At 61.7% G+C, this 61,767-nt stretch overlaps 3 protein-coding genes across 3 annotated transcripts; 1 reads left to right on the forward strand and 2 right to left on the reverse strand.

The window, feature by feature from the left end:
• The first annotated feature begins 6,700 nt into the window (after positions 1–6,700).
• Positions 6,701–13,933, forward strand: SYDE1 (synapse defective Rho GTPase homolog 1). The gene is made up of 11 exons (XM_054398874.1): positions 6,701–6,785; positions 7,184–7,638; positions 7,732–7,786; positions 7,823–7,858; positions 8,228–8,992; positions 9,447–9,661; positions 10,219–10,345; positions 10,889–11,046; positions 11,627–11,864; positions 12,313–12,561; positions 13,063–13,933. Exons 1-11 carry the CDS (start codon positions 6,701–6,703, stop codon positions 13,164–13,166), a joined length of 2,487 nt encoding a protein of 828 aa, XP_054254849.1. The 3' UTR covers positions 13,167–13,933.
• Positions 13,934–15,580: 1,647 nt separating this feature from the next.
• On the reverse strand, positions 15,581–29,507 carry ILVBL (ilvB acetolactate synthase like). The gene is made up of 16 exons (XM_054398875.1): positions 29,456–29,507; positions 27,279–27,412; positions 26,989–27,190; positions 26,324–26,451; positions 25,366–25,504; positions 24,982–25,093; positions 21,248–21,347; positions 20,446–20,543; positions 20,168–20,304; positions 19,540–19,674; positions 19,340–19,454; positions 18,707–18,876; positions 17,945–18,015; positions 16,626–16,697; positions 16,409–16,514; positions 15,581–15,777 (listed from the first exon to the last, which is right to left on the reverse strand). The coding sequence occupies exons 1-16, from the start codon at positions 29,505–29,507 to the stop codon at positions 15,599–15,601; spliced, it is 1,950 nt and encodes a 649-aa protein (XP_054254850.1). The 3' UTR covers positions 15,581–15,598.
• Positions 29,508–36,170: 6,663 nt separating this feature from the next.
• Positions 36,171–60,012, reverse strand: C3 (complement C3; the record flags this gene model as incomplete). The annotated part of the gene is made up of 30 exons (XM_054398876.1): positions 36,171–36,357; positions 37,135–37,270; positions 37,773–37,856; positions 38,293–38,379; positions 38,906–38,995; positions 39,547–39,652; positions 40,464–40,553; positions 42,081–42,168; positions 42,873–42,924; positions 43,280–43,430; positions 43,791–43,949; positions 44,753–44,916; positions 45,617–45,767; positions 45,866–45,961; positions 46,686–46,845; positions 46,943–47,018; positions 47,663–47,866; positions 50,759–50,845; positions 51,140–51,206; positions 51,688–51,900; positions 52,889–53,028; positions 53,469–53,554; positions 54,145–54,256; positions 55,165–55,365; positions 55,979–56,050; positions 56,522–56,651; positions 57,044–57,205; positions 57,880–58,074; positions 59,266–59,478; positions 59,926–60,012. Coding segments are annotated over 30 exons (3,801 nt in total), but the record flags the coding sequence as incomplete, so codon positions are not given.
• Between the last annotated feature and the right edge of the window lie 1,755 nt (positions 60,013–61,767).

The following is a 61,767-nucleotide window of genomic DNA, read 5'->3' on the forward strand; positions in this document are numbered from 1 at the left end:
GGTCCCCAGGGTGGGTGGTGGCATCAGGGAGGGTTCCTCCCTTCCACCCCTGGTGCCCAGTTGGGGTCTCTGGGGCAGGTGGTGGCATCTAGGGAGGGTTCCTCAGATTGTGGTGCTCCAAAAGGGGTCCCCAGGGTGGGTGGTGGCATCCAGAGGGGTCCCCAGGGTGAGTGGTGGCATCAGGGAGGGTTCCCCCCTCCAACCCTGGTGCCCACTTGGGGTCTCTGGGGCAGGTGGTGGCATCTAGAGAGGGTTCCTCAGCCCCTGGTGCCCAGCTGGGGTCCCTGGTGCAGATGATGGCATCCAGAGAGGGTTCCTCAGCCCTGGTGCCCATCTGAAGTGTCCCTGTGGGGAGAAGCCTTCCCCAGGCTGTCCCCATGGCCATGGTGGCCCTAAGGGAGATGTCCCCATCCCAATCTTGTCCCTCCCTGCCCAGCCTGCAGTGACCCCAGTGAGGAGAACCCCTACGAGCCCCTGGACCCCCTGGCAGTGCCAGCGAGCCAGAAACAGGTGGCAGAGCCAGCAGGGACCAAGCGGCCGAGGCCAGCGCCGGCGGCAGGGGTGGCACCGAGGCAGCTGGTGGTGCCAGGCAGTGCCAGCTGGGCCTGCCCTGGCAGGGAGAAGCTGCTGCTGGGAGCTGCTGTGGCCTTGGTGCTCTCTGTGCTGCTCAATGTGGTCTGCATCAGCCTGGGCCTGAGGAGCAGTGAGTAGAGGACCCCCAGGGCTCCTTCCGACCCCAGGGGATGGTGCTGGAGGTCACTGGCATGGGTGGTGGCAGCTAAGGAAGGTTCCTCAGCCCCTGGTGCCCTACAAGGGGTCTCCAGGGTACCTGCTGGCATCAGGAAGGGTTCCCCAGCTCCATCCCTAGCACCAAACTGGGGTCCCTGGGCAAGTGGTGGCATCTACAGAGGGTGCCTCAGCTTTTGATGCCCCACAAGGGGTCTCCAGTCTGGGTGGTGGCATCAAGAAGGGTTCCCCAACTCCATCCCTAGTGCCCAACTGGTGTCCCTGGGCAAGTGGTGGCATCTACAGAGGGTTCCCCAGCTTCTGGTGCTCAAAATGAGGTCCCCAGGGTGGGTGGTGGCACCAGAAAGGGATCCCCAGCTCCATCCCTGGTGCCAAACCAGGGCAGGTGGTGGCATCTAAAGAGGGTTCCCTGGTCTCTGGTGCTCAAGAAGTGTCTCCAGGGAGGGTGGTGGCACCAGGGAAGGTTCCCCAACTCCATCCTTACTTCCCAGTTGGGATCCCTGGGTCCTGCTGGCATCCCTGGGCTGTCCTGGTGACCTTTGTGTCCCCTCCAGTCACAGCCCTGACCGAGGAGCTGGAAGCAGAGAAGTCCAAGGAGCCTCCCAGCATGGGTGAGTGTCCCCTGGGAGTGTCCCCTCCTTCTGCATGATGCCACCCATGGTGGTGGTGTGGAGGTACCCCAAGAACCAAGGTGGTGTCCCCACCACCACCTCCTTCTCTTCCACCACTATCACCTTGTCCTCCTCCTCCATCTCCATCACCACCCTCACTACCACCACCCCCATCACCTCCTTCACCACCACCACCTCCTCCTCCTCTACCTCTTCCTCCTTCATCTCCACCACCTCCACCTTCCTCCTTCACCTCCGCCACCTCCTCCTCCTCCACCTCTTCCTCCTTCATCTCCACCACCTCCACCTTCCTCCTTCACCTCCACCACCTCCTCCTCCTCCACGTCTTCCTCCTTCACCACCACCTCCTCCTCCTCCTCCACCACCCCCCCCGACCCCCACCCTGACCCCTCTCTCCGCCCCCCCCAGCCTCCAGGTCCTTCCTGATCTACAACCAGCACCACCAGAAGTGTGTGGTGGCCAAGGGCCAGCTGCTGACGGCCACCCCCTGCCAGCCCCAGGCCCTGGCCCAGCGCTTCCAGTGGCTGCTGGGAGGTCTCCTGCGCAGCGGCGCCGGCGGCGGCTGCGTGACAGCCACCCAGGGCCACAACCTCTCGGTGGTGAGGCTGGAGGCCTGCAGGGAGGATGGGAGGCTGCAGAGGTGGCAGTGTGGCGCCGGTGGCCTCCTGGCCCTGCAGGGGTCTCAGCCTCAGCTCTACTTCAACTACGGCAACCACCCCAAGGGGACGGTGATGCTCTACAGCGGCGACCGGCAGTGGAGCCGCTGGCTGGTCCACGGCACCGCCCAGGACCTCTGCTCCTGCTCCTGTCAGTCCTGCGGCGGAGCCCAGAGCAGGCCTGCTCCAGGCCTGGCTTAAAGGCTGAAGGGCTTGGGAAAGGCGGGGGGAGGGGGGTGGGGGGGGGGGGAAAGGAGGCGGAAAGGGGAAGGAGGGTTGAAGGGGGGGGGGGGGGTTAGACTAAGCTTAAGTTAGTCCTGAACTAATCCTAAACTAAGTCTGAATTAATCCTAAAGTAGCTCTGAGCTAATCCTCAACTAATCCTAAAGTAGGCCTGAATTAAGCCTAAACCAGCCCTGAACTAATCCTAAACCGGCCCTGAATTAATCCAAAAGTAGTCCTGAGCTAATCCTAAACTAGCTCTGAACTAATCCTAAAGTAGCCCTGAGCTAATCCTCAACTAATCCTAAACTAGGCCTGAATTAATCCTAAACCAGCCCTGAAATAATCCTAAACTAGGCCTGAACTAATCCAAAAGTAGCCCTGAGCTAATCCTAAACTAGCTCTGAACTAATCCTAAAGTAGCTCTGAGTTAATCCTCAACTAATCCTAAACTAGCCCTGAACTAATCCCAAACTAGTCCAGAACTAATCCCAAACTAGTCCTGAGCTAATCCTAAACCAGCCCTGAACTAATCCTAACCTAGCTCTGAACTAATCCTAACCTAGTCCTGAACTAATTCTAACCTAGTCCTCAAGTAATGTTTAAGCAGCTCTCAACTAATCCTAAACTAGCTCTAAACCAACCATGAACTAATCCCAAATTAGTCCTGAACTAATCCTAAACCAGTCCTGGACTAATCCCAAACTAACCCATCCCAAATCCAACGGGAATCCTAAACCATTCCCAGCCCTACCTCCAATCCCTCAGGGATCCTCAGCAGCCCTGGATCCCATCTCCAGCCTGGATTATCCTGTGCTTTTGGGGTGTCCCATCTGTATCTGTGGGTTGATCCCAACATTCCAGGGTTGATCCCAACCTTTCTGTGTCCCCAGGTTGTCCTCCCTGCTCCAAGGGCTGGATCCACTTCCGGAATTCCTGCTACTTCTACTCCAAAACTTCCAGCTCCTGGGACACTGCCCACAGCTTCTGCTCTGAGCTGGGATCCCAGCTCCTGGAGGTGGATGATCCTGAGGAGAGGGTGAGAGGGATCCCAGGGTCTGGGAATGGGATGGATCCAGGGATCTGGGACTGAAAATGGAGATGGGGATATGGGAATTGGAATTGATCAAGGAATCTGGAAATGGGAATGGGCTAGGGACCAGGGAATGAGAATAGATAAAGGGATCTGGGATTGGGATGGAAACAGAGGTCCAGGAATGGGAATGGGTAAAAGGATCTGGGGATGGGGACAGAGACTGGGAATGGGGACAGGGAGCTGGACAGGGAGACAGGGATCTGGGAATAGGGATAAAGAAGTGGGAATGGGGACAGGGATCTGGGACTGGGAATGGATTGAGCTATCTGGGAATAGGGATGGATCCAGGGGTCCAGAAAAGGGGACAGGGACCCAAAAAAGGGGATGGATCGAGGTATCCAGGAACAGGGATAGAGGACAGAGCCAGGGATTTGGAAATGAGAATGAGGACAGAGATCTGGAAATAGGGAATGGATCCAGGAATCTGGAAATGGGGACAGGATAAGGGTCCCTGCTGGAGGGGGTTGTGGTGTGTGTGACATTTTTGTGTGTCCCCCAGGATCACGTCAGGAACATCCTGGGAAGCTCCTCCTGGCTGGGAATCCGGGATGAAGAGGTTGAGGGAACCTGGAAGCGAGCCAATGGGAGCATCCTAGAGTGGAAAAGCAGGTAGGGCCCAGCAGGAGCTGGGGGGGGGGGGGAATGGGATTGGGGACATCAAGTGAGATCCTGAATAATCCCTGTGTTGGATCCCAGCTCCTGGCACCGGGATGAACCCAACGGGGGGCGGCAGGAGAACTGCGCAGTGCTGAGGAAGGATGGGCAGTGGTACGACTACCCCTGCAGCACCCAGCTGCCCTGGGTCTGCGAGGGGCAGCCCTGAGCTGGGCCTGGCCTAGCCTGTTTAAACTATCCCTAAACGAGCCCTAAGCTAACTCTAAACTAATGCTAAATGGCCCTTAGCTAAGCCTAAACTAGCCCTAAGCTAACCCTAAACTAACTCTAAACTAGCTCTAAATTATGCCTAAACTAGCTCTAAACTAGCCCTAAGCTAACTCTAAACTAGCCCTAAACTAACTCTAAACTAGCTCTAAACTATGCCTAAACTAGCTCTAAACTATGCCTAAACTAGCTCTAAACTATGCCTAAACTAGCTCTAAACTAGCTCTAAACTAACTCTAAACTACGCCTAAACTAGCTGTAAACTAGCCCTAAAATAACCCTAAACTAATGCTAAATAGCCCTTAGCTAAGCCTAAACTGGCCCTAAGCTAACCCTAAACTAACTCTAAACTAGCCCTAAACTAACTCTAAACTATGCCTAAACTAGCCCTAAATTAACCCTAAATGAACTCTAAACTATGCCTAAGCTAACCCTAAACTAACTCTAAACTAGCCCTAAACTAACTCTAAACTAACTCTAAACTAGCCCTAAACTAGCCCTAAGATAACCCTAAACTAATACTAAACTAGGCCTTAGCTAAGCCTAAACTAGCCCTAAGCTGACCCTAAACTAACTCTAAACTAGCTCTACATTAGCCCTAAACTAATCTTAAACTCTCAACAAGCCCTAAACTAGGCCTAAAATAACCCTAAACCAACTCTAACCTAAACCTTAACTAGCCCTAAACTAACCTTAAACTAGCTCCAAACAAGTCCTAAACAAACCTTAAACTAACTCTAAACAAGTTCTAAACTAGGCCTAAACTAACCTTAAACTATCCTTAAATGGACCTAAACTAACCCTCAACTATCTCTAAGCTCACCCTAAGCTAACCCTAACCTTAATCCAACCTTAAACTAACCCTAAACTAGCCCTAAACTAGTCCCAAACTAGCCCTTAACTAGCCCTAAAGTAGACCAACCCAGCCCTAAACCCACCCTAAACTCAGCCTAACCACACCCCTAGGACCCTCAAACACCCCTGGACCCCAAATTACCCCTAAGGACCCCAAATGCTTCCTCAAGCCCCACCAGATACCCCCAGGACCCCCAAAAACCTCCCAAATTACCCCTCAAGACCCCCCCCCCCAAATACCCCAGGCCCCCCAAGTACCCCCTCAAACCCTCAAATCCCCCCAGGACCCCCAAATACCAACTCAAGTCTCCCTAAACTCCCTCTAAACCGCCCCCAGAATCCCTCCCAGCCCCGCAAGCGCCTCCTCAAGCCCCCTCCAGCCCCACCCCACAGCCTCAGGCCCGGGGGTGGAGGGATCCGGGGCTGGGGTCCCTCCCTTTGAGATCCCGGTTCCAGGGCGGGGGTCCCCGGTTCCAGGAGGGGCTCCGCTCGGTTCCAGTAGGGTCCCCGCTCGGTTCCAGGGCGGGCGTCCCGGTTCCAGGAGGGTCCCCGCTCGGTTCCAGGGCGGGGGTCCCGGTTCCAGGAGGGTCTCCGCTCGGTTCCAGGAGGGTCCCAGCTCGGTTCCAGGGCGGGGGTCCCGAGTTCCAAGAGGGTCCTCCCCGGTTCCAGGAGGGTCCTTCCCGCGCGGGGTGGGGGGGTCCCCGGGGGTCGTCTTGGGCCGTTTTGGCTCCCCCGGTTCCGGACTACAGCTCCCGGCAGCGCTGCCGGCGGCATCCCAGGAATTCGCGCCCAGGGATGGCGGCGCTGCTGCCGCCGCTCCAGGCCCCGCCGAGCTGAGCGGCACCGGAACGGGGCTCCGGGGGGCTCAAGGCACCGAGAAGGACCGAGCGGAACGGACCAGGGCTGAGTGGGCTTAGCCGGCGCTCAAGAGACCGAGTCGGGGCTGACAGCACCGGGCCGGGGCTCGGGGGGGCTGAGGGGAACGAACCGGGGCTGAGGGCACCGGGCTGGAGCTCGGGGGGGTCAGCCGGGACTGAGGGGACCGGGCAGGACTCGGGGGGCTCGGCCGGGGCTGAGGGGACCGGGCAGGACTCGGGGGGCTCGGCTGGGGCTGAAGGGACCGCGCAGGACTCAGTGGCTCGGCCGGGGCTGAAGGGACTGGCCAGGAGTCGGGGGGGTTCAGCCGGGGCTGAAGGGATCGGGCAGGACTCAGAGGCTCAGCCGGGGCTGAAGGGACTCGGCAGGACTCGGGGGGGTTCAGCCGGGGCTTAAGGACCGGGCTTGGGGACTTGGCTGGGTCTGAGGGGACCGGTCCAGGCTCGGAGTGCTCGGCCGGGGCTCAGGCGACCGAGCTGGGGTGGAGGGGACTGGGAAGAACTCAGGGGACCAAGCCGGGACTGCGAAGAGCGATCCGGGACTGAAGGGACCGGACTGGGCTCTAGGGGCTCAGCTGGGGCTGAGGGGACCGGGTCGGGACTGATGGGACCAGCCCGGGGTTGAGAGGACCTTGACGGACCAAGAGGACCCTGGAGGGACTGAGGGGGTCCCGGTAGGAGCGAGGAAGGGGTTTGGGGGTTTGAGCAGACCCCGGTGAAGGGCTCGGGAGGGCGATGGCGGAGCCGCTCCTCCGCCGAACCTTCTCCCGCCTGAGGGGCCGCGACCGCCCGAGGGGCAAGAAAGCAGACAAGGAGAGAGGTACGGACACCGCAGACCCCCCAGCCCCTCCCCGCACCCTAACGACCCCTCCCCAGCACCCCAAAGACCTCCCCCCCCAGCACCCCCAGACACCCCAGGGACCCCTTCACCCCCCAGCACCCCAAGTGACCTTCTGCACCCACTCAGGAAGGGAACGACTATGGGTTGGGGGGGAGAGGATGGTGAGGAAAGACATGGATTAGAGGTGAGGGTGATGATGATGAAGACAACCATGCATTAGAGCTGAGGATGAGGAGGAAGGCACCAGGCTGAGTGGTTGGTTGCTTGCAGGCTGCTCATGGTGGTGGTGACCACAGCAAAGAGGTCCTGGGGGGGCTCCCTGTTGACACTTTGAGGCCCTCCCCACCTCCTCCTTCCTCCTCTTCTTCCTCCCTCAGATCCTCCACCCCCCAGCCCTGATCCTCCAGCAGATCCAGACCCAGCAGCGTCCCGCAGGCAGAACTGGTCCAGGTTCTCCTGCGGTGGCCACGACCAGGAGAGGAGGTCCCCACCAGCCAGCAAAGCCTCCTTGGATCCAGTAGATCCCAAGGAAGCAGCAGATCCCCAGGCCAGCATCCAACCGCCCAGCGAGGAAGACTTGGAGCTGGTGGAGGCAGCCGAGGAGCCGAAAGGCTCCGTGGAGCTGGGAGCTGCTGGGAGGTGTCCCAGCCACGGAGTCTACCTGCGGAGCCTGGAGAGGAGCAGCAGGCACTGGGTGCTGTCCTCAGCCAAGGGGCCTGGGCTGGATGAGCTGGGAGGGGCAGCAGAAGCTGCTGCTCCTGGCACCGGGGGTGGCACCAGCAGTGAAGGTGACATCTGGTACAACCCCATCCCTGAAGATGAAGATTCCCAAGTTGGCAGCTCCTGGAAGGATGGCCCCAAGGTGGCAGCTCCTGGAGACGTTGAGAAGTTCCTTGGTGGGTTGGCACCATCCAAGGTGACCAAGGAGGAAGCTGCCCGAGGTGGCTTGGGGACAGCTGAGAGCTGTGGTCACCGTGGTGGCACCGTGATGGCAGGGACAGTGCCACCCAGCCGAGGAGAGGAGCCAGTGGCTGGCAGGAGCCAGGCCTGTGGTGAGGGGCAGGGAGAGGGCACTCGGTGGTGGCACCTGGGCCCCAAGCCCTATTGTCCTTCTGTCACCTTCTCGCCCCCCAGCCGTGTCCCCAGGACCCTGTGGTCACCAGACCCAATGCCCTGTCCCCAGGGTCCCCAAGACCCCATGGTCCCCACACCCAATGCCCCCTTGTCCCCAGTGTCCCCTATGGTCCCCACACCCTGTGCCCTGTCCCCAGTGTCCTCAGGACCCCGTGGTCCCCACACCCAATGGTTCCCAGTCCCAACGCCCCCTGTGGTCCCCACACCCAATGCCCTATCCCCAGTGTCCCCTCCCCAGCGCCCCCTGGTGCCCCCCTCCTCACTCCCCCCCTTCTCCCTCTGCCCAGGGAAGGTTCCCATCCCTTGTGTCACCTCGGGGCTGTCCTCAGCCCCCTCCTCCCCTCCGGGCAGCCCCCGGCGGGGCAGTGCCCTGCAGAAGGTGAAGTCCCCGGGCACCGTCCGCCGCCTCTCCATGAAGATGAGGAAGCTGCCGGAGCTGCGCCGCAAGCTGAGCCTGCGGAGCCCGCGGGCACCTCGCACCCAGGAGGGTGGCACCGTGGGGGCAGAGGCCGGGAAGGAGTCCAGCAACGTCATCAGCCGCTACCACCTGGACACCAGCGTGGCCTCGGTGCCAGGACCCCCGCGGGGCAGGGTGATGGTCAGCAGAGGAGGCTACCTGAGTGACGGCGACTCGCCCCAGCTGCCGGCCAAGGCTGGAGACGTTCCTGCGGATAACGAGGAGGAGGAGGAGGATGGAGAGAAGGCCTTGGAGGTGGCACTGTACCAACCGTACAGCAGCGAGGAGCCGGCGGAGCGCGGTGGGCAGAGGATCTCCGGTTTGGTCAGCGTCCACCTGCAGGGGCTGAAGGACCTGAAGCCACCAAAGGTGGAGGCCAGGGAGGTCTTCTGCGTCCTGCAGGTGGATTCAGTCAACAGAGCCAGGACGGCTCTGCTGGCCTCCAAGAAGGCCTTCCTGGCACTCAACCACACCTTCAACCTGGAGCTGGAAGGTGCTCGGCAGCTCAAGGTGGTTGTCTTCTCCTGGGATCCCACCAGCTGCAGGAACAGGATCTGCTGCCATGGGACCGTGGTGCTGCCCCATATCTTCAGAGGTAGGAGCAGGTGGTGGTGTCTGGGTGAGCTTTGGTAGCTCAGAGCCTTGGTTCCACCCCCAGATCTTCAGAGGTAGGAGCAGGTGGTAGGGTCTGGATGAGGTCTGGATGGGCTTTGGTGGCTCAGAGCCTTGGTTCTGGCCAATATCTTCTGAGGTGGGAGCAGGTGGTGGAGTCTGGGTGGGCTTTGGTGGCTCAGAGCCTTGGTTCTGGCCAACATCTTCTGAGGTAGGAGCAGGTGGTGGGGTCTGGATGAGGTCTGGATGGGCTTTGGTGGCTCAGAGCCTTGGTTCTGGCCAACATCTTCTGAGGTGGAAGCAGGTGGTAGGGTCTGGGTGGGGTTTGGAGGCTCAAAGCCATGGTCTTGACCCAGATGTTCAGAGGTAGGAGCAGGTGGTGGGGTCTGGGTGGGCTTTGGTCACCAGGTTGATGTCACCACTTGGTTCCACCGCAGGTTGCAGAGCACAGCAGCTGGCAGTGCAGCTCCAGCCCCGGGGTGTCCTCTACTCCAAGCTGAGCCTGGTGGAGCAGTGGGACAACCCCAGCGAGGGGGAGCCTCGGGTCTTCGGGGTGGAGCTGGGCCAGCTGGTGGAGAGGGAGAAGACAACCACCAAGGTGCCTCTCATCATCCAGAAGTGTGTGTCTGAGATCGAGAAACGAGGCCTGAAGGTCAGTGGAGCTCCATGGTGGTGGCCTCAAAGGGTGGTGGTGGTCTCCAAGGGTCAGCAGTGGGGCCTGTCTTGGGCAGCATCCTCATCCCCAGCTGATGGAGGTGGTCTTGAGATGATCCTGAGATGATCTCCAGACGATAGAGATGATCTGTAGATGTTCTCCAGGGGATGGAGACGACCTCCAGATGAAGTTCAGATTATGTAGATGATCTGTAGATGGTCTCTGGGTGATGGAGATGATCTCAGGAGCTCCTTTCCAGCCTCCAGCACCCTGCAGCTGGTGGTGTTGGTGGTGTTGGTGCTGGTGGGACCCTGTACCCTAACGCCCCCTGCTGGCAGGTCGTGGGGCTGTACCGTAACGCCCCCTGCTGGCAGGCATTGGGGCTGTACCCTAACGCCCCCTGCTGGCAGGCATTGGGGCTGTACCCTAACGCCCCCTGCTGGCAGGTCGTGGGGCTGTACCCTAACGCCCCCTGCTGGCAGGTCGTGGGGCTGTACCCTGACGCCCTCTGCTGGCAGGCATTGGGGCTGTACCCTAACGCCCCCTGCTGGCAGGTCGTGGGGCTGTACCGACTCTGTGGCTCCGCTGCTGTCAAGAAGGAGCTGCGAGAGGCCTTCGAGAGGGACAGCAGCACTGTCAGCCTCTGCCAGAGAAGATATCCTGACATCAATGTCATCACTGGTGGGTTCCAGACACACCTGGGGGGCCCTGGGGCCTGCAGCACCTCCTGGAGGGTGACCTGGTGGGCTCAGTCTGGTGGGTTTGGGTCTTCTGGACCTGCTGGAGATCATCCTGAGGTCCTCAATCCTCAATGTGGTGGGTTTGGACCTTCTGGACCTTCTCGAGGTCCTTAGTGTGTTAGCCTGGTCCCTCTGGCCCTCATAGAGATCATCCTGAGGTCTTTGGTGTGGTGTCCTTAGGCCTTCTGGATCTCCTGGAGGTCATCCTGGTGCCCTCTTTGTGGTTGGCTTGGGTCTTTTGGACCTCATGAAGGTCATCCTGGTGCCCAAAGCAGGGTGGGTTTGGGCCTGCTGGACCTCATGAAAGACATCCTGGTGGCCTTAGTGTGGTGGATTTGAGCCTTCTCGACCTCATGGAGTTCATCTTGAGACCTTTGGTGTGGTGGCCTTGAGCCTTCTGGATCTCCTGGAAGCCACCCTGGTGCCCTAAGCAGGGTGGGTTTGGGCCTGCTGGAGGTGATCCTGGTGCCCTCTTCCCCTCCAGGGATCCTGAAGGACTTCCTGCGGGAGCTGCCCACTCCTCTCATCACCTCCACGCTCTACCAGGTGGTGCTGGAGGCCATGGCCAGGAGGGCACCAAAGACCTCCTGGGGGCACAGGGATGCGGTCAGCCTGCTGGACTGCCTGCCCCAGGTCCAGAAGGTGAGAGGCCAGTGGCCAAACTGGGGGCAACAGTGCCCAGCTGGGGTGCCCAGTGCCCAGCCTGGAGGTGGCCACCACCAGGAGATGGCTTCTCAGTGCCCAACTGTGGTGCCCACCACCAGAAATAGCTTCTCAGTGCCCAACTGTGGTGCCCACCACCAAGAGATGGCTTCCCCGTGCCCAACCGTGGTGCCCACCACCAGGACATGGCTTCCCAGTGCCCAACTGTGGTGCCCAGTGCCCAAACTGGTGGTGGCCACCACCAGGAGATGGCTTCTCAGTGCCCAGCTGGGGTGCCCAGTGCTCAAACTGGTGGTGCCCACCACCAGATGACGACTTCTCAGTACCCAACTATGGTGCCCAGTGCCAGTCATGGTGACTATCTGGTGGTCATCTGCTGGTCAGCCCTGGTCCCATCCTGGTGGCATCTTGGTGCCCATCTGCTGCTCCTCCCTGGTGCCCCATCCCCAACCCCCTCCCGTCGGGGATGCTCTGAAGCCCTTCAGCTCCCTTTTTGGGGTGACCAAGATGGGAGAGGACAGCAGAGGTCCCCAGGTGACATCTCCTTGTCCCTCTCAAGGCCACCTTGAAGCTTCTCCTGGACCACCTCAGCTTGGTGGCCTCCTTCCACACCTTCAACCGCATGACCCCCCAGAACATCGCCGTCTGCTTCGGGCCTGTGCTCCTCACCCACCACCAGGAGCTCCAAGGCTCTGCTGCCACCATGGCCACCACCACCCCCAGTGAGGACATCTCCGGCGCCGTGGACTTTAAGAGGCACATTGAGGTCCTCCATTACCTTCTGCAGGCCTGGCCAGGTGAGGACCCTTGGGGTGGACACCTTGAAGGGTCACCAGCATGGGCAGCAGTGGTGGAATCTGAGCTGGGGGGGTGCTGGGACACCTCTGGGACCACCCCACCATGAGTCACCAGTTCCAGAAGCTTCTCCAGGTCTTCTGGGTCCCCCATGGGGCTCCTCTTGGTGACCCCTCCCCATGAGCCACCATCCCCAGAACCATCTCCAGGTCTTCTTGTCCCTCATGGACCGCCTTTTGGTGACCTCCTACCAAGTTCCACCATCTCCAGAACCACCTCCAGGTCTCCTTGACTCCATGGAGCTCCCTGAGCTCCCATTCCCCAAACCATCTCCAGGTCTCCTTCATCTCCTTGGAGCTCCACCCACCCCCCCCCCCCCCCCCCAAACTTCCACCCTCTCCAGACCCTCCCACAGGTCTCCTTGACCTCCTCCTTCCCCTCTCTCCACAGCTCCCAGCTCCAGCCCAGTGCTCCCAGTTAGCTCTGGGCCTCCTCCCAGCATCCCCCCAGCCCCTGTTCGAGGTCCCCCTCTGCAGCTGGAGCTCCTGGAGCGCCTCCCGGTGGTGGCCAGGCCGCGGCCGCGGGGCCCTGAGAGCCCTCCCAGCAATCGCTACGCAGGGGACTGGAGCCACAACCACCTCCCAGCAGCTGCTGGCCACGGCCAGCAGGGGGCAGCAGGAGACCTGCAGTGGGCAGCAGGTGACCAGCAGGGGGCAGCAGGAGACCTGCAGGGGGCAGCAGGGGACAGGCAGCAGCCAGCAGGTGGCCAGCAGGGGGCAGCAGGAGACCAGCAGCAGCCAGGAGGCTGCCGGCAGGGGGCAGCAGGAGACCTGCAGTGGGCAGCAGGTGACCAGCAGGGGGCAGCAGGAGACCTGCAGGGGGCAGCAGGGGACAGGCAGCAGCCAGCAGGAGACCAGCAGCAGCCAGCAAGTGGCCAGCAGGGGGCAGCAGGAGACCAGCAGGGGGCAGCAGGAGACCTGCAGGGGGCAGCAGGGGACAGGCAGCAGCCAGCAGGAGACCAGCAGCAGCCAGGAGGCTGCCGGCAGGGGGCAGCAGGAGACCTGCAGGGGACAGCAGGTGGCCAGCAGGGGACAGCAGGTGGCCAGCATCAGCCAGCACAAGACCAGCAGCAGCCAGCAGGAGGCCAGCAGGGCCCAGCCCGGAGGACCTTGGGGGTGGCACCACTGGGGCTGGGCCAAGAGGGCAGCAATGGCCTGGGGGCAAAGCTCAACCTGAAGGACTTCGATGCCCTCATCAGTGACCTGGAGAGGGAGTTGGCCAAGCAGATCAACGTCTGCCTGTGAGCCTGCGGGCACCAGGGGGCACTGGGGAGGCACTGGAGGGGCACTGGGAGTGATGGAAGCTGTGGTGATGCTGAAGCTGGTGGTGACCCCAAGCTGGTGGTGAGGTCAGCAGCACCAAGGTTGGCTTGGGTGGCACCAGTGGCAGTGCCAACCCTTGGTGGCAGCCTCAGAACCAGTAAGAGCAGTGCCCAGCCCAGTAAGGAGGCCAAAACCAGTAACACCCCCAGCAAAACCAGTAAGGACATCACCACCAGTGCCAGTGCCACCAGCACCAAAACCAGTAAGGACCAGTAAGAAGATCACCACCAGTGCCTGTGATGCCACCACCACCAGTCCCAAACAGCAAAACCAGTGCCAATGGTGCCAGCACCAGTGCCACCTGCACCACAACCAGTAAGGACCAGTAAGAAGATCACCACCAGTGCCACCAGCAAAACCCGTGCCCAGTCCACCAAACCCAGTCAGGACCAGTAAGAAGATCACCACCAGTGCCACCAGCACCAAAGCCAGTAAGGACCAGTAAGAAGATCACCACCAGTACCACCAGTGCCCATTCCACCAAACCCAGTCAGGACCAGTCAGGAGACCCCCACCAGTGCCTCTACCACCACTGATGCCACCCCCCACCCCCACCAGTGCCCAAGCCCAGCACCCGTGCTGCCACCACCCAATAACCACACTGCTGAAACCAGTAGGAACCAGTAAGCAGCTCCCCAGCACTTCTCTCCTTGCTTCCATTTGCACAGCACCAGGCATGGGGGGACAGACCCCAGCCCAGGCCTGGGACCCCCTCCCAGTCCATCCCAGTCCCCTCCCTGTCCTTCCCAGTCCCCTCCTAGTCCATCCCAATTCCCTCCCAGTCCTTCCCAGGCCAATCCCCCCACCCTGGGGGGGGGGGGGTGTCCCCATTTGGGGTCCAGCTTCCCCCCCCCCACCAGTGCCTCTCTTTTCCCTCTCTGCCCTTCCTTGGGGACCCCCAAATTTTGCCTCCCCCCCCTCAGAAGCCTTCCCCCTCCCGCCCCCTCCCAACCCTGCCCCTCCCCCACCCCCATTTGCCCCTCCCAAACTTTTTTTTTTTTGGGGGGGGGAGGGGAGGGTTCCCCTTTCCTTTCCTCTCCCCCCCCGAAAGATCTTGGGGACCCCTCCCCCATTTCCTATCCTCCCCCCTCCCTCCCCCCCAGCTTCCTGGGGACCCCTCCCACTTCCTAGCCCCCCCCCCCCCTCCTCTCCCTGCCCTCAGGTTCCTGGGGACCCCTCCCCCGCTTGTGGACCCCCCAACCCCACTTCCTGGGGACCCCTTCCCTGCCTGAAGCCCCTCCCCCATGCCTGGGGACCCCTCCCCCCCCCCCTCCCCATTTCAGGTACTGCAGCTTTAATTTATTTCCTCTTTTTCCCCCCAAAATCGATCCCCCTTGAGGTTAAATTGAGGGAGGGGGTCCCTAAAATACCCAAGAGAGCTCCCCCCAGGCCCCCCAGTGTGAACCAGTCCAAACCAGTTCAATGTGAACCCCCCCCCCCCCGCAGGCCCCCCCTAGTCTGAAAGCTGCTGGGGACAGGAGGGGGAAGGTGACAAAGCTGTCCCCAGAGTGTCCCCAAAGTGTCCCCTCCCCCTCTCAAAGTCACCTGGACCCCCCCAGAGTCACCTGAGCCCCCCCCAAACCTACCTGGACCCCCTCCAAGTGCCCTGAGCCCTCCCCCCCCCCCCCCCCCCCCCCCCCCAGTGTTAGAAGCTGCTGGGGGAGGGAGGGGGAAGGTGACAAAGCTGTCCCCAGAGTGTCCCCTCCCCCCCTAAGGTGAGCTCGAGCCCCCCCCCCCCCAAAGTGTCTTTACCCCTCCCCCCCCCCTTTGTCACTGTCACCAGCAATAAATGGCAGAGCTGCCCCTGGCACCACAGCCTGGTGGCCTCCAGGGAGGAGGTGACAGCCTCCAGCGTGTCCCCAGGGGCTGGTGGCAGCCAAGCTGATGTCCTTCAATGTCCCCAGGGTGCCACTTGAGATGTCCCCAAGGGGTGGTGGCCTTCAAGGAGGAGGTGACAGCCCCCAAGGTGCCACCTTTGAGGTCCCCTCACTGCTTGGTGGCCTCCAGGGAGGAGTTGACAGCCTCCAAAGTGCCACCTGGGATGTCCCCAGGGGCTGGTGGCAGCCAAGCTGATGTCCCTCAATGTCCCCAAGGTGCCACTTGAGATGGCCCCAAGGGATGGTGGCCTTCAGGAGCTGGTGCCAGCCCCCAGGGTGCCACTTTTGAGGTGCCACCAGCAGCTGGTGGCTTTCAGGGAGGAGATGCCAGCCCCAGCAGTGCCACCAGAGCTGTTCCCAAGCCTCAGTGTCCCCAGGCCAAGGTCCCCCAGAGCCACCTGAGAGCTTCTCCTTTATTGTCCCCAACCCCCCCCGGGTGGGGACCCTTGGGTGCCACCCTGGTGCCCCCTGGTGGCCTCAGACGGCGATGGAGCCGTCCCTGAAGTCTGTCCTGCCCACCAGGGCGTTGAGCAGCACTGGGTGGCCCTGGTGGCAGAGGGCTCTGGCAGCCTGCAGGGCACTGCCAACCTCCTGCCCCTCCTGCAGGCTCAGCAGCAGGCCCCTGGCACCCAAGGCCTCTGCCACCAGGTGGTAGTCTGCAGAGAGGGCACAGAGAAGAGAGAGGGAGAAGGGAGGGGATGGCACCTGGGTGGCACAGGAGGGGAGGGAGAAGGGCAGGAGGTGGCACAGGAGGGGAGGGGGGAGGGAGGGGGTGGCACCAGGAGGGAAGGGGAGGGAGAAGGGAGGAGGTGGCAGCTGGGTGGCACAAAAGGGGAGGGAGAAGGAGAGAGGGAGGGGAGGGTCTCCCAAGTGCCCCAGATGTCCCCAAGGTGCCCCCAAGCTGTCCCATAGTGTCCCAAGTGCCCCCAGGTGTCCCCAGGATGCCCCCAAGGTCCTAAAGTACTCCCAAGGTGTCCTAAGCTGTCCCCAAGGTGCCCCATAGTGTCCCAAGTGCCCCAAGCTGCCCTCAGGGTGTCCCAAGCTGCCCCCCAAGGTGCCCCATAGTGCCCCCAGCATCCCCCAAGCTGTCCCCAAGGTGCCCAATAGTGTCCCAAGTGCCCCAAGCTGTGCCCAAGCATCCCCAAGGTGCCCCATAGTGTCCCAAGTGCCCCAAGGGTGTCCCCAAGGTGCCCTCAGGGTGCCCCAAGCTGTCCCAAAAGGTTCCACATAGTGCCCCAAGCGGCCCCCAGATACCCCCAAGGTGCCCCCAAGGTGCCCAGCCCTCACCCAGCTGTGCCAGGCCACAGGCCACGTTGCTGCCCAGCAGTGCCACCTGCCCGCGGGCGATCTGGCTCCAGCAGCCATCGTTGCCCACCAGGGCGATCACAGGCACCTGCCAGGGGCACAGGGGGCTGTGCCAGCAGGCCCTGGGGGGGGCAGAGGAGAAGCCCCCACCCCGGGGGGGGTCCTGCCCCTTCCCTTCTCCTCCCCTCCCCCTCCTCACCTTGTGGCGCACAAAGGAATCGAACTCAGCGAGGCTGAAGCCAAGGGAACCATCCCCAAACAGCAGCCAGACCTGGCACGGGCACAGCGGGCACCAAGCCTTGGGCACGGCCCAGGGGGGCACAGCCAGGGCCCCCCAGAGCCACCAGAGTGGGGGGGGTCGGCAGGTGGCACCAGGAATGGTTTGGGGCAGGGGGAGGCGACAGCACTCAGGGGGCACCAAGGCTTGGGCACAATCCAGGGGGTGCCCATCCAGGAGCCACCAGAGTGGGTGTGGGGTCAGCAGGTGGCATTAGGAATGGTTTGGGGCAGGGGGAGGTGAGGGCAGGGGACAGCAAGGGGAAGGGGACAGCACTCAGGGGGCACTAAAGGCTTGGGGACAGCCCTGGGGGTGCCCACCCAGGGCCCCAAGAGCCCCCAGAGTGGCTGGGGGTGAGCTGGTGGCAGCAGGCACGATGCCATCTGAAGGTGACCTCTGAATGCCACCAGGCAGGGCCTGACCCTTCCAAGGCCACCACGTCCCCAAGGGCCACCAAGTCCCAGAGCCTCCCTGTCCCCTAAATTCTCCCTGTCCCCAAGGCTCTCCCTGTCCCCCAGGCTCTCCCTGTCCCCAAGGCTCTCCCTGTCCCCAAGGCTCTCCCTGTCCCCAAGGCTCTCCCTGTCCTCCAGGCTCTCCCTGTCCCCAAGGCTCTCCCTGTCCTCCAGGCTCAACCTGTCCCCCAGGCTCTCCCTGTCCTCCAGGCTCTCCCTGTCCCCCAGGCTCTCCCTGTCCTCCAGGCTCTCCCTGTCCCCCAGGCTCTCCCTGTCCCCCAGGCTCTCCCTGTCCCCCAGGCTCTCTCTGTCCCCCAGGCTCTCCCTCTCTCCCAGGCTCTCCCTGTCCCCAAGGGTCTCTCTGTCCCCAAGGGTCTCTCTGTCCCCAAGGGTCTCCCTGTATCCAAGGGTCTCTCTGTCCCCAGGGGTTTCCCTGTCCCCAAGGCTCTCCCTGTCCCCCAGGCTCTCCCTGTCCCCAAGGCTCTCCCTGTCCCCAAGGCTCTCCCTGTCCCCAAGGCTCTCTCTGTCCCCAGGCTCAACCTGTCCCCCAGGCTCAACCTGTCCCCCAGGCTCTCCCTGTCCCCAAGGCTCTCCCTGTCCCCAAGGCTCTCCCTGTCCCCAAGGCTCTCTCTGTCCCCAAGGCTCTCCCTGTCCCCAAGGCTCTCCCTGTCCCCAAGGCTCTCTCTGTCCCCAAGGCTCTCCCTGTCCCCCAGGCTCTCCCTGTCCCCAAGGGTCTCTCTCTGTCCCCAAGGGTCTCTCTCTGTCCCCAAGGGTCTCCCTGTCCCCTACCTCAGCCTCTGGCCTGCAGAGCTTTGCCCCCAGTGCGAAGCCTCCACCGACTCCCAGGGTTCCAAAGGGTCCTGCAGAGCCCAGACCCAACCTGGTCCCTTTGGGGTCACCTCCAGAGGTGCCACCAGCCCCAGGGTGTCCCCTGGGGGGGGCCTCACCGGGGTCCAGACCGCCCAGGGGTAAGGTCAGGGTTAGGGTCAGGGATCAAAGGGTCAGGGTCAATGGTCAGGGTTGGGGTTAGGGTCAGGGCTAAGGATCAGAGTCAAGATCAGAGCCAGGTACAGGGTTGGGCTCAGGATTAAGTCAGGGCCAAGTGACAAGGCCAGGGTTAGGAACAGGGTTAAGGTCAGGGTTAGCATCAGGGTTCATGGTTAGGGGTCAAGGTTAGGGGTCAGAGTTAAGGTCAGGAGTCAGAGCCAGGCACAGTCTTGGGCTCAGGCTTAAGTCAGAACCAAGTGTCAATGTCAGGGTTAGGAGCAGGGTTAAGGTCAGGGTTAGGGAACAGGAATTAGGGTCAGAGTTAAGGTCAGGGTTAGGGTCAAGGTTAGGATCAGAGTTAAAGTCAGGAATCAGAGCCAGGCACAGGCTTGGGCTCAGGCTTAAGTCAGAGCCAAGGTCAAGGCCAAGGTTAGAAGCAGGCTCAGGCACAAAGCCTCCCCCAGCATCCCCAAAGGACCCTGCAGAGCCCAACCCCCTCCCCCTCCCTTGGGGGCCAGCTCAGGAGGTGCCCCCAGCCCCGGGGTGCTCCTGGGGGGCGCTCACCAGGGTCCAGCCATGCCAGGGGCTGGCGCGGGCGCAGGATGTAGGCAGCGGTGCCCACGAAGTCTCCTCCGTCAGCCACCAGCAGAGCCTGGGGGGGCAGCAGCAGCTCCAGCTGCTGGAGCAGCTCCAGGGGGTTCAGCTGGCAGCCAGCAGGGCTGGAGGCCTTCAGCCTGCACATGGCACCCAGCACTGAGCCACTAGGCACACTGGGAAGGGGCAGCCTCTGCCTGCTGGAGATGGGCTGGGGGGCAGCAAGGAGTGGGAATAGGAACCCCCTCCCAGGTGGAAATGGGTTGGGGTCCAGCAAGGACTGGGAATGATGAGACCCCAGCCAGTCCCATCCCCACCCCAGTCCCACCCCAAACATATTCCCAGCCCAGTCCCATCCCATCTCTGTCCCTCCCCATCCATCCCAGTCCCAACCCATCCCCACCTCAGTCCCATTGCAGTGCCTCCCAGTCCCATCCCAGTCCCTCCCATTCCCAACCCAATCCCTCCCTGCCATTCCCCTCCCAGTCCCTCACATCCTCCTCCCAGTCCTTCCCAAGTCCTCCCAGCCCCATCCCAGTCTTTCCCAGTCCCTCCCACTCCCCCCTCAGCCCCATCCCAGTCCCTCCCATCCCTGCTCCGGACCTGTTCCTCCTCTCGCAGTCCTCGTCCCTGTCGCGCAGCCTCTGGAGCCATTCCCGGGGGCAGCTCAGGCCCCGCAGGCTCCGTCCCAGCCTCACCACCAGGTCCGCGGCGTCCCCTGCGGGTGGGACCGGTGCCGGCTCAGCCCCTTCCCAGCGCCGCCGGTGCGGGGCGGGGGGTGGGGGGCCGGACGCGGGGCTGACCCTGCACGGCCAGCCGTGGGCTCCAGAAGACGCCGGCGTTGAGCAGCAGCCGCTCCCGGTTCCGGTTCACGGCCACCACGGCGGCGCCGCGGGCGAAGAGGCGACCGTAGGACAGACGGAAATCACAGACGGCACCTGCGGGGCAGGGGGACAGGGAGGCACCGGCACGGAACGGCTCGGCTCAGCCCAGCCCCATCCCACCCCCACCCCCACCCCTATCCTCATCCCTTCCCCTATCCCATCCCCATCCTACCCCCACCCTTTCCCTATCCATATCCCCATCCCACCCCCATCCCTTTCCCTATCCATATCCCCATCCTACCCCCACCCTTTCCCTATCCATATCCCCATCCCACCCCCATTCCTTTCCCTATCCCTATCCATATCCCCATCCCACCCCCATCCCTTTCCCTATCCCACCCCCATCCCTTTCCCTACCCATATCCCCATCCCACCCCCATCCCTTTCCCTATCCCACCCCCATCCCCATCCATTTCCTATCCCCATCCCTTTCCCTATCCCACCCCCATTCCTTTCCCTATCCCCACCCCATCCCCATCCATTTCCTATCCCCATCCCTTTGCCTATTCCCATCCCCATTACCACCCCCTCCCCATGCCCTGGCTACCTGCCAGCAGGACCAGGTCAGCCTCAGCCAGGGCCTGGCGCCGCTGCTGCCGCAGCAGGATTGGGCTCTCAGGGGGCAGCAACCCCCGGGCCATGCCCCCCAGGTAGCAGGGGACACCCAGGGACTCCAGTGCTGCCCTGGGGAGGGGGACAGGGAGCTCAGAGCGGGACCAGAACAGCCACATTTGGCCCCAAAACGTTCTCTTTGGGTCCCCTTAAGGCCAGCAGCCAGCCCTTGGCATCCCCACCCCAGTGCCAGTGCCCCCTGGGTGCCCTCACCGCAGCTCCTGGGCAGGGGTTGGTGGCAGCAGGGCCTGGCTGCCCACCAGCACCAGAGGCCTCCTGGCTCTGCTCAGCAGCTCCGCACAGCGCTGCACCTGCAGCCCCCAGGCACAGATCAGGCCCCCAGCCCCGAACCCAGGCCCTCCCACTCGACCCCCCAGCCTCTCCCCCAGCCCCTCCCACTCGACACCCCAGCCTCTCCCCCAGCCCCTCCCACTCGACCCCCCAGCCTCTCCCCCAGCCCCTCCCACTCGACTCCCTCCAAACCCCTCCCACTCGACCCCCCAGCCTCTCCCCCAACCCCTCCCACTCGACCCCCCAAACCCCTCCCATTCGACTCCCAAACCCCTCCTCTCCCCCTCAACCCCCAAAGCCCACCCACTCGACCCTAAAAACCCCTCCCCTGCCCCTCCCACTCCACACCCAAACCCCTCCGAATCATCCCCCAACCTCTCCCACTCGACCCCCCAAACCCCTCCCCAGCCCCTCCCACTCGACCCCCCCAAACCCCTCCCACTCAAGCCCCCAGCCCCTCCCCAAGTCCATCCCAGTTTACCCCAAATCCATCCCAGTTGACCCCAAAGACCTCAGTTGACCCCCAACCCACCCAGTTGACAACAATCCATCCCAGTTGACCTCCAACCCACCCCCAAGGCCATCCCAGTTGACCCCAACTCCTCCCAGTTGACCCCAAAAACCTCAGTTGACCCCCAATCCCTCCCAGTTGACCTCCAACCCATCCCAGTTGACCCCCAACCCCTCCCAGTCAACCCCAGTTTAACCCCAGTCACCAGCTGACCTCCTGGTCAGTGGCCAGCGGCACCTTCACCGGCAGGGGGGACATATCCCGGGGGTCCCAAGCCCCAGCAAAGAGGTTCCTCAGGTAGTTCTGGAGGTACCTGGGGGGCAGTGGGACCCCAGTTTGGGAGTGGGGGGACACAGGTTGGGTGGGGTTGAGGTGGGACTGGGTTGGGCTGGGCTTAGCTGTGCAGAGGAGGAGGAGGGGGAGTTGGGCTGGGCTTAGCTGTGCAGAGGAGGAGGAGGGGGAGTTGGGCTGGGCTTAGCTGTGCAGAGGAGGAGGAGGGGGAGTTGGGCTGGGCTTAGCTGTGCAGAGGAGGGGGAGGGGGAGTTGGGCTGGGCTTAGCTGTGCAGAGGAGGGGGAGGGGGAGTTGGGCTGGGCTTAGCTGTGCAGAGGAGGGGAGGGGGAGTTGGGCTGGGCTTAGCTGTGCAGAGGAGGGGGAGTTGGGCTGGGCTTAGCTGTGCAGAGGAGGGGGAGTTGGGCTGGGCTTAGCTGTGCAGAGGAGGGGGAGTTGGGCTGGGCTTAGCTGTGCAGAGGAGGGGGAGTTGGGCTGGGCTTAGCTGTGCAGAGGGAGGGGGAGTTGGGCTGGGCTTAGCTGTGCAGAGGAGGGGGAGTTGGGCTGGGCTTAGCTGTGCAGAGGAGGGGGGAGTTGGGCTGGGCTTAGCTGTGCAGGAGGAGGGGGAGTTGGGCTGGGCTTAGCTGTGCAGAGGAGGGGGAGTTGGGCTGGGCTTAGCTGTGCAGAGGAGGGGGAGTTGGGCTGGGCTTAGCTGTGCAGAGGAGGGGGAGTTGGGCTGGGCTTAGCTGTGCAGGAGGAGGGGGAGTTGGGCTGGGCTTAGCTGTGCAGAGGAGGGGGAGTTGGGCTGGGCTTAGCTGTGCAGAGGAGGGGGGAGTTGGGCTGGGCTTAGCTGTGCAGAGGAGGGGGAGTTGGGCTGGGCTTAGCTGTGCAGAGGAGGGGGAGTTGGGCTGGGCTTAGCTGTGCAGAGGAGGGGGAGTTGGGCTGGGCTTAGCTGTGCAGAGGAGGGGGAGTTGGGCTGGGCTTAGCTGTGCAGAGGAGGGGGAGTTGGGCTGGGCTTAGCTGTGCAGAGGAGGGGGAGTTGGGCTGGGCTTAGCTGTGCAGAGGAGGGGGAGTTGGGCTGGGCTTAGCTGTGCAGAGGAGGGGGAGTTGGGCTGGGCTTAGCTGTGCAGAGGAGGGGGAGTTGGGCTGGGCTTAGCTGTGCAGAGGAGGGGGAGTTGGGCTGGGCTTAGCTGTGCAGAGGAGGGGGAGTTGGGCTGGGCTTAGCTGTGCAGAGGAGGGGGAGTTGGGCTGGGCTTAGCTGTGCAGAGGAGGGGGAGTTGGGCTGGGCTTAGCTGTGCAGAGGAGGGGGAGTTGGGCTGGGCTTAGCTGTGCAGAGGAGGGGGAGTTGGGCTGGGCTTAGCTGTGCAGAGGAGGGGGAGTTGGGCTGGGCTTAGCTGTGCAGAGGAGGGGGAGTTGGGCTGGGCTTAGCTGTGCAGAGGAGGGGGAGTTGGGCTGGGCTTAGCTGTGCAGAGGAGGGGGAGTTGGGCTGGGCTTAGCTGTGCAGAGGAGGGGGAGTTGGGCTGGGCTTAGCTGTGCAGAGGAGGGGGAGTTGGGCTGGGCTTAGCTGTGCAGAGGAGGGGGAGTTGGGCTGGGCTTAGCTGTGCAGAGGAGGGGGAGTTGGGCTGGGCTTAGCTGTGCAGAGGAGGGGGAGTTGGGCTGGGCTTAGCTGTGCAGAGGAGGGGGAGTTGGGCTGGGCTTAGCTGTGCAGAGGAGGGGGAGTTGGGCTGGGCTTAGCTGTGCAGAGGAGGGGGAGTTGGGCTGGGCTTAGCTGTGCAGAGGAGGGGGAGTTGGGCTGGGCTTAGCTGTGCAGAGGAGGGGGAGTTGGGCTGGGCTTAGCTGTGCAGAGGAGGGGGAGTTGGGCTGGGCTTAGCTGTGCAGAGGAGGGGGAGTTGGGCTGGGCTTAGCTGTGCAGAGGAGGGGGAGTTGGGCTGGGCTTAGCTGTGCAGAGGAGGGGGAGTTGGGCTGGGCTTAGCTGTGCAGAGGAGGGGGAGTTGGGCTGGGCTTAGCTGTGCAGAGGAGGGGGAGTTGGGCTGGGCTTAGCTGTGCAGAGGAGGGGGAGTTGGGCTGGGCTTAGCTGTGCAGAGGAGGGGGAGTTGGGCTGGGCTTAGCTGTGCAGAGGAGGGGGAGTTGGGCTGGGCTTAGCTGTGCAGAGGAGGGGGAGTTGGGCTGGGCTTAGCTGTGCAGAGGAGGGGGAGTTGGGCTGGGCTTAGCTGTGCAGAGGAGGGGGAGTTGGGCTGGGCTTAGCTGTGCAGAGGAGGGGGAGTTGGGCTGGGCTTAGCTGTGCAGAGGAGGGGGAGTTGGGCTGGGCTTAGCTGTGCAGAGGAGGGGGAGTTGGGCTGGGCTTAGCTGTGCAGAGGAGGGGGAGTTGGGCTGGGCTTAGCTGTGCAGAGGAGGGGGAGTTGGGCTGGGCTTAGCTGTGCAGAGGAGGGGGAGTTGGGCTGGGCTTAGCTGTGCAGAGGAGGGGGAGTTGGGCTGGGCTTAGCTGTGCAGAGGAGGGGGAGTTGGGCTGGGCTTAGCTGTGCAGAGGAGGGGGAGTTGGGCTGGGCTTAGCTGTGCAGAGGAGGGGGAGTTGGGCTGGGCTTAGCTGTGCAGAGGAGGGGGAGTTGGGCTGGGCTTAGCTGTGCAGAGGAGGGGGAGTTGGGCTGGGCTTAGCTGTGCAGAGGAGGGGGAGTTGGGCTGGGCTTAGCTGTGCAGAGGAGGGGGAGTTGGGCTGGGCTTAGCTGTGCAGAGGAGGGGGAGTTGGGCTGGGCTTAGCTGTGCAGAGGAGGGGGAGTTGGGCTGGGCTTAGCTGTGCAGAGGAAGGGGGAGTTGGGCTGGGCTTAGCTGTGCAGAGGAGGGGGAGTTGGGCTGGGCTTAGCTGTGCAGAGGAGGGGGAGTTGGGCTGGGCTTAGCTGTGCAGAGGAGGAGGAGGGGGAGTTGGGCTGGGCTTAGCTGAAGAGGAAGGGGAGTTGGGCTGGGCTTAGCTGAAGAGGAAGGGGAGTTGGGCTGGGCTTAGCTGAAGAGGAAGGGGAGTTGGGCTGGGCTTAGCTGAAGAGGAAGGGGAGTTGGGCTGGGCTTAGCTGAAGAGGAAGGGGAGTTGGGCTGGGCTTAGCTGAAGAGGAAGGGGAGTTGGGCTGGGCTTAGCTGAAGAGGAAGGGGAGTTGGGCTGGGCTTAGCTGAAGAGGAAGGGGAGTTGGGCTGGGCTTAGCTGAAGAGGAAGGGGAGTTGGGCTGGGCTTAGCTGAAGAGGAAGGGGAGTTGGGCTGGGCTTAGCTGAAGAGGAAGGGGAGTTGGGCTGGGCTTAGCTGAAGAGGAAGGGGAGTTGGGCTGGGCTTAGCTGAGGAGGAAGGGGAGTTGGGCTGGGCTTAGCTGAAGAGGAAGGGGAGTTGGGCTGGGCTTAGCTGAAGAGGAAGGGGAGTTGGGCTGGGCTTAGCTGAAGAGGAGGGGGAGTTGGGCTGGGCTTAGCTGAAGAGGAGGGGCAGTTGGGCTGGGCTTAGCTGAGGAGCAGGGGGAGTTGGGTTGGGCTTAGCTGAGGAGCAGGGGGAGTTGGGCTGGGCTTAGCTGAGGAGCAGGGGGAGTTGGGCTGGGCTTAGCTGAGGAGCAGGGGGAGTTGGGCTGGGCTTAGCTGAGGAGCAGGAGCTGGGCTGGGCTTAGCTGAGGAGCAGGAGCTGGGCTGGGCGGGGCTGGGGGTGGTCTCTCACCACTGCACCACCTTCCCTCGCAGCCCCCTGGGGGCCTTGCTGCCAGCGATCTCCTTCTGCACCACGTGGAAGGGGTAGAGGACATCGATTGGGAGCTCCACGAAGACAGGGCCTGGGGGGGGACAGCCCAGACCCCCCGGGGCCTCAGCACCCCCAGACAGCCAGCAGCACCCCCATGGTGCCACCACCACCCCCCTGCCAGGGCCAGGGGGTCGGAGGAGCCACAACCCTGTCTTGGGCAATCCAACCTGTGGCCACCACCCAACCTTGGGTGGTCCAACCTTAGGTGATCCAAAGGTGGCCACCACCCAACCCTGAGTGACCCCTGGAAGGCACAAAGCCTGGAGGTGGCTGTGGGGGGTCCCTGCTCCCCCAGTTTCTCACCGGGGGTCCCAGACTGGGCGGTGGCGATGGCCTGGCGCAGGGTGGGGACAATGTCGCGGACAGCCTGGACTGAGAAGGTGGCTTTGGAGATGGTCCTGAAGAGGGGGAGCTGAGGGATGTCCTGCAGAGCTCCACGGCCCTGGGGGGGCAAAGCAGTCAGAGGGGGACCCCAAAACTGGGGAGGGGGAGAAAAGAATGGGGGAAGAGGGGGAAAGACCCAAGAAGGGAAGGGAATTCGACCCCAAGAAGGGAAGGGAATTCGACCCCAAGAAGGGAAGGGAATTCGACCCCAAGAAGGGAAGGGAATTCGACCCCAAGAAGGGAAGGGAATTCGACCCCAAGAAGGGAAGGGAATTCGACCCCAAGAAGGGAAGGGAATTCGACCCCAAGAAGGGAAGGGAATTCGACCCCAAGAAGGGAAGGGAATTGGATCCCAAATGGCCTCAACCAGCACACCCCCTGCCCCCCTAAGATGGTCCAACCAGGGCCCATCCGTGCCAAAATGGCCTCAACCAGCACACCCCACCCCCAAAAAGAATAATGGTCTCAACCAGCACCCCCACTAAATAATGGTCTCAACCAGTACCTTCCCATCCCCCCCAAATAATGGTCTCAACCCTCCCCCTCCAACTAATGGTCTCAACCAGCACCCCCCTCCCCCCATAATGGTCTCAACCAGTCCCCTTCCCCCAAATAATGGTCTCAACCACCCCTCCCCAAGATTGTCTCAACCAGGACCCCCCAAAAATGGCCTCAACCAGCACCCCCCTCCCTTCCCATAATGGTCTCAACCTGCACCCCCCATTCCCCCCCATTATGGGGGGAAGGGAATGGTTGAGAACACAATGTTCTCAACGAGGGTCCCCCCAAAAAAAAACTCAATGGTCTCGGCCAGCACCCCCCTCCATCCCCCCTGTCCCGGGCAGCCTCCTTGGTGCCTTCCCGGCGGCCTCCTCACCTTTTGCAGCGTGGCTGCAGCGCCCCCTAGCAGCAGCAGAGGGGACTCGGCCAGCTGCGCGTTCTTGACGGCGGTCACCGTGTTGGTGACCCCGGGCCCGGCCGTGACGGCTGCCACGCCGATGCCACCTGCGGGGCAGGACACGAGGGGGGTGGGGATGGAGCTGGGAGGTTCTGCAGGACCTCCAGGTTGTGGGGAAGAGGTTCAGGAGGTGGTTGGTGGAGCTCAGGAGGTTGGGTTGGGGGAAAGAGAGGAGAGGGAGGGGGACGGAAAGGCACCCAGGGAGGGAGGGGGACGGAAAGGCACCCAGGGAGGGAGGGGGACGGAAAGGCACCCAGGGAGGGAGGGGGACGGAAAGGCACCCAGGGAGGGAGGGGGACGGAAAGGCACCCAGGGAGGGAGGGGGACGGAAAGGCACCCAGGGAGGGAGGGAGGGAGGGAGTGGGACGGAAAGGCACCCAGGGATGGACCTTGGGCACCCAGGAGGCCTCCTGAGTTCAACCAAGATCTCACCAAGGGTGGTGGCTTTTCATCTTCTCACCAGAGCTGCCAAATCAGCTCCAGGAGGAGAGGAATGGGGACAAAAGCCACCAGGGATGGACCTTGGGCACCCTTGGGGACACCAGGAGGTGGTGGTCTCAGCCTCGGTTCCTCCTCCTCCTCACCTGAGAGCCTGGAGATGGCGTCAGCGGCGAAGACGGCGGTGGCCTCGTGCCTGGTGTCCACCACCCTGATGCCAACCTTCTCACTGGCCACCAGGATGGGGGAGATGTGACCTCCAGTCAGGGTGAAGAGGAAGCGAACGCCATGAGCCTTCAGCACCTCTGCCACCAGCTCCCCGCCGTGCCTGCTGCTGCCAGGATCCACCTGGGGCAGCCAGGTGCCAAGGGGGTGAAGGTCAGCACGCCCTGGCCCGTTCCAGCAGGTGGTCAGGGGTCAGGAGTTGTCCTCTCACCGTGTGGCAGAGTTGGTAGAGGAGCCCCAGGCGGTGAGCAGCCAGCAGCAGCGCCACGGCCAGCAGCGTGGCACAGCCGATGCCAAGCAGGAGAAGAGCCATGAAGCTGCGGGCACCAGGGGCCTGGCACTGGCCTGGGGAGCAGGAGACAGAGGAACCTCCTGAGATCAGGCTGCAGCAGGCCCAGGGGGGACACCAACCCCAATGGGGAACCAATGGAGACCCAGAGCCCAAGGAGGAGCCCAAGAGGGACACCAACCCCAATGAGGACATCCAACCCAACAGGGACACCAAGCCAAGCCCAAGGAGGAGCCCAAGAGGGACACCAACCCTAGGGGAGCCACCAACTCCAATGGGGACCCCAACAGAGCCACCAATCCCAATCAAGAATCAAGAAGGTTGGAAGAGACCTCAAGGATCATCGAGTCCAATCTGTCACCCTACACCTCATGCCTATCTAAACCATGGCACCAAGTGCCACGTCCAATCCCCTCTTGAACACCTCCAGGGATGGTGACTCCACCACCTCCCTGGGCAATGGGGACACCAAGCCAGTTGAGCTTGGCCCAGTGACTTGAACCCAGCTTAACCCAACCCAGTTTAACCAAACCCAATTAATTAAATCTGGTTAATTAATCCCAGTTTAATCAATCCCAGTAAACCCATTTTAACTGAGCCAAATGACTTTGACCCAGTTTAACCAACCCCAGCTCAGCCAAACCCCAGCTCAGCCAGAGATGGGAGAGCTGGCCGCAGTGTAACTGACCCCAGCTTAACTGGGCCAGATCAATTAAACCAAATTAACTAAATCCAGTTTAACCAATCCCAGTTTAATCAACCCCAGCGAATTAAACCCAGATTAACTGGGCCCAGTTTTGGCTGAACCCAGCCTGGCCGGTCCCAGTTGAACCAGCCCCAGTGCCACCAGTGTGACTCAACCAACCTCAGCTCGTTTGCTTAATTACCCCTAACGAGGGCGTCGCCGGCACTGCCTGCCCAGGAACCCGAGGGGACCTCACTGAGCCTGGCCTAAGTGGCCCCAAAATTGGCCTGGCCTTAGCCACCCCTGGCCTGATGGCTACCACCACCACACCATGACCCAAATGTCCCCAAGGCCACCCTGATGGCCACCACCACCACACCATGACCCAAATGTCCCCAAGACTACCCTGATGACCACCACCACCACACCATGATCCAAATGTCCCCAAGACTACCCTGATGGCCACCACCACCACACCATGACCCAAATGTCCCCAAGACTACCCTGATGACCACCACACCATGACCCAAATGTCCCCAAGACCACCCTGATGACCACCACACCATGACCCAAATGTCCCCAAGACCACCCTGATGACCACCACCCCACCATGGCCTCCCTGTCCCCAATGCCACTCAAGTGTCCCTGGACCCCTGTGCCCCCCCTTGTCCCCATTGTGTGTCGTCCCCCCCCCCCCTCCCCCCCCCAATCTCCTCCTGGTCACCTTCAGCACTGTGGCCACCCCAGGGCCACCTCTGCCCTTCCCGTGTGCCCCACCCCTGCCTGTGGCACGCCAGGGACACCCTCCGACCCCAGTCCCGGTGTCCCCCCCGTCCAGAGCCACCCTCCTCCCGGTACCGACACCCCCCCCCGCAGGAGCCCAGCGCGGGTGGTGTCCCCTCCACCCGGGTTTCCCCCCGGGTTTCCCCCCGGTACTGGGATCTCCCCCCCCCGCCAGCCCCCGGTCTCCCCCTCCTCAGACCCCGCCTTGCACCGGCACCCCCCCCGCCCCACTCCGGTGTTTCCCCCCTCGGTACCGGGACTTCCCCCCACCCCCCCTCCTCCCTCACTCCCGGTTCCATCCTCCCTTGGAGTCCTCCCAGTCCCGGCGTCCCCCTCCCATTCCTGGTTTCTCCCCACTCTGAGCCCCCTCCCCCGCCGAAGTTCCACTTCCCCCCATTTAAGGTCTCCCCCGTCCCAGAACCCCCGTCCCGAGCCTCGCTTTCCCTCCGCCGGTACCGGGACCACCTCCACCTGCGGTTCCCGGAAGCGCCTAGCCCCGCCCACCTCTGCTGGTCCCGCCCATAAGCCCCCAAGCCCCGCCCACTGTCCCGCCCTTACCTCTTCCCCCTTTCCCACACCTCCCCCCTCCCCCCCCCTCCCCGTCCGTCATCTCTGGGCGTCCCCCTCGCGCCTGCCCCACGTGACGCGCACTTCCGGTGCCTCCCCTCCCTGCTGCCGATCATCCGCGGACCACTGCGCTGATTGGTGGAAGGAGGAGGGGCGGGGCTGTGGGGAAGGGGGCGGGACCTGGGGCGGGAGGGTCCAAGGGGGAATCCTGGGGAGGGTTGCGGAGTTGGGGGGGAGTGGGGGGGGAGGAGAGGGAAGCCCTTGGGGGGAGGGTGAAATGGGGACGGGGGAGGCGAACGTGAGGGTCCCATCTTGGGAGGGGTCTTATATGGAGGGGGTCTCCAATGGGGGTCTCCAATAGGGAGATCTGGCGGGGGGGGGTGGGTCCCATTTTGGGGGGGGTGTCTCCAATGGGGGAGTCTGGCATGGAGGTCCTCTCTTGGGGGGGATCTCCAATAGGGAGGTCTGGCATGGAGGTCCCAGTTGGGGGGGGGGTCTTACATGGAGGGGTGTCTTCAAGATGGGGGCAGGGCACGGGGGTCCCATTTTGGGGGGTCTCCAATGGGGGGTCTCGGGGGGGGGTGTCTCACATGGGAGTCCCCATTTTGGGGGTTTTCAACATGAGGGGTCACACTTGGGGGTCTCTTGGCATGGGAATGTCACACTTGGAGGGGGGGGGATCACATAGGCGTCCCCGGGTGCTAATTGAGGGGCCTCACATGGGGAGGGTCTCACATGGGGGCCCCACTTTTGGGGGGTTAACATAGGGGGGGCTCATTTGGGGGGTCTGACATGGAGGGGGTCCCGTTTGGGGGGGGGTTTAACATCGGGGGGTGCTCATTTGAGGGTCTCCCTTGGTGTGTGTGGGGGTGTTCCTTAGCGGTCTCCGCCGGGGGGGGGGGGGGGGGGTGTTTCATCTGTGACCCCCTCCCCAGATGGGACCTTCAGGAGACCCCTAACAATAGAGGACTCTTGAGACCCCCCCCCTCAATTCAGAACCCCCCAAGTTAAACCCCAAATTACCCCCCCCCCCCATATGAAACCCGCCCTCAAAATAAGACCCCACCCCCACATAACTCCAGGTGGGTGGGGGGCGGAAGCTGCCCCCCTCCCCTCCAAACCCCTTTCCCGATCCCCCCCCGCCGGAAATTCCGTTGCAGGAAACTCCGGAGCTCGTCACGACCGAAAAAAACCCCGGGGGGAGGGGGGTTACGGGGGAGGGGACACGCCGGCGACACTTCCCCTGCCCGGTGATATCACCACCGGGGGGGAGGGCACCCAAATTTGGGGGGGGGAGTCTGGACAGGACTCTTCTCCCCTCTCCACTCCAAGTCCCATTGGGGTCCCCTCGGTCCCCCCCTCCCCCCCGCTGCCACCTCCAGTCCTCCTTAGTCCCTCCGGTACCCTTCGGTGTCCCCTCCGCGGTACCACCGGGGTCCCCTCCCACGGTCACCCTTTGTTCCTCCTTGGTGTTCCCGGTCGCTCCTTGTCCCCGCCCCTGTGTCCCTGTCCCCTCCCTGTCCCCTTCCCGTCGTCCTTATCCTGTCCCCGTCCCATCCCTGTCGCCTTCCCGGTCGCTCCCTGTCCCCTCCCCGGTCCTTTCCCCGTGTCCCCATTCCCTCCTCGTCCCCTCCTTAACTCCTCCCCAGTCTCCTCCCTGTCCTTCTGATCCCTCCCCGGTCCCTCCTCGTCCCCTCCCCTCTGTCCCCTTTCCCTCCCCGGGATCCTTGTTCCCTCCTAGCTCCCTCCCTGGCCTCCCCGCATCCCCTCCCTGCCCCTCCCTGCTGTCCTCATCCCCTCCCTCTCCCCTCCCCGCTCCCTCTCCGGTCCCTCCCCGGTCCCTGCATCCCCTTCCCGCTCCCTTTGTCCCCTCCCCGGTCCCCTTGTCTCCTCCCCTCTCCCTCCCCGCTCCCCATGTCCCCTCCCCGCTCCCTTTGTCCCCTCCCCACTCATTCCCCGGTTCCCATGTCCCTTCCCCGCTCCCTCCCCTGTCTCCATGTCCCCTCCTCACTCCCTCCCCGCTCCCCTCGTCCCCTCCCCATGTCCCCTCCCCGCTCCCCATGTCCCCTCCCCGCTCCCTCTATAAGGCGACTCCGCCGTGGGGTCCCCACCGCGATGTCACCACCGCCGCTCATCGACCCCGAGGTCCCCTCGCTGCCGCCCTGCCCATGCCAGTGCCGGTGCCGGTGCCGGTCTGGCTGCCGTCGCTTCCTGCCGGTTCTCGCCGCTGTCGGAGCCGCCGCCGCGCTCGGAGCCGCCGCTGCCGCCGCCGCCGTTGTGATCCTGGGGGTGCTCCGCGGGGAGCCCCCGCAGCAGGTGGGGACCAGGAGGGGGTGGCTGTGTGTCCCTCTGTCCTGGTGCCCCTCTGTCCTGGGTCCAAATGTTTGGTTGTCCTGGTGTCCACCTGTCCATCTGTCCTGGTGTCCAAGTGTCCGTGTGTCCACCTCTCCTGGTGTCCATCTGTCCTGGATTCCAAGTGTCTTGGTGTCCAAGTGTCCATCTGTCCACCTGTCCTGGTGTTCACCTGTCCTGGTGTCCAAGTGTCCATGTGTCCACCTGTCCTGGTGTCCAAGTGTCCATATGTCCACCTGTCCTGGTGTCCATCTGTCCTGGATTCCAAGTTTCCTGGTGTCCACCTGTCCTGCTGTCCGTCCATCCAGGTGTTCATCCCTGTGGCCAGCTGTGCAGCTGCTTGTCCAAGCCTCTGTTTGTCCTGGTGTCCATCTGTCCTGGTGGCCACCTGTCCAGTTGTGCTGGTGTCCATCTGGATGTCCACCCAGCTATCTGTCCAGCCTTCTGGTCGTGTTCACCTGCCTTGGTGTCCATCTGTCCACCTAAGATCTGTCCACCCATCTGTTCCACCTGCCCATCTGGGTGTCCATCTGAGAGTCCATCCACCTGAGGTCCACCTGGATGTCCACCTGGATGTCCATCCATCTTGATGTCTGTCTGGATGTTCACTTGGATGTCCACCTGGTTGTCCATCTGGATGTCCATCCACCTGGTTGTCCATCTGGTTGTCCATCTGGATGTCCATCTGGGTGTTCACCTCAATGTCCACCTGGATGTCCCCCACACCCTGCTGTCCATCCCTCCACTCTCCCTTCCTCCTTCTGTCCACCTGCCCACCCTGGTGGTGTCCCCCTCTGCTGGGTGACCCCCAGGCTGTCCACCCTCCCCGAAGGTCCTCTGCACCCCAACCCCACCACCTCCAGGAGGTCTCCTCCCATCTGGAGACCTCCCCCCTGCCAAACCCCCACCCTTGCCTCGGGAAGTCCCCAGCTCCTGAGGTGCCACCAAACTTCCCTTTGGTGGGTGGGGTTGGGTGGGAGATGGGGACAAGGGATATGGAGGTCTTCCCCCACCCATCTCTGACCTTCTCCTCTTCCTCTTCTTCCTCCAGGTTGCTACTGCTGCCCACCTCCTGCTGAGCGCTGGTGAGTGTCACCTCCTGTCCCCAAGGCCAGGCTGAGGGGCTCCAGGGCAAGGCTGGTGGGACTCATGGGGACATCCTGGAGCCCTCCCCCCCCCCCTTCCCCCCAGGGGACATCTTGGCTTCGTCATCTCGAGAGCTTCCTGTTGAGTTCCTCCTTCCACCCTCGGAGAGGAAACCTCAGCCCATGGCCCTTGGAAGCTTCTGGGGGTGGCAGTTGGTGGCTTGTGGTGTCCCCAAATGTGTCATGGAGAGTCCCCCTCGGGGTGTCATGGAGTGTCCCCAAGGTGGCACTGAGGGTTCTCCATCCCCAGCCTTCAGCAGGTTGGGGTACTTCTTCCTCCCCACGCTGTGGTCTCCAGGATGTCACAGAGTGGACCCAAGGTGTCCTGGAGCTTCCTCCTCCCCCTGTGGCCTCCTGGTCCCATCCCTGGCTGGGCTGCAGATGCCATCAGGGTCACCCCCACCTCCCACCAGGGACCTCCATGTCCCATCAGGAGCCTCCATCACCCATGGAGGTCACCCCATGACCAACTGTGGTCACCCCACCTCCCATCAGGGAGCCCCATGACCTGTTGTGGTCACCCCAAGTCCCACCAGGAGCATCCATCACCCATGGAGGTCATCCCATCTTCCATCAGGGACCTCCACCTCCCATCAGGGACCTCCATGGCCCATCAGGGACCTCCACCTCCCATCAAGGACCTCCACCTCCAATCAGGGACCTCCATGACCCATCAGGGACCTCCACCTCCCATCAGGGACCTCCATGACCCATCAGGGTCCTCCACCTCCCATCAGGGACCTCCACCTCCAATCAGGGACCTCCATCTCCCATCAAGGACCTCCATGGCCCATCAGGGACCTCCACCTCCCATCAAGGACCTCCACCTCCCATCAGGGTCCTCCACCTCCCATCAGGGTCCTCCATCTCCCATCAAAGACCTCCATGGCCCATCAGGGACCTCCACCTCCCATCAAGGACCTCCACCTCCAATCAGGGACCTCCACCTCCCATCAAGGACCTCCACCTCCAATCAGGGTACTCCACCTCCCATCAGGGACCTCCACCTCCCATCAAGGACCTCCACCTCCAATCAGGGACCTCCATGGCCCATCAGGGTCCTCCACCTCCCATCAGGGTCCTCCACCTCCCATCAGGGACCCCCACCCCCCATGGAGCCCATCCCCACCCACCCCTTCTTCTCCCTTCCCAGGCTCTCTGACCGCCCCCCCAGGCCCTTCTTGGCGCTACGAGGAAGGCATCAGCGGAGTCTTCCTCAGCTCCGACCTCCAGCTGACCGCAGCCAGGGAGCTGAAGGTGACCACTGGAGGCCTTTACCTCCTCTATGGCCAACTTGCCCTCAGCTGCATCTCCTCCAAGTGCCCCAGGGGCAGGGTCAGGCTCCAGCTCTGCCGCCAGGGTTCCCCCCGGCCGCTGCTGGAGGTCCCCTTGGAGCTCCTCCAGGGGGAAGGCTCCGACCCAATCCGCTCTGGCCTGGTCCAAGCTGTTGGGAAGCTTCAGGCTGAAGATGTCCTCAGCTTGCAGATGTCCTCAGGTGGAGGACAGCTGCTGGGGGACAGCTGGCAGCTGGCCCAGGGCGAGAGGGAGGAGAACTTCGTGGGCTTGCTGCGGATTGCTGCGGGGTGACTGCCCCTGGGGGGTGACCACTCCTGGGGGGTGACCACCCCTGGAGGGGTGACCACTCCTGGGGGGTGACCACCCCTGTGGGGTGGTGGTGGCAGCAAGGTGGGGGTGGGAGGTTGGACACCAGCATGGGTGGAGAGAGCTGAGGAGCTTGGTGACCTCTGTGCTTGGAGGGTTTGGGTCTCAAGACCTCCAGAGGACCTGGTGGACCTCCATGCTTGGAGGTTTTGGGTCTTAGGACCTCTAAAGGGCCTTCTGGACCCCCATGCTTGGAGGTTTGGGTCTCAAGACCTCCAGAGGACCTGGTGGACCTCCGTGCTTGGAGGTTTGGGTCTCAAGAACTTCAGGACCAGCTCTGAGGACATCAAAGGGACCTTCTGGACCTCTGTGGTTGGAGGTTTGGGGACATGAAAGGACTTTGTGGACCTCCATGACTGGAGGTTTGGGGACATCAAAAGGACCTTCTGGACCTCTGTGGTTGGAGGTTTGGAGACACTGAAGGAACCTTCTGGACCTCCATGGCTGGAGGTTTGGGGACAGCAAAAGGGCCTTCTGGACCTCCATGCCTGGAGGCTGAGGACATGATGGACACTTGACCAACCCACCTGGGGACACCAAATGACCTCAGAGAACCTCATGATGGACACTGGGGACATCAAAGGACCTTCTGGATCCCATGCCTGGCCACTTGAAGGCCAACAAAGTGACCTCATGGACACAATTTTGGGGACCTTGAGTAGGTCCCAACCCCCCTCCAGCTGGTCTGGGGGGGCCTCCCCCTCCTCCTCTTAAATTATTAATAAATTAATTAATTAATAAACCATTAATAAAGGCATTGAGTAGGTGTCCAGGACCCAAAATCACCTCAGGCCCAAAACACCTCAGCAAGGCTCCATGGTCCCTGTGGTGTCCTCCATGACCTCATCAACCCCCAGGGAGACTCCACCATCCCCTTGACCCCTACAAAGACCCCCAGGACTCCATTGTGTCCCCATGACCTCCTCAACCTCTGTGGAGTCTGCATGGTCCCTGTGGTGTCCTCCTTGACTTCACCATCCCCTATGGTGTCTCCATGGCCCCTGTGGTGTCCTCCATGACCTCCTCAACCTCTATGGAGTCTCCATGGGCCCTGTGGTGTCCTCCATGACCTCCTCAACCTCTATGGAGTCTCCATGGGCCCTGTGGTGTCCTCCATGACCTCCTCAACCTCTATGGAGTCTCCATGGGCCCTGTGGTGTCCTCCATGACCTCATCAACCCCTGTGGAGTCTCCATGGCCCCTGTGGTGTCCTCCATGACCTCCTCAACCTCTATGGAGTCTCCATGGGCCCTGTGGTGTCCTCCGTGACCTCATCAACCCCTGTGGAGTCTCCATGGCCCCTGTGGTGTCCTCCATGACCTCATCATCCCCTATGGAGTCTCCATGGACCTTTTGGTGTCCTCCATGACCTCATCAACCCCTCTGGCATCTCCATGGTCCCTGTGGAGTCTCCATGGCCCCTGTGGTGCCCTCCATGATGACTCCATCAACCTCTGTGGAGTCTCCACCACCCTCTTGTTCCCTCCAAGCCACCCCTGGTGGTGTTGGTGTCCCCTCACAAGACCCTCAGCAGGAAGCTCCAGAGCCAGGTTCTGAGAAAGGATTTGTATTGGGTTTTTTTAACCCAAAAAAAGAAGAAGAGAGGAGGAGGAGGACAAAGGGCCCAGGAGGTGCCAGAGGGGCCCAGGAGGTGCCAGGCAGGGCTCAGGACTGGCATCCAAAGAGCTTCATCTGCTCATCGAACTCAAGGAACTCCTGGCACAGGTCCTGCAACTCAGGGTCCTGGCAGGACACCTCCGAGGGCCAAGCCTCCAGCCAGGTGTCCTTCCCAATGAGGTAGGAGAAGCTGGGGACAGAGGGGACAAGGGACAGGAGGAGGGGACAAGGGGCAGGAGGAAGGGACAAGGGACAGGAGGAAGGGACAAGGGACAGGAGGAGTGGAGAAGGGACAGGAGGAAGGGACAAGGGACAGGAGGAGAGGAGAAGGGACAGGAGGAGAGGAGAAGGGACAGGAGGAGAGGAGAGGGACAGGAGGAAGGGACAAGGGACAGGAGGAAGGGACAAGGGACAGGAGGAGAGGAGAAGGGACAGGAGGAGAGGAGAAGGGACAGGAGGAGAGGAGAAGGGGAAGGAGGAGAGGAGAAGGGGAAGGAGGAGAGGAGAAGGGGAAGGAGGAGAGGAGAGGGCAAGGGACAGGAGGAGAGGAGAAGGGGAAGGAGGAGAGGAGAATGGGAAGGAGGAGATGAGAAGGGGAAGGAGGAGGTGACACAAGGATCAATGTGGTGCCCTCACATCCCCAACACCTCACGACCCTCCTCCCATGTCCTTACAGATGTGGTCCCCTCCCTGTCCCCATGGCCCTGCTCCCCTCCGTGTCCCCACGTCCCCGATCCTCTCCGTGTCCCCTCCCTGTCCCCATGACCCCGGTCTCCTCCGAGTCCCTTCCTTGTCCCTTCCCCGTCCCCTGTCCCCTCCCTGTCCCCTGTCCCTTCCTCGTCCCCATGTCCCTGCTCCTGTCCCTGCTCCCCTCCCCCTCCCCATGTCCCCTCCTCGTCCCTATGTCCCTGCTCCCCTCCCCGTCCCCTGTCCCCTCCCCGTCCCCATGTCCCCTCCCCGTCCCCACCTGTTGCCAGTGGCCCAGAGGTCGCTGCCGAGTCCCCACAGGAGGTAGTCCTGCCCCGGCCGCAGGCTCAGAGCCTCTCGGCACTGCTTGTGGCTCACGAAGGTTCTGTTGCTGCCTCCTGGGTTCTCGTCGGTGCCTGCCCCGGCAGGGGACAACACAGGGCAGATGTCACCAGTGCCACCACCTCACCACAGCAGGGGGGACCCGCAGCCCTTGGTGGCACCAAGCACCCTCAGGTGCCACCAACCCCCCCGGGTGTCCCCAAGGGTTGTTCTCCTTCACCCTTAGGTGCCACCCCCCCCTCCCCCCCGGGTGTCCCCAAGGGAGGTTCTCCTTCACCCTTAGGTGCCACCAACCCCCCTGGCCATCCCCAGGGGTTGTTCTCCAGCTCCCTTATGTGCTACCAACCCCCCTGGGTGTTCCCAAGGGAGGATCCCCACCACCCTTAGGTGCCACCAACCCCCCTGGCTGTCCCCAGGGGCTGTTCTCCAGCACCCTTCAGTGCCACCTGAGGACCCTCAGGCCACTTTAGTGTCCCCAACCCAACTGAGTGCCCCTGCCCCTGGTTGTCCCCTGCCTGGTGCGCTGGTGTCCTGGTCCCCTGCCTGGTTGTCCCGTGGTGGCCCTGCCCCCCGTACCCATCTTGATGACACTCAGGATGTTCATGAGGTAGTTGTCATGGGATGGAGTCTGCTCCACGGCCACCACCTTCACCTTGTACACTGGGGACAGGGACAGCTCTGGGTCACCTCCAGCCCAGCCCCAGGGAGGGCTCTCAGCAAGGCCTCTGCCCCTCTCTGGCCCTCCTTATGGCCACCTGTGGCCCCACCCTTCCTCCCTGACCCTCCATGTCCCCAGGTCCCATCCATGTCCCATCCATGTCCCTTCCATGTCCCCATGTCCCAATGTCCCATCCATGTCCCCAAGTCCCATCCATGTCCCATCCATGTCCCGTCCATGTCCCCTCCATGTCCCATCCATGTCCCCCATGCTCCCCATGTCCTCCATGTCCCTGTGTCCCATTCATGTCCCTGTGTCCCATCCATGTCCCATCCCTGTCCCCACCTCCCTCCCAGGTCCTCCATATCATCCCTATCCCACCTCTGTCCCCTCTCCCCTGTCCCTGTCCCCTGTCCCTGTCCCCTGTCCCTGTCCCACCATAGTCCACCCCTGGCTCGCAGGCTCTCTGCAGCCTCTCGTTGACGCCGATGGAGAGCTCCTGCTTGTGCCTCTGGAAGCAGTTCTCTGGGGGTAGGATCATGGGCAGGGTGGTGCTGAGCCTCCAGCAGGGCCATGGCCATGGGCAGGGTGGTGCTGAGCCTCCAGCAGGGCCATGGCCATGGGCAGGCACTGGCACAGCCCAGCACAGACATGACCCAGCCCATGCTGGCCAGGACTCAACCCAACCATGGCCATGACTCCAACCCAACCGTGGCCATGACTCCAACCCAACCATGGCCATGACCCCATCCCAACCATGGCCATGACTCAACCCAACCATGGCCATGACTCCAACCCATCATGGTTATGACATGGCCAGAACCTGGCCCACCATGGCCATGACCCATTCCATACTGGCCATGAGATGTCCTACCATGGCCATGACTCCATCCTGGCCATGACTCCATCCCAACCAGGACCTTTCCCACCATGGCCATGACTCCATCCTGGCCATGACTCCATCCCAGCCAGGTCCTGTCCCAGCAGGTCCAGGTGATGTCCCCCATGACAGCAGCCCTGCCCCAGCCTGTCCCCAGCTGGCCTCTGTCACCTTCAGCGCAGCGGCAGACATCCCCCTGGCAGATCTTGCTCAGCTTCCCTCCCTCCTTGTCTGGATGATAGAACCTAGTGCAGCGATCATCTGTGGGGACATGGGGACATCAGGGGACAGCAGGTAGCATGGAGAAGGTCATCAGAGGTCACCAAGAGACATGGAGAAGTCATTAAGGCACACAAAGGGACACGGAGAAGGTCATCAGAGGAGACAAGGGGACAAGAGGGGACATGGAGAAGGTCAGGAGGGGACAGAAGGGACATAGAGAAGGTCAGGAGGGGCCAGGAGGGGACATGGAAAAGGTCAGGAGGGGACATGAAGGAGGTCAGGAGGGGCCAGGAGGGGACATGGAGGAGGTTGGGGGGACCAGGAGGGAACATGGAGAAGGTCAGGAGGGGACATGGAGAAGGTCAGGAGGGGACATGGAGAAGGTCAGAAGGGGACATGGAGAAGGTCAGAAGGGGACAGGAGGGGCCATGGGTGAGAGGTGTCCCAGGAGAAGACGAGGAAGGATGTGGGGGGACAGGAGGGGACCCAGAGGGAGGACACTGAGAGGACTTCATGGAAGCAGAGGACACAGAGGAGAGCTTGGGGACAGAGAGGGGACCTGAGGGTGGTGGGGGTGGCACAGGACCTACCAATCTTGTAGTAGCTGTAGACAGTGACAGATGCAGGCTGGATCAGCCCCACCTGGAAGTGCTGGTGGGCACGGAAGGACAAACATTCCTCGGCCTGGTGGGAGAGCTGGGGACAGGGGGACAGCATGGGGACAATGTGGGGACACCCTGGGGACATGGGGATGGCAGCCAACCTGCAGCCAGCCTGACCTGGCCCTAGCTGTGGTCCCGTCTTGTCCCTGGCCCTGTTCCATCTTCCTCCTGTCCCCAGCCCTATCCCATCCTGTCCCTGTCCCCAGCTCTGTCCCATCCTGTCCCCAGCCCTGTCCCATCCTCTCCCTGTCCCATCCTCTCCTGTCCCCAGCCCTGTCCTTGTTCCACCTTCTCCTTGTCCTACATTCCTGGCCCCATCTCATCCCTGTCCTTGTCCCCCCTTGTCCCCATCCCTATCCTCCTTTGTCCCCCTCCCTGTCCCCCCTTGTCCCCCTCCCTATCCCCCCTTGTCCCCCTCCCTGTCCCCTCTTGTCCCCAGCCCTGTCCCCCCTTGTCCCCCTCCCTGTCCCCCTTTGTCCCCCTCCCTGTCCCCCCTTGTCCCCCTCCCTATCCCCCTTTGTCCCCCTCCCTGTCCCCCCTTTCTCCCCCTCCCTGTCCCCTCTTTGTCCCCAGCCCTGTCCTCCCTTTGTCCCCCTCCCTGTTCCCCCATTGTCCCCTCCCTGTCCCCCCTTGTCCCCAGCCCTACCCCCCTTTGTCCCCAGCTCTGTCCCCTCTTTGTCCCCCTCCCTGTCCCCCCTTTGTCCCCAGCCCTGTCCCCCCTTGTCCCCCTCCCTGTCCCCCCTTTGTCCCCCTCCCTGTCCCCCCCTTGTCCCCGTCCCTGTCCCCCCTTGTCCCCTCCCTATCCCCCCTTGTACCCTCCCTGTCCCCCCGGTCCCCACCCCCACCTTGTCCAGGTAGATGAGGACATTGCTGCGATCTGATTGGTCCTTATCGATCTCGAACTTGGAGATGTATCTGTCCACCCCCTCGGCCAGCTGGGGACAGCAGGGGACACGGGGGGACAGCAGGGGACACGGGGGGACAGCAGGGGACACAAGGGACACGGGAGGACACGGGGGGACACGGGGGACAGCAGGGGACAGCGGGGGACACAAGGGACAGCGGGGGACACGGGGGTCAGCAGGGGACACGGGGGGACAGCAGGGGACACGGGGGGACAGCAGGGGGCATGGAGAAGGTCATGAGGGGACACAAGGGGACATGGAGAAGGTCACCAAGAGGCACAAAGGGACAGCAGGGGACACAGTAGAGGACACAGGGACATGGGGACACACAGGGGACAAAAAAGGGGACATGGAGATGGTGCCCACACAGGGACATGGCCTTGGGAAGGGCTTGAAGAGATGTGGAGACACCAGGGGGGGACATGGGGACAATGCCCCCAGGGGACATGGAGACAGTGCCACCAAGGGACATGGGGACAGTGCCACCAAGGGACACGGGGACAGTGCCACCAAGGGACATTGAGGACAGTGCCACCAAGGGACACGGGGACAGTGCCACCAAGGGACATTGAGGATAGTGCCACCAAGGGACATGGGGACAGTGACATCAAAGGACATGGGGACAGTGCCACCAAGGGACACGGGGACAGTGCCACCAAGGGACATGGGGACAGTGCCACCAAGGGACATGGGGACAACGCCTCCAAGGGACACGGGGACAGTGCCACCAAGGGACATGGGGACAGTGACATCAAAGGGACATGGGGACAATGCCACCAGGGGACACTGGGGACAACGCCACCAAGGGACACGGGGACAGTGCCACCAAGGGACATGGGGACAGTGCCACCAAGGGACACGGGGACAGTGCCACCAAGGGACATGGGGACAGTGCCACCAAGGGACACGGGGACAGTGCCACCAAGGGACATGGGGACAGTGACATCAAAGGGACATGGGGACAATGCCACCAGGGGACACTGGGGACAACGCCACCAAGGGACACGGGGACAGTGCCACCAAGGGACATTGAGGATAGTGCCACCAAGGGACACGGGGACAGTGCCACCAAGGGACACGGGGACAGTGCCACCAAGGGACATTGAGGACAGTGCCACCAAGGGACATGGGGACAGTGCCACCAAGGGACATGGGGACAACGCCACCAAGGGACACGGGGACAGTGCCACCAGGGAACATTGGGGACAGTGCCACCAAGGGACATTGGGGACAGTGACATCAAAGGGACATGGGGACAGTGCCACCAAGGGACATGGGGACAATGCCACCAAAGGACATTGGGGACAATGCCACCAGGGGATATTGGGGACAATGCCACCAGGGGACACTGGGGACAATGCCACCAAGGGACATTGGGGACTATGCCACCAGGGGACAAATGGCCATGGGTGGAAGGGCAGAGCCCATGGGGATATGGTGGCACTCAGGGAGCTGTGGGGACACCAGGATGTGGTGGGGACACAGGCCAGGTCCTGGGTGTCCCCTGGTGTCCCCTGGTGCCCCCTGGTGTCCCCAGCCCCACGTCCCCTCCCTCACCCTGCTGAGGTCCTGCACGTCTGGAGTGAATCCTGTGAGCATGGAGACGTCCAGGATGGTCATGGTGGCATCCACCTGCCCCAGGTGCCTGCAGGGGACAGGCCTGAGGTCCCCAACTGTCCCCAACTGCCCCACCCCCACGTCCCTGTCCTGAGCCCTCTCTGTCCCCAAGCTTCTCGGTGTCCTCATTCCCCTCCCTACCTCCGGTGTCCCCAACGTCCCCCAGATGTCCCCAAGGTGTCCCCAGATGTCCCCAAGGTGTCCCCAGAGCCCCCAAGATATCCCCAGATGTGCCCAAGCTGTCCCCAGGGTCCCCAAGCTGTCCCCAGGGTCCCTCAGATGTCCCCAGTGTCCCTCAGATGTCCTCAGTGCCCCTGTCCCCAAGGATCTCTCCATGGCACAAGAAGATCCTGAGCCCTCTTTGTCCCCAAGCTTCTTGGTGTCCTCAGTCCCCTCCTCATCTCCAGATGTCCCCAAGGTCCCCAGGGGGTGGCACCAGAAAGGGCTGAACCCTCTGTGTCCCCAATGTCCCCAACCTTCTCCTTGGTGTCCTCATTCCCCTCCTTATCTCCAGTGTCCCCAAGGTCCCAAAGTCCTTCAGATGTCCCCAAGACCTCCCCACTCTTCCCAAAACGTCCCCAATGTCCCCAAGACCTCCCCAACATCCTCAAGACATCCCCAATGTCCCCAAGACATCCCTAATGTCCCCAAGACCTCCCCAACATCCTCAAGACGTCCCCAATGTCCCCAAGACCTCCCCAATGTCCCCAAGATGTCCCCAGGATGTCCTACCTGGCACAGATGTTGATCTTGACCGAGCGGAAGACACCTTCCTGCTCCTTGCCTGTGAGGGGACAAGGAAGGGACATTAGGGACAGCAGAGGAGACACTGGGGATATCAAAGGGGTCATTTGGGACAGCAGAGGGGACATGGGCCAGCAGAGAGGATATTAGGGACATCAAAGGGGACGTTGGGGACAGCAGAAGGGACACTGGGGACAGCAGAGGGGACATTGGGGAGAGCAGAGGGGACACTGGGGACAGTAGAAGGGAACCTGAGGAAAGCAGGGGGACATTGGGGACACTGGGGACAGCAGAGGGACATTGGGGACAGTAGAAGGGAACCTGAGAAAAGCAGGGGGACATTGGGGACACTGGGGACAGCAGAGGGGGCACTGGGGCCAGAGCTGGGTCCTGACCTGCCTGGACGTCCTCCAGCCGGACCTGCAGCTGGAAGCTGTCACACTTGGGGTCCCTCTCAGGGACCTTGGCGTTGTAGATTGTCACAACTGTCATCGTCCCACGGCCACTGCCCTCCGCATGGACAACAAAGTCCTCATTGAATTTGGTCTGGGGAGAGGCAGCAGTGAGAGGGGAGAGGGAGGGAGGGAGGGGGAGAGGAAGGGGGATAGGGAGGGGGAGAGGGAGGGGAAGGGGAGAGGGAGAGGGAGGGGGAGAGGGAGGGGGAGGGGGAGAGGGAGGGGGAGAGGGGAGAGGGTGGTGTGGTGCCAGGGTGTAAGGGTGGCAGTGGTGCCAGGATGTCAGTGGTTGGTGCCAGGGTGCCAGGCTGGTGTGGTGCCAGCAGTGGCAGTGGTGGCAGGGTATGAGGGTGTCCGCGGTGCCAGGGTGTGAGCGGTGCCAGGGTGTCAGTGGTTGGTGTCAGTGGTGCCAGGCTGGTGGGGTGCCAGGTTGTCAGTGGTGCCAGGGTACCTCTGCCGTCCGTGCCACCAGGGCGTTGCGGTTCTCGATCCTGTAGGTGATGGCTGAGGCTCTGCGGGGCAGCAGCAGAGACACATCCAGGAGCAGCTCTGAGTGGTGCGGGGAGCGGAGCTGGTACTGAGCCAGCGCCTGGAACACCAGCAGGGTGGCCTGGGGAGGGGACAGCTCTGTCACCAGGGCTGGGGGACACCAGCAGGGTGGCCTGGGGAGGGGACAGCTCTGTCACCAGGGCTGGGGGACACCAGCAGGGTGGCCTGGGGAGGGGACAGCTCTGTCACCAAGGCCTGGGGACATCTCCTGCAGCCGCTCCAAAGCCACCAGGGTGGGGCTGAGGCCAAGGGGACCTCGAGGTGGTTTGGTGGCATCAGGACCATAGCCTTGGGGAGCAGAGGTCTCCTCCAGGGCCACCAAGGGCTGGAGGTGGCTCCATGGATTTGGTGCCATCCAAGGGCTTTCAAAAGCCTTTGAGGTTCCATGGGACCCGAGATGCCCACCAAGGCCATGCCATGACTGTGAGGGTCCCAAGGGTCTTGAGAAGGGTCTTGAGGACCTCGAGGTGGATCCCCAAGCCCTGAGGTGTCCTCCAAAGCCCTTGAGGTCCCATGGGACCAGAGCTGCCCACCAAGGCCATGCCATGACCATGAGGGTCCCAAGGGTCTTGAGGAAGGTCTTGAGGTGGACCCTCAAGCCCTGACGTGTCCTCCAAAGCCCCTGAGGTCCCATGGGACCAGAGCTGCCCACCAAGGCCATGCCATGACCATAAGGGCCCTGAGGGTCTTGAGGAGGGTCTTGAGGACCTCGAGGTGGACCCCCAAACTCTGGCCCTTGAGGTCCCATGGGACCAGAGCTGCCCACCAAGAGTTGTGTCACATCCCCATGGGCCCCAGGAGGACCTCCCCCATCCTGCCTCCCTCCCGGGGGTGCTGAGGGTGGTCCCCAGCTGGGTTGTCCACCTGAGTAGATCCATAGCCACCACCGTAGTAGTTCTGCTGGGCCAGCCAGCGAGCCACAGGCCCTGTCAGCTCCGACCGCTCCAGCTGCAGCAGGGCCAGCAGGGCGTAGGAGGTGCCCTCCACGTTGTAGGTGCGAGCATTGCGCTCCTCCCAGCTCTGCCCACCTGGGGGCGACACCAACCCCGCAGGGGCCTCCAGAGAGGGCTCCTCTCCCCCCCAGGGACCCACAACTACCTCCAACCACCATGCTCAGGCTTGGGTCTGGGCACCTCACCCTTGGAGAACTTCATGAGGACTTTCTAGGTGACACCAACCCTACAGAGATGTCTCCTCCCCATCCCAGGGACCCATAATTTCCTCCACCCACCCTGCACAGACTTGGGTTTGGGGACAGAACTTCATGAGGACTTTCTGGGTGACACCAACCCTACAGAGATGTCTCCTCCCCACCCCAGGGACCCATAACTTCCTCCACCCACCCTGCACAGACTTGGGTTTGGGGACAGAACTTCATGAGGACTTTCTGGGTGACACCAACCCCTCAGAGGCCTCCAGAGATGTCTCCACCCCAGGGACCCATAACTACCTCCACCCACCCTTAGGTTTGGGGACCTCACCCTTGGAGAACCTCATGAGGACTTTCTTGGTGACACCAACCCACCAGAGAAGTCTCCTCCCCACCCTAGGGACCCATAACTACCTCCACCCACCCTTAGGTTTGGGGACCTCACCCTTGGAGAACCTCATGAGGGCTTTCTAGGTGACACCAACCCACCAGAGATGTCTCCTCCCCACCCTAGAACCCCATAACTACCTCCACCCACCCTGCCCAGCCTTGGCCCTGGGGTCAGTTGGGGACCTCACCCTTGGAGAACTTCATGAGGAGCTTCTCGCTGCGGAGCTTGCCAGCCAGGGCCAGGGCGCAGGAGGTCAGGGCCACCGTGTAAGGCCTGGCCAGGCTCTGGTACCTCCTGCTCAGGTACTCTGCAGCCTTCTCGATGGCAGTGCCCAGGTTCTGAGCAGGGAGGAGGCAGCAGCAGGTTGGTGGCACCCAGGGTTGGGAGGTGCCAGGGGAGGGTGGCCCAGCAGTGGCCTCCCCCCAGCCCCACTCACGTTGACGTAGTCCTTGCAGACCTCCTTGGCCTCCAGCAGGGAGATGAGGACGAAGGCTGTGAGGGACACCTCCGGCTCTGCGCCCTGGTAGCCACCCTGGGGGAGGAGGAGGAGAAGGACCTGAGGGGGAGGAGCTCCACCCAGGTCCTTCTCACCCAGCACCCAACCTTGGTACCAAACCTTGGTACCCAACATCCAACCTTGGTACCCAACACCCAACCTTGGTACCCAGCATCCAACCTTGGTACCCAGCACCCAACCTTGGTACCAAACCTTGGTACCCAACATCCAACCTTGGTATCCAACACCAAACCTTGGTACCCAGCACCCAACCTTGGTACCCAAACCTTGGTACCCAACACCCATCCTTGGTACCCACCATAACACCCATCCTTGGTACCCAGCACCCATCCTTGGTACCCAGCACCCAACCTTGGTGCCCACCATTCAATGAACTTCTTTCCCCAGCTCATTCCAAAAGCCCATCCTGAAGCCACCAAGCTGCTCTGCCCATCACCACCTCCACCACCACCTACCACCACCTCCACCACCACCTCCACCACTACTTCCTCCACCACCTCCACCACCACCTCCCACCACCTCCACCTCCACTTCCACCACTACTTCCTCCACCACCACCTCTTCCACCACCACCTCCACCACCACCTCTTCCACCACCACCTCCACCACCACCTCTTCCACCACCACCTCCACCACCACCTCCTCCACCTCCTCCACCACCACCTCCTCCACCACCAGCACCACCATCCACCTCCACCACGTCCACCTCCACCACCTCCTCCACCACCTGGCTGCCTACCACCATCTCGGAGTGGATCACAGGAGCATCCTCTTTGAAGATGCCATCAGGCTTCTGCTTCTCCAGGGTCAGCCACTTGACCGCCCCACAGACCACCTCAGGCTCGATGTCGATCAGCTTGATGGCCATGGAGAAGACTTTGGCCACGTAGGCTGTCAGCCTGAGGAGGAGGAGGAAGAGGAGGAGAAGACCTCAGGGGGGTGGTGGTGGCCAACCCCACGTCAAGCCCCACCTGGAGCTGAGCAGCTGAGGCTCACCAGGTGCTGGAGGGACGTCCGATGAAGGCAGCGTAGGAGCTGTCACGTTTCCGGAAGGCCAACTGCTGGGTGTAGCCTGGGGGGAGAAGGTGCTGCTGGTGGCCACCACAAGGAGGACCCAAGGGTGGCTTCAGGTCATCGAGGTCTTCCAGGTGTTGGTGAGCACAAGGGGTAGCTCCAGGTCATCAATGTTCTCCAGCCTCCAACCCTTCGGGAGGTGCCTTTGACCCCCTGTGAGATGCCTTCAACCCTTATGAGATGCCTCTAACCCTTTGGTAGATGTCTTTGACCCCTTGTGAGATGACTTCAACCCTTATGAGATGCTTCCAACCCTAGGGAGATGCCTCCAGCCCCTTGTGAGATGCCTTCAACCCTTTGGTAGATTCCTTTGACCCCTCGTGAGATGCCTCCAACCCTTTGGTAGACACCTCCAAGCCCTCAGGATATGCCTCCCAACCCTTTGAGAGATGCCTCCAATCCCTTGGGAGATGCCTCCAGCCCCTCAGAAGATGCCTCCACCCACTCGGTAGATGCCTCCAACCCTTTGGTAGATGCCTCGAACCCCTCAGGAGGTGCCATTGACCCCCTGTCAGATGCCTTCAACCCTTATGACATGCCTTCAACCCCTTGGTAGATGCCTTCAACCCCTTGGTAGGTGCCTTCAACCCTTTGGTAGATGCCTTTGACCCCTGGGTAGGTGCCTGCAGCCCTGCCCCTCACCCTTCCTGATGAGGTCGATGGCCTCTGCCCGGCGGTCGATGCCCAGTGCCTCCCACTGCAGGGTGCTGTCCAGGTAGTGAGTGGCGATGACGGTCGGGGTCATGCCGATCATGTTCTGCTCCCCGCACCCCGAGGGTGTCACGATCAGGTGCTTCAGCTTCTCCCCACTGATGGCCTTCTCCACCAGCAGGGCCACGGGGTTGCCTGCAGCAGGGGAGGAGGGGGCAGAGGAAGAAGAGGGAGGAGGAGGAGGAGGAGGAGGAGGAGGAGAAGAGGGAGGAGGAGGAGAAGAGGGAGGAGGAGGAGAAGAGGGAGAGGAGAGAGAAGAGGGAGGAGGAGGAGAAGAGGGAGGAGGAGGAGGAGGAGGAGGAGAAGGAGGAGGAGGAGAAGAGGGAGGAGGAGGAGAAGAGGGAGGAGGAGGAGAAGAGGGAGGAGGAGGAGGAGAAGAGGGAGGAGGAGGAGGAGGAGAAGAGGGAGGAGGAGGAGGAGGAGGAGAAGAGCGAGGAAGACGAGGAGGAGGAGAAGAGGGAGGAGGAGGAGGAGAAGAGGGAGGAGGAGGAGGAGAAGAGGGAGGAGGAGGAGGAGGAGGAGGAGAAGAGGGAGGAGGAGGAGGAGGAGGAGAGGGGGGGAGGAGGAGGGGGAGGAGGGAGGAGGAGGGGAGGAGGAGGGAGGGAGGAGGAGGGGAGGAGGGAGGGGAGGAGGGAGAAGGGGGAGGAGGAGGGGAGGGGAGGGGGAGGAGGAGGGGGAGGAGGGGAGGAGGGAGGGGAGGAGGGAGGAGGAGGGGAGGAGGAGGGGAAGAGGGGGGAGGAGGAGGAGAAGGGGAGGGAGGAGGAGGAGGAGGGGGAGGAGGAGGGAGGAGGAGGGGGAGGAGGGAAGAGGGAGGAGGAGGAGGGAGGAGGGGAGGAGGGGAGAGAGGGGAGGGGAGGAGGAGGGAGGAGGAGGGGAGGAGGGAGGGGAGGAGGAGGAGAGGAGGGAGGAGGAGGGAGAGGGAGGAGGAGGGGAGGGGAGAGAGGGAGGGGAGGAGGGAGGAGGGGAGGGAGGAGGGAGGAGGAGGGAGGAGAGGGGAGGAGGAGGAGGAGGAGGAGAGGAGGGAGGGGAGGAGGAGGAGGAGGAGAGGGAGGAGGGGAGGGGAGGAGGAGGAGGGAGGAGGGAGGAGGAGGAGGAGAGGGAGGAGGGGAGGAGGAGGAGGAGAAGGAGGGAGGAGGGAGGAGGAGAAGGAGGGGAGGAGGAGGAGGAGGGAGGGGAGGAGGAGGGAGGAGAGGAGGGAGGAGGAGGAGAGGGAGGAGGGAGGAGAGGGAGGAGGAGGAGGGGGAGGAGGAGGAGGGAGGAGGGAAGGGGAGGAGGAGAAGGAGGGAGGAGGGAGGGGAGGAGGGAGGAGGAGGAAGAGGGAGGAGGAGGAGGGAGGAGGAGGGGAGGAGGAGGAGGGGAGGGAGGAGGGGAGGAGGAGGAGGGGAGGAGGAGAAGAGGGAGGAGGAGGGGAGGAGGAGGAGGAAGAGGGGGAGGGAGGAGGAGGAGGAGGGAGAGGGAGGAGGAGGAGGAGGAGGAGGAGAAGAGGGAGGAGGGAGGAGGAGAAGAGGGAGGAGGAGGAGGAGAGGGAGGGAGGAGGAGGGGAGGGAGAAGAGGGAGGAGGGGAGGGAAGAGGGAGGAGGGAGGGAGAGGAGGGAGGAGGAGGAAGAGGGAGGAGGAGGAGGGAGGAGGAGAGGGGAGGAGGAGGGAGGGAGGAGGAGGGAAGGAGGGGGAGGAGGAGAGGAGGGAGGAGGAGGAGGAGGGAGGAGGAGGGAGGAGGAGGGAGGAGGAGGGAGGAGGAGGGAGAAGGAGGGAGGAGGAGGGGAGGAGGAGGAGGAGAGGGGAGGAGGAGGAGGGAGGAGGAGGAGAAGAGGGAGGAGGAGGAGGAGGGGAGGAGGAGGGAGAGGGGGAGGAGGAGGAGGAGAGGGAGGAGGAGGAGGGGAGGAGGAGAAGAGGGAGGAGGAGGGAGGAGGAGAGAGGGGGAGGAGGAGGGAGAAGGAGGGGAGGAGGGAAGAGGGAGGAGGAGAGAGGGAGGAGGGAGAAGAGGGAGGAGGAGAGGAGGGAGGAGGGAGGAGGGGAGGAGGAGAGGAGGGAGGAGGAGGAAGAGGGGGAGGAGGAGGAGGAGAGAGGGAGGAGGAGGAGGGAGGAGGAGAGGAGGGAGGAGGAGAGGGGGAGGAGGAGAAGAGGGAGGAGGAGGAGGAGGGAGGAGGAGGAAGAGGGGAGGAGGAGAGAGGGAGGAGGAGAAGAGGGAGGAGGAGGAGGGAGGAGGGAGGGGAGGAGGAGAAGAGGGAGGAGGAGGAGGAGGAGGAGGGGAGGAGGAGGAGAGGGGGAGGAGGAGGGGAGGAGGAGAGGGGAGGAGGAGAGAGGGGGGAGGAGAAGGGGAGGAGGAGGAGGGGGAGGAGGGGAGGAGGAGGAGGGAGAGGGGAGGAGGAGGGAGGAGGAGGAAGAGGGAGGAGGAGGAGGGAGGAGGAGAAGAGGGAGGAGGAGGGGAGGAGGAGGAGAAGAGGGAGGAGGAGGAGGGAGAAGAGGGAGGAGGAGGAGGAGGAGGAGGAGGGGAGGAGAGGAGGGAGGAGGAGGAGGAGAAGAGGGAGGAGGAGGAGGAGAAGAGGGAGGAGGAGGAGGAGAAGAGGGAGGAGGAGGAGGAGAAGAGGGAGGAGGAGGAGGAGGAGGAGGAGAAGAGGGAGGAGGAGGAGGAGAAGAGGGAGGAGGAGGAGGAGGAGAGAGGGAGGAGGAGGAGGAGGAGGAGGAGAAGAGGGAGGAGGGAGGAGGAGGGAAGAGGGAGGAGGAGGGGAGAAGAGGGAGGGAGGAGGGGAAGAGGGAGGAGGAGGGGAAGAGGGAGGAGGAGGGGAAGAGGGAGGAGGAGGGGAAGAGGGAGGAGGAGGGGAAGAGGGAGGAGGAGGGGAAGAAGGAGGAGGAGGGGAAGAAGGAGGAGGAGGGGAAGAAGGAGGAGGAGAAGAAGAAAAGGAAAAAGAAGAGGAAAAAGAAGAGGAAAAAGAAGAGGAAGAAAATGAAGCAGCAGCAGATGATGATGAAGATCACTTCCAGCCTTGCCCAAGCTTGTCCCCACCTCTGTCCCCTCCCTCTCCCCACCTTGGATGCTGACCCTGGTCTCCGACTCGGTGTCTGGGACCTTGTCTGAGAGGTCTGAAGCCTTCACAACCTCCTTCTGGACACCATCTGTGGAGCAAGGAGGCCAAGATGGAGATGGAAGGTTTGGGGTGACCCAACCCTGCCAGGAGCCAACATCTGCAACAGGATTGTCCTTGGCCCTCCAGATGTTCCCAGACCCACACCAGGATGTCCCTCAGGATGTCCCAGGGGCCCACCAGGATGTCCCTTGTCCCTCAGGAAGCCCCAACCCTGCCCTTGGTGCCACCTCCTTCACCTCCTCCAGCCCAGCCCCTCCAGGTGGCTCTTCCCATGTCCCCTCTGAGGTCCCCCAGACCCTTCCCACCCCCAGGGCCACTCAACTGATCCCTTTGTTCTTGGGGTCCAGCTCCACGATGGTCACTGTCTTCTCCAACCTCATCCCCTCGGGCTGCGGAGGTCCAAGGCCAAAGGTCAGACTGGATTGGGGTCCAACCCATCCCAACCTCTCCAGCTTGGCCAAGGAAGTTTGCCAAGGAGCCCGCAGGATCATGGGACAAGCTGGGGGAGAACCCCAGGAGATGCCTCCAAACCCTTGGGTCATGCCTCCAACCCTCTGGAAGATGCCTCCAACCCTTGAAGGATGTACCCAAGCCCTTGGGAGATGCCTCCAACCCCCTGGCAGATGCCTCCAACCCTTGCAGGATGCACCCAGCCCCTTGGAAGATGTCTCCAACCCCCTGGCAGATGCCTCCAACCCTTGGAAGATGCCTTTGGGTACCCAAGCTCCTTCACCCTCAGCTCCCACCACCAGCAGGACAGCTTAGGGAAGGTTCTGCAGAAGCTCCCAGCTCAGGCCCACCTGAAGAGTTGGAGGTGACAGCACCACAAGCCTGGGGTCACCTCCAGGAGCAGCCCAGGGGTGGACTCACCACAACTTTGAGCTTCTTCCTGACTCCATCCACCAAGGACTTGAACTTGACAGCAGCTTTGACCTCCACCTCGTGGAGGCCCAGGTGCAGAGGGACAATGACAAAGGGAACAGCTCTGGAGGACTCAGCCCTCACCTTGAGGACCTGCTGGTAGCGCTGCTTGGAGGTGGAGGCACTGCAGAGGGCTGGGTTGTGAACCAGCTCCACACGCACCTGAAAGCCCCAGGAGATGTTGGGAGTGGGCTCCAAGGTGGGCAGGAACCAACCAGCACCACCTCAGCTCCTCCAGAAGCACCACCTGAAGCCATCCAGAAGCTTCTGAGATGTTGAGGAGTGAGGAGGTGCTGGGAATGGTCCTCAAAGTGGTTCAGGAACCAACCGGCACCACCTCAACTCATCAAGAAGGGCCTGAGGAGATGTTGGGAGTGGGCTCCAAGGTGGGCAGGAACCAACTAGCACCACCTCAGCTCCTCCAGAAGCACCACCTGAAGCCACCCAGAAGCTTCTGAGGAGATGCTGGGAGTGGTCCTCAAAGTGGGTTAGAAACCAACTAGCACCACCTGAAGCCATCCAGAATCTTCTGAGGAGATGTGGGGAATGGTCTCCAAGGTGGTCAGAAACCAACCAACACCACCTCAGCTCCTCCAGAAGCTTCTGAGATGTTGAGGACAGAGGAGATGTTAGGAATGGTCTCCAAAGTGGGTTAGGAACCAACCAGCACCACCTCAGCTCCTCCAGAAGCACCACCTGAAGCCATTTTCTGAGATGTTGAGGAGTGAGGAGGTGCTGGGAATGGTCCTCAAAGTGAGTTAGAAACCAACCAGCACCACCTCAGCTCCTCCAGAAGGGTCTGAGGGAGATGTTGGGAATGGTCTCCAAGGTGGTCAGAAACCAACCAGCACCACCTGAAGCCATCCAGAAGCTTCTGAGATGTTGAGGTGTGAGGAGGTGCTGAGAATGGTTCTCAAAGTGAATAGGGAACCAACCAGCACCACCTCAACTCATCAAGAAGGATCTGAGGAGATGTTGGGAATGGTATCCAAGGTGGGCAGGAACCAACCAGCTCCACCTCAGCTCCTCCAGAAGCTTCTGAGATGTTGAGGAGTGAGGAGATGCTGGGAATGGTCTCCAAGGTGGTCAGGAACCAACCAGCAGCACCTCAACTCCTCCAGGAGGGTGGGGGGGGCTGAGGTCTTCTCACCGTGATGTCCTCCTGCAGGTAGTTGTAGAGCACAGCTCTGACCTCCACCTGCTCGTTCCTCACCACCGAGTAGGGCAGGCGCAGGTCGATGAAGAAGTCCTTCAGAACTGTGATCTCGTAGGGGTCAGCCACACAAAGACCTGCAGGGAAGGGCCACCAAGGACCACCCAGGAGGTCAAGGGCAGGGGTCTGGAGCTGGGACACCCTCAAGGCTTGGGAGATGCCTCCAGTTTCATGGAAGCCCTCTCCAGGTTTGGGAGATGCCTCAAGTGCCAAGGTGCAAGAGATCCTTCAAGTCACTGGAGGCCTCCTGAAGCCCAGGAGATGCCTCAAGCCTCATGGAGTCTGCTCAAGATAGGGGAGATCCCTCAAGTTATTGGAGGCCTCCCAAGGTTTAGGAGATGCCTCAAGCCCCATGAGCTCCTCCCAAGGTTTAGCAGATGCCTCAAGCCCCATGAGTTCCTCCCAAGGTTTAGGATATCCCTCAAGCCCCAAGGAGCCCTCAAGTCCCAGGGACCAACCCCCAAGCTTTGGAGGACTCCTTTGACCCTCAGGGCCGTCTTCTGCATCCAGCACCTACCCTTGGTTGGTGAGAGGCTGACGGCCTGGACCTCCCACGTGGTGATGGAGTCCTTCAGGTAGATGGGCAGAGTCTTCTTGGAGATCCTAGAGAGGGTGAAAATGACCATGGATGGTCCTCAAGACCATAGATGGTCCTCAAGACCATAGATGGTCCTCAGGCTAGAGGAGGGGCTTGTAGGTGGCCTCTGTATTGGACCAAGATGTCATAGATGAAGGAGGAGGAGGAGGTCAGAGATGGTCTTCAAGCTAGACCAAGAGGTTGTAGATGGTCCTCAAGATAGCCCAAGGGATTCTAGATGGTTCTCAAGCTAGACCAAGGGGTTGCAGGTGGTCCTCAAGCAGGACCAAGGGGTTGCAGGTGGATCTCAAACTAGACCAAGAGGTTCTAGGTCATCCTTAAACTAGACGAAGGGGTTGTAGATGGTTCTCAAGCTAGACCAAGAGGTTCTAGATGGTCCTCAGGCTAGACCAAGAGGTTCCAGGTCATCCTTAAACTAGACCAAGGGGTTGCAGATGGTCCTCAGGCCACACCAAGGGGCTGTAGGTGGCCCCCATACTGGACCAAGGCACCACAGATGAGCAGAAGGTCAAAGGTGGCCCTGGTGTGCACCTGGAGGTGGTCCAGAGCTGACCTCCAGGGTAGGAGGGTGGTGGGACCAGGGCTGAAGGCTCACCCCAGCTCGTTGGGCTTCTCTGTCAGAGTCTCCACCTGCCACAGCCAACTCTCGGGGAAGAGGCTCCTGGAGGTTATGCCTTCATCCTCCATGAAGACTTCATCCTCCTCGCCTGGGGACAGGGACATGCCCCTGGAGCGTGGCCTCAGCAACCCAACCCCTGGTTGGAGCCAGCAGCACCCAAGCTTCACCCAAAGCTTCACCAAGCAGCTGCCAAACATCTCTCAACCTTCAGCCAACCTCCACCCAGGGACAGCAGGAGCAAGGCTGAGCTTCAGCCAAGCTTCACCAAAGCTTCACCAAAGATTCAGCCAACCTTCAGCCACGGACAGCAGAAGCAACACTTGAGGTTCACCAAAGCTTCCCCCAAGCTTCCTCCAAGCTCCATCCAAGCTTTCCCCAAGCTTCATCCAAGCTTCCCTCAAGCTTTCCCCAAGCTCCATCCAAGCTTCCCCCAAGCTTCTCCCAAGCTTCCTCCAAGCTTCCCTCAAGGTTCACCAAAGCTTCATCCAAGGCTCATCCAAGGACAGCAGAAGCAACACCTGAGGTTCACCTGAGCTTCACCCAAGATTCACCCAAGGACCCCACAAGCAATGGGGGGACCCAACCTTCACCCAACCTCCACCCAAGGACAACTCAATGACGCTCTGGTGGTCACTTGAGGTCCTTCCCCCACCCTTCATCCCTGACCTTTTCCTGCTGCCCTTCACCCAACCTCCACCCAAGGACACCTCAATGGCACTCTGATGGTGACTTGAGGTCCATCTGCCCTTCCCCCACCTTCTCCTGACCTTCATTCCTGACCTTCTCCTGCTGCCCTTCACCCAACCTCCACCCAAGGGTAACTCAATCAACCCTTGAGGTCCATCAGGGTCCACCAGGGTCCTTGAGGTCCACCAGACCTCCACCCAAGGACACCTCAGTTACACTCTGGTGGTCACTTGAGGTCCTTCCCCCACCCTTCCTTCCTGCCCTTCTCCTGTTGCCCTGCCCTGCCCAGTGCCAGGCCCCAGGACTTGCTTCGTGCCAGCTGGAGGTGGAAGTCTCTCTGGCGCTGGTCTCGGAGGGCCTGGATGAAGCTGCAGCAGTCCAGGAAGGCTCTGAGGCAGTCCTGCCCCTCCTGCACGTAGAGGCTGCGCCTGGCACAGCTGTGCCCCATGGGGTTCTCCTTCATGCCATCCTCGCAGCACTTCCGCAGCCTCTTGTCCGGGTACTCGGCCGCTGCCCACGGCACAGGGCACAGCCCAGGGTCAGCAGTGGGGTGGGGGTGGGCACCAGGGATGTAGGGGTGGTGGGCGTCAGGGGGATGAGGGTGGGCACCAGGGACATGAGGCATGGGGGTGGGCACCCGGGGGATGGGGGTGGGCACCAGGGGCATGGGGCATGGTGGTTGTCATCAGAGGTAGGGGGCATGGTGGTGGTAACCAGGGACATGGGGCACACAGGTGGCCTTTAGGAGATGGGACCCTGTAGTGCCACTGTGGGCATGGGGACCCTGTGGTGCCACCCTGGGCATGGGGACCCTGCGGTGCCTCGTGGGCATGGGGACCCTGCGGTGCCACTCTGGGCATGGGGACCCTGTGGTGCCACCCTGGGCATGGGGACCCTGTGGTGCCACCCTAGGCATGGGGACCCTGCGGTGCCACCCTAGGCATGGGGACCCTGCGGTGCCACCCTGGGAATGGGGACCCTGCGGTGCCTCGTGGGCATGGGGACCCTGCGGTACCACTGTGGGCATAGGGACTCTGTGGTGCCTCTGTGGGTGTGGGGACCCTGCGGTGCCACGCTGGGCATGGGGATCCTGCGGTGCCACCCTGGGCATGGTGCCTCCTACCTTTGCTGTTTCTGTGCTCGATGAGCAGCAGGGAGCGGCGCTGGCGCCTGGCAGCCTGGGGACAGCGGAGCTCTGGGCACAGAGAGGGCACAGGGGCAGAGGGCATCAGGGCCACCTCCCCAGCCCATCTGCCACCTCCCAAGGCTCAGGGATGCCAAGGTGGCTTCACTTCCTCGAGCCTCAAAGTGCCACCTTCCCAAGCTGTCACCGACCCCTCCTCCAAGGTGTCACCAACCCCATCCCCATGGTGCCACCTAACCCATCCCCATGGTGCCACCTACCCTATTGTCACCAACCCCATCCCCATGGTGCCACCTACCCCATCCCCATGGTGCCACCTACCCTATTGTCACCTCCGCATCCCCATGGTGTCACCTCCATCCCCATGGTGTCACCTACCCCAACCCCACTGTCACCTACCCTATTGTCACCTACCCCATCCCCATGGTGCCACCTTCTCCATCCCCATGGTGCCACCTGCCCCCCTGTCACCTCCCCCCCTCTCAGGGTGCCAGTGCAGGCTGTCCCCAGGCTGTCCCCTACCTGCTCGCTGGGGGGTGGTGACCTTCACGCTGGAGGCCAAGCTGAGGCCTGCGTCGGTGAAGACTCCAACATTGTCCCTGCCGCTGCCCGAGGTGCAGCCCAGGTCCCCCTTCTCCACCGTGTTCCAGACCTGCCACCCACAGGGGACAGCCTTCAGGGCCACTGCCACCCCCCCTGGAGACCCAGGGCTGAGAGAGACATGGCTCTGGTGGCCTTCAAGGACCTTGGGACTCTCAGGTGGCCTTTGGGACATGAGATGTTCTGGTGGCCCTCATGGACCTTGGGATGCTCAGGTGGCCTTTGGGACATGAGATGTTCTGGTGGCCCTCAGGGACCTGCGACATGCAGGTGGCCTTTGAGACATGCAGGTGGCCTTTAGGACATGCAGGTGGCCCTCAGGGACCTGGGACATACAGGTGGCCTTTGGGACATGCAGGTGGCCTTTGGGACATGAGATGTTCTGGTGGCCCTGAAGGACCTGGGGCCACTCCCAGGAGCATTATGGGAGCCTGGTGGCCACACCTTGGCCTGGGTGAGTTTGTTCTTCTTGTTGAGGACGAAGACTCCCTTGTCCACGGCCACCAAGCCGACGTGGGCCTGGTGGTCACCCTCCAGGCGCAGCCTCATCGGCGTCCCCGGCTCATGCACGCGGTTGTCCCCTTCCGTGGCTCCCTTCACCACCAGCTGGAGGGGACCCCAGGTGGGAAGGGTTGGTCAGGAGATGCCCACAAGAAACCTTCACCACACCTCCAGAAGCTGCCTCTCCCTCAGGGTGGTGGAGTCCTTCCCATGGGTAGCTGGTGGGCACCAGGGAAGGTCTGGACCATCAATGAGGCACCCATGAGATGCTCCTGGGACATCCAAACCAGCTGAGGGACACCCAGTCTCCATCAGAGGCCACCTAGGACCCTCAAAGACCACCCAAACCCTTCCAAGGTGACCCTCAAGGTCCTCAAGGACCAAGCAAACCATTTCAAGGCATCCTCAAGACACCCAAACTCTTCAGAGGTGCATTCAAACCCCTCAAGGACCACCCAAACCCTTCCAAGAGGTCTTCAAATCCCTCAAGAACCACCCAAACCCTTCAGAGGTGCATTCAAACCCCTCAAGGACCACCCAAACCCTTCCAAGAGGTCTTCAAATCCCTCAAGAACCACCCAAACCCTTCAGAGGTGCATTCAAACCCCTCAAGGACCACCCAAGCCCTTCCAAGTATTCCCTCAAGCCACCCAAACCATTCCAAGGAGCCCACCTAGCCCCTCAGCCCCTTCCAATGAATCCCTCAAGACCTCCTGAAGCCACCTCCAAGCTGTAGAAGCATTGGCTGGAGGCCCTCAGGTGCCCAGGGCGATACTCACGGAGCCCATGCAGGTGTCCTTGACGTCCACCCAGATGGAGTCAGCCACAATCTCCCCAGGCAGCACCACGTAGTAGGCCACGATGCGGAATGAGGGGAGGAGCTGGGAGGTCACAGGCAGGGTCATGGTGACCAAGCTCTGGCCAGGCTCATGGCGCTGCCTGCCCACGCTGACGATGCGACCTCTGCTCATGACCTGTGGGGAGCAAGAGGAGCTTGGGTTGGGGGGCAGCTGGGCAGCTCTGGTCTCCTTCAGGGCAGGAGGTGGTTGGGTTGGGTTGAGTTGGGTTGACTTGGGTTGGGTTGAGTTGGTTAGGTTGGTTGGGTTGATGGGTTAGGTTGGGTTGGGTTGGGTTGAGTTGAGTTGGGTTGGGTTGAGTTGAGTTGGGTTGGGTTGAGCTGAGTTGGGTTGAGCTGAGTTGGGTTGAGCTGAGTTGGGTTGAGCTGAGTTGGGTTGAGTTGGGTTGGGTTGCGTTGACTTGGGTTGGGTTGAGTTGGTTAGGTTGGTTGGGTTGATGGGTTGGGTTGGGTTGGCGGGGTTGGTGGGGTTGGTTGGTTGGGTTGGGTTGGTTGGTTGGGTTGGGTTGGTTGAGTTGGGTGGTTTGGTTGGTTGGGTTGGTTGGGTTGGATTGGTTGGTTGGGTTGATTGGGTTGGTTGGGTTGGGTTGGATTGGTTGGGTTGGTTAGGTTGGTTGGGTTGGGTTGGTTGGGTTGGATTGGTTAGGTTGAGTTGGGTTGGTTGGGTTGCTTGGGTTGGTTGAGTTGGTTGGGTTGGGTTGCGTGGGTTGGGTTGGTTGGGTTGCGTGGGTTGGGTTGGGTTGGTTGGTTCGGTTGGATTGGTTGGGTTGATTAGGTTGAGTTGGGTTGGTTGGGTTGCTTGGGTTGGTTGAGTTGGTTGGTTGGGTTGGGTTGCGTGGGTTGGGTTGGTTGGGTTGCGTGGGTTGGGTTGGGTTGCGTGGGTTGGGTTGGTTGGTTGGGTTGGATTGGTTGGGTTGGTTGGTTGGGTTGGTTGGTTGGGTTGGTTAGGTTGAGTTGGGTTGGTTGGGTTGGTTGGGTTGGTTGGGTTGGGTTGCGTGGTTTGGGTTGGTTGGTTGGGTTGGATTGGTTGGGTTTGTTGGTTGGGTTGGATTGGTTAGTTTGGTTCGGTTGGTTGGGTTGGTCGGGTTGGTTGAGTTGGGTTGGATTGAGTTGGGTTGGGTTGGTTGGGTTGGGTTGCGTGGTTTGGGTTGGTTGGGTTTGTTGGTTGGGTTGGATTGGTTAGTTTGGTTAGGTTGGTTGGGTTGGTCGGGTTGGTTGAGTTGGGTTGGATTGAGTTGGGCTGGTTTGGTTTGTTTGGTTGGGTTGGGTCAGTTGGATTGGTTGAAGACCAAGCCAAGAAGGTCCTCACCAGGTAGGTGAAGTGTTTGACGGCGTCCCGGACAGCGTTGGAGTTGCTCTTGAGGTGGAAGTTGACAGCCAGGCTGTCCCCAGGCTGCACCTCGCTGGCTCCCACCGCCAGGTGCAGGAAGTTGCCGGAGGCTGCCTGGCTGCGGTAGGCTTCAGCGGTCATGGTCCGCACGGCCTGGCGATCCCCAGGCAGCCCAGGCTGCTCCGTCCGCACCTGCCACGGGAGAGGACACCAAGGGCAAAGATGGACCTGGGAAGGCCTCTCTGGAGGTCTTGGTGACCACAGAGGTCCTGCTTGGCCCAGATTCCCCAACCCAAGTTGCCCTGGTCAGTGGTCAGTGGTCAGCAATGATCTCTGTGGTTAGTGGTGGTCTTCTTCTGGGTGTATGGTGGTCATCTCCTTGGTCAGTGGTGGTCATCTTTTGGCCAATGTTGGTCATTTCCTTGGCCAACGTTGGTCATTTCCTTGGCCAACGTTGGTCACCTCCTTGGTCAGTGATGACCATGCTGGACACTTGGCCATCCTGAACATCTCAGCCCTCTTGGTTGCCTCCTCACCACCAACCCCCAGGTACCTTCAGCCACCCCTGGCCCCAGCCCCCTCAGCCGCCCCCAGTGCCAGGCCGCCCCTCGCCATGCGGCCGGTGCCGCAGGCACTCACAGTGATGGTGACACTGTCCTTGCCGGCTGGCATGTTGAGTGCCAGCCTGGCTGTGCCGTCGCGCTGGGTGGACACCAGCCCCGGAAATCACCTCGGCTTGACGTGTCCCCCCCCACTCCGCGGGGCCGGCGAGACTCGTCCGGTTGGCGCTCTTATGGTTGAGACGAGGTAATCCTGAAGCAGAGAGACACCAATATACAGGTGAGATGCAATGCAGCGCAGTTTGAACGCGGATAACACCCATTCCCTGCTGTGCATGACCACCGCGTCCACGAGCGGGCACATCATATGTGGGCTCAGTGCAGCGTGCCCGCTAGCCGCGAGGCGCCAATCAATCGCGACACAGCGGCGCCAACCCGCTGCCAAACCCACGTGAGATGACTCACATAATCACACTTACGAGCTCCATAGGACCCACAAGACCATCATCCATACAGGGTGCACTCAAGGCCTCTTCAATCTCCCTTCTGATACCGGGTCTTCCTCAAGGACCACCAAATCGCCCTTCGCAAAGTGCTGGCCCGACTCAAAGTACACCCACAAACAGCGCCCTCTCTCGCAAGGCAGACACACCCTGCTCCGCGGACCCTGCAAAAGTGTCCTCCGAGCTCGTGACGCGCTCGCGACAGAACTACTCTCAAGTCTATCCTCACACGATCTCTCTTCAACTCACACTCATCCAACATTGACATGTACCGCGCGGATGCTCGAGGGACAGAGTATATCATAACTGGGTTTTATCCTGACGACGCACACAATCATTGACAGGACGCTTGAGAAGGTCACTCTAGCTGGTGCAGGACCTTATGACAGTGGTTCCCCTCACCTGACAGTGGTCTGTGTCAGGTCACGGCATCCCCAATTACGAAAGTTAATGCGAGTAGACTCGTCTTGGAGCGCTTATTTGGTAGATGGTCTCTTCTTCTTTATTTATATGCAGGGGATACTTGCGCAGTATGGCTTTCAGTCGCTTTGAGTAGGTGAACCTCCCTTCGATGAAGGGATAGTCAATATTGCTAAAGTCCGTATAGAAGAGTTCCCCCTTGCTAAGGGAAAGCCCTTTTCTCTATGCGCGAGTGCCCCTAGTCAGTGCACACTGAGTGTACAATGGAAGGGGAGTCGCCACCCTGTGAGAACGGCAGGGCTCTAGAGGTCTCGTTGATCACTGAGCAGAGACCGGCACTGCAGCCTGTAGGAGAAACTCGCCACTCCAGAATTCCCCAGTGACCTGACCCACCTGTGTTGTGTGATCACTATGTGCTAGAGGAGTGGATTGGCGTCGTCTTCAGTTACAACGTCGTCCAGCATGGCACATTCGTGATCGACCACGTACAGGATCTCACATGAGTCTCACCTAAACACCCTTCATGCCGGTACCGATGGTCACCCTCGTGCGACACAACCAAAGTGCGCACTAGTTGGATTTGATCGATCTCTAGCATCACGGCAGGTAATCTCCCACTCAGCGGCAGCTGACTTGTCCAACCCCTCGCGACAGGCACTGACCTGGCTCGCCAAAGTTGCGGTGATCACTACAGCACTATACTCATTGCCCCCTGGAAGCGCGGAACAAGTTGACATTGTTGACGTTCTATTGAACACAAACTGAATAGTATCGAGCATCTACATGACGGATGAATACAGAAGAGAGTGCGGCGAGCTCAAAAATAAAACAAGTGAGAGCGTCTATGCTGAGTGAGATGGTCATTAGCAACATAAGACGCATGCATCGCCATGAGAACGCGTGGTGCGCGGGGCGCGTGGAGAGCAGAGGACATTATGAGACAGCGGAGGTAGATGATTGGGTGCTCGCCAAAAGAAAAAAAAAAACAAAACAACCAA

Source organism: Indicator indicator, unplaced genomic scaffold (assembly GCF_027791375.1).
Source record: "Indicator indicator isolate 239-I01 unplaced genomic scaffold, UM_Iind_1.1 iindUn_scaffold_157, whole genome shotgun sequence".
NCBI lineage: Eukaryota > Metazoa > Chordata > Aves > Piciformes > Indicatoridae > Indicator > Indicator indicator.

Bases quoted from the DNA above. Each gene is read 5' to 3' on its own strand.
- ILVBL (XM_054398875.1), bottom strand. From the start codon at position 29,507: ATGATCGGCAGCAGGGAGGGGAGGCACCGGAAGTGCGCGTCACGTGGG. The intron at 19,675-20,167 runs GTAGCCAGGGCA...CCTGCCCCGCAG, and splicing joins TGACCTGGTCCTGCTGGCAG to GTGCCGTCTGTGATTTCCGT. The intron at 16,698-17,944 runs GTAGGGGACAGG...TGCCCGTGCCAG, and splicing joins TCTGCAGGCCAGAGGCTGAG to GTCTGGCTGCTGTTTGGGGA.
- SYDE1 (XM_054398874.1), top strand. From the start codon at position 6,701: ATGGCGGAGCCGCTCCTCCGCCGAACCTTCTCCCGCCTGAGGGGCCGC. The intron at 7,859-8,227 runs GTGAGGGGCAGG...CCCTCTGCCCAG, and splicing joins TGGCAGGAGCCAGGCCTGTG to GGAAGGTTCCCATCCCTTGT. The intron at 11,865-12,312 runs GTGAGGACCCTT...CTCTCTCCACAG, and splicing joins CCTTCTGCAGGCCTGGCCAG to CTCCCAGCTCCAGCCCAGTG.